General features: G+C 32.8%; 3 protein-coding genes, 1 long non-coding RNA gene and 1 other non-coding gene across 5 annotated transcripts; 1 reads left to right on the top strand and 4 right to left on the bottom strand.

Moving 5' to 3' along the window:
• Positions 1-15,046: 15,046 nt before the first annotated feature.
• On the bottom strand, positions 15,047-17,318 carry LOC102613393 (probable glucan endo-1,3-beta-glucosidase A6). The gene is made up of 3 exons (XM_006484739.4): positions 16,779-17,318; positions 15,374-16,678; positions 15,047-15,269 (listed from the first exon to the last, which is right to left on the bottom strand). The coding sequence occupies exons 1-3, from the start codon at positions 16,834-16,836 to the stop codon at positions 15,232-15,234; spliced, it is 1,401 nt and encodes a 466-aa protein (XP_006484802.1). The 5' UTR covers positions 16,837-17,318; the 3' UTR covers positions 15,047-15,231.
• Positions 17,319-20,435: 3,117 nt separating this feature from the next.
• LOC107178471 (uncharacterized) lies at positions 20,436-22,086 on the bottom strand. The gene is made up of 2 exons (XR_001509202.3): positions 21,693-22,086; positions 20,436-21,472 (listed from the first exon to the last, which is right to left on the bottom strand). It is a non-coding gene; the product is annotated as an uncharacterized LOC107178471 (long non-coding RNA).
• An 8,793-nt stretch (positions 22,087-30,879) lies between these two features.
• Positions 30,880-31,016, bottom strand: LOC127902021 (small nucleolar RNA Z247). The gene has a single exon (XR_008054426.1). It is a non-coding gene; the product is annotated as a small nucleolar RNA Z247 (small nucleolar RNA).
• A 4,049-nt stretch (positions 31,017-35,065) lies between these two features.
• On the top strand, positions 35,066-39,694 carry LOC127901874 (uncharacterized). Its single transcript, XM_052439906.1, has 7 exons — positions 35,066-35,154; positions 38,191-38,315; positions 38,437-38,654; positions 38,757-38,812; positions 38,995-39,289; positions 39,371-39,439; positions 39,542-39,694. Exons 1-7 carry the CDS (start codon positions 35,066-35,068, stop codon positions 39,692-39,694), a joined length of 1,005 nt encoding a protein of 334 aa, XP_052295866.1.
• Positions 39,695-42,974: 3,280 nt separating this feature from the next.
• On the bottom strand, positions 42,975-45,682 carry LOC102613874 (tyrosine decarboxylase). Its single transcript, XM_015532169.3, has 2 exons — positions 43,841-45,682; positions 42,975-43,211 (listed from the first exon to the last, which is right to left on the bottom strand). Exon 1 carries the CDS (start codon positions 45,398-45,400, stop codon positions 43,847-43,849), a length of 1,554 nt encoding a protein of 517 aa, XP_015387655.1. The 5' UTR covers positions 45,401-45,682; the 3' UTR covers positions 42,975-43,211; positions 43,841-43,846.
• Positions 45,683-72,089: the final 26,407 nt, after the last annotated feature.

The following is a 72,089-nucleotide window of genomic DNA, read 5'->3' as shown; positions in this document are numbered from 1 at the left end:
ATCCGACTGCTTTTCCTATTATTAATTAGCTCAACCACCTCTAAGCAATCAGATTCAATAATTACTGATGAAAGTCTAGCATTTTGAGCTACGTATAATCCCCATTTGGCTGCCTCAGCTTCTGCAAAAGAGGTGTCCTCATAAAATTTTATACACCTACTAGTTGCTGCTACAATCTTCTGAGATGAGTCTTTGATAACAACCCCAAGACTTGCAATTTGCTGATTTTTGTCAATAACCGCATCCACATTGATTTTATGCCACCCTTTAGAGGGCGGTTCCCATTGATGTGTTTCTCTCGACTCTCTTTGTTTAAATTACTACTGCTCAAGCTCTTTGACTCTTTGATAAGCTTCCATGACTGCAGTAACCTTAGCTATTGATATGGCAGAATCTGGCTTTTTCCTTCATAAATAACTTTGTTCCTTGCATTCCACACCCCCACCACACAAAAGATACCAGCTTAATCTCCTTGGTTGTTAGTTTTTTTTGTCAAGCTTTGCAGCATGCTCAACAAATCCTGTCTGGCTTCATTTTGAACTTCTGCAGCAATATGGGTGTGCCTCCACATTTTCTTGGCAAGTTTGCAGTCCAGCAGAGCATGGGGAATATTTTCCAGCTCCTTCTTACATATTTGACAGATAAGCTCATGCACCACCTTCCTTTTCCATAAGTTTTCCTAGTTGGCATCAAGTTTTTTGCAGCTCTCCATAAGAAAATTTTCACCTTTTTAGGAATCCCCAACTTCCATATTGTTTGCCAACCTTGGGGGTCAGAGTTTGAACAACAAGACTTGTCAGGAAATTTGATCTTAAGAGCTAATTGGTAACCATTTTTAACAGAATAATTCCCCTTCTTGTCATAGTGCCAAAGCATCTCATCTTCTTTGGGCTCACTAGGCAAAGGAATTCTCATAATAGCTTCAGCATCATCTGCAGCAAAGTTCTGCTGAATTAAAGCTTCATCCCACCTGTGGTTAGGACCAATCAGCTCAGAAACTCTGGTGTCAGCTGGCAGCATTGATCTCACAATTGGTTTAAAAGACATTGGCCTAGGCAGCCAATTACTGGAGTGGATTTTAATTTTTTCTCTTCTTCCAACTCTCCATCTGATGCCTATTTGAAGAACCTGTCTATCCTATAAGATGCTTTTCCAAACAAAAGAAGGGTTGGATCTTGTCTTGGCCTTGAGAAAATGAGAGTTCTTAAAATATTTTGCTTTCAACACTCTTGCTACCAAGGAATCAGGATACTAAATCAGCCTCCAACCTTGCTTTGCAACCAAGGCTTGGTTAAAACTAGATATGTCTCTGAATCTCATTCCTCCTCTATATTTAGCACATCTCATCTTCTCTCATTTTGTCGAGTGCATTCCTTTTCTATCTTCCTTCGGTGCCCGCCAAAATCTTGCCATTCCTCTCTGGATTTCATTGCACAGCTCTATCGAAATTTTAAAAACACTCATTGCATATGCAGGGACAACCTGAGCTACGACTTTTATCAGAATTTCCTTGCCTCTATTGGAAAAAATTTTGTGCTGCCAACTAGATATCTTACTCAAGACTTTGAGTTTAATATCGTTAAAGAAACTTGTTCTTTTCCCCCCTATCATTGAAGGCAAGCCCAAGTATTTCTCATGCTTAGACACCACAGTGAGATCAAAAAACTTCTTTATTGCTGTGATTTGTCCTTCCTGAATCTGACCACTAAGGAACATTAATGATTTTTCATAGTCAAAAACTTGGCCTGATGCAGAAGTATAGCAATCAAAATTTGACTTTAAATGCTTGCACTCTTCAATATTAGCCCTTGTGAATACAAAGCTATCTTCCGCAAAAAGAAGGTGGAAAATAGTGATGTCTCTAGAAAATTCCAGCCCGTGAATCCAACTTTGCCGCTCTCCCTGCAATAAAAGATTTGAAAATACTTCTGCACATATGATGAACAAATATGGTGATAACGGACATCCCTGTCGAAGGCCTCTTTGGGCCTGAATTAGACCTTTTGCAATCCCATTTATCAGAATAGAGAATGTGGGAGTGGTGACACAGTTCATAATCAAATCCACCCATTTATCCATTCCTTTAATCTTTTGAATTAATTTTATATTTTCACTATGAAATTTTTTTTATCTGTTTTACTTGACTTATTATATAAAGGTCTTACATAGTTCAAATCATGCATTTAACAGTGTGCGCGTGTGTTAAGTGACTTTCAAAACAGCACATGACTGTGTCTTCTCTAAGTTGGAGCAATTCCAACATAGAACTAACAAATAAAATTATGCGATGATAGCCACAAGTCCCTTCGAGTTTTGATTGTAAGGCTATACTTGTCGGCTCTACATTAGAGTTAGTCCAACATAGCCAGATAGAATTAATAAATGTTGAAAATTTTTAAAATTTGAATTTGTGATTCTCTCTTTTCAATATTCCTCTAATATTTTTTAATTTAAAAAAAGAGGTCAATCATTAATGTTGCTATTTCTTTGTCACTTTATTATTTCATTCTCTAATCTTTATTTCCATTTTAGTGCCATTTTTTAAACCCTCTGAAGAAGCATTTTTTTTTTAATGATGAAAATTATGTTACTTGAAATATATAAATTTTTGCATAGAACATTGAGACAGTGCTTTTTCACATTTCTCATAAAGTAATCTTAAACAATAATTCTTGTAGCATATTGGTCTATTATTTTTTTTAAACTGATTATTACATCAGATTATCACTCATATTACATGAGAATATTACTGATATTTACAATCAAACTATCACTTATATTTACATGTGACTATTACTAGGATTTAGTTTACGTACATTCTCATGAAGCACCGTCCAAATTTTTATCATTTCTAATATTCGAGAGACGTCTATTTACAATCAAACTATTACTTATATTTACATGGGACTATTACTAGGATTTAGTTTACGTACATTCTCATGAAGCACCGTCCAAATTTTTATCCTCTCTAATATTCGAGAGACGTCTACTCCACTCACATTAGTCAGGGAGAAGACTGACCTTCACTCAATTATAAGTTATAATTGAGGAAGGACTTGAGCCCCACAATACTTTTGTGAGGCTTGAACTGCTGCCCTCACACAGCCCAGCCACTCAACTAAAGGCCGAGTGACTATATTGGTCTATTAATAGCTACTGTTCTGTTCTTCTGTAATTAAAATTCTATAACTCTTGATTATCTCATCACCATATATTTGCAATTCTTTTATCAATTTATTTGACAAAATTAAGACATAATTTCATTTTACTCTTTAGTTGTTAAGATATCAGCAAAGCTACGATGTAATTGTTTCGGGCAATTAAAACATATGACAACGTTAACTCATCTCTAGAAGTTTTTTGTTTTTCTAAGAAAATGTTAATTACTCTTTATTGGATACAATAAGTTCTAACTGCCAGCAGATTTTTTATTTTTACAAAAGAATAATGTTATCAGGGATTTAATGGAAATTAAGATGTTATAGAGCTTACTATTTGATCTTGCGATTATGATAAACAAGTTTAAATATACAGTTACAAATTAGAACTAAACAGAAGAAATTCGAATTCCAAATGAACTAGTTAAAAAAAAAGATAAAATATTATTCATTAAAATTCATTAATAATCTGAATAATAATAAGCTAACAAAATAAAAATAAATCCAATACAATCTCCCCAGCTGCGAGAAGGCAGCTGCAATGTCCATTGAAAGAGTCTCTACTAGCCCGATCACAATACTTGGGATGACACAATAGCAGCATTGCAAAATCAACTTCATCATCGATCATAAAGAAATCTGCAGATACTTCACTGCCAGTGACGAAATCAACAAAAACCATCTTCATCATAAAAAAATCCTTCTTTTTTTTCACAAGCTTTTAAGAATGGCAGTCAATAGAATGAAGATAAAGACTGAGAAGAGAACAGAAGAATATGATTGAGCTAATGAAGCGAGACAGAAACAGCAACATTAATGATTTGTTTCTTTTTTTTTTAAATAAAAAATATTGGATGGATATTGAAGAAAGAGAACATAAATTTTTATTTTAAATTTTTTTTTGGCATTTATTGTCATGTGTTCACCTATCATTAGTAGATATACTCTAGATTTCTAATTGCTGAGACCGATAACTTTCGGATGTTGTTCGATGACTGATACGTCATGTTTATTGTTCATAAATGAATCGTCGGCATAAATCCAAGACCACGAATGACAATGTTGGTCTCTTAATTTTGAGATTAATTCTTGTACTTCGTTTAATGATTCAAGATTATTAAACTCAAATCGAAGCATTTACAGGAACAAATCAAAATACATTTTTGTCTATTTGTTTTTACTTTTTGCTTGGATATTTGGTATTTATTGTTTAACTTTCCTCAATGCGATATACTCAATTTGCTTATTCAACAACTTTGTCCATGGATTCTTCTTAACATTGATATATGTGCAATATGCAGGATTAATTGTTACAATTAATCTTAATTATTTTATTTGTGATATTTTTTAGTATTATTTTCATCTAGATTTACCAAGCTTTTTTTTTAACTTACCATTACAATCAGACTATAAGTCATATTACATGAGACTATTACTGATATTTATAATGAGATTATCACTCATATTTACATGAGACTATTATTGAGACTAATTTACATACATTCTCATGAAGCACTGCCCATATTTTTACCCTAGTTTACATGCATTCTCATGAAACACTGTCCAGATTTTTACCCTTTATAATATTTTTCAAGAAATGTCTACTCTACTCACATTGGTAAAGAAGAAGACTAACTTTCACTCAATTAAAAATTATAATTGAGGAAGGATTAGCCCCCACAATACTTTTGTGGAGGCTTAAACTGCTACCACTCAGCTTTTGTGGGGACTTGAACGGCTGCCACTCGGTCAAAGGGCGAGTATATGAGTTTACCTAGTTGCTGCCTAACAAATAGTCTAAAAATCACACACAAAATAACCAAAGAAATAAACCAAGTCAGAATAAATATCGGTGATACAACGGAATCTTATTATATATATTACTCTCATCCCAAATTATCCCACAAACAAAACGTGGGGAAAAGGTCAAAACTTCCAAATTTAGATCCAATTGCTAACTTGGAACCCTCCATACAAAAATCTTTATATAACCCCGAAGTTGGAATTAGAAAAAAATTGCAAAATTACAAGATCATTTACAGAAAGAAAAAATGGCGGTATCCAAGTTCACATCATGGCTAATGACCTTGGCAATTGTTTCACTGTTATTTGTGAATAACGTGAATGCATCTAATCAAGTGAAAAATCAGGCGAAGAATTACTGCCAAATATGGGGCATTACGATACCATTTTGCCAGCCGGCAGAGGCGGCGGTGACGACGACCAACAAGGCAGGCACTCTTGAGCACGGCATCGGGTACGTTGATTATAAAAAACTGAAAGACGCGTCTCAAAACCCGAATCCGAGGAACAGAAATAGAAAGCAGCCGAACCCGTAAGAGGCCAAGCTCCATGTGTCTTTGGTGGCACCATGCATGCTTAATGACTCAGAAAAAAAAATTATATCTCTGTAATTGATTGATAATTTTGCACGAAATAAGGCCTATGGGATTGATGTAGCAAAGTGTAATGTAATCGATGAACATCATTCATTAATTAATCTCATTATCAAGCCAGATCGTATTGTTGTCATTTAGTTATGAATTGCATCCACTCATGCACCATGAATTGGCTTAGTCAAGATCTCCATTTCCTTTTCGATTATCAACGAATGGCAAGTTTATAATCAATTTTATACCGTACATATATATTAAGTCATGCACTCGAACGCTCCCCTTTAAGGATAATCGGCCAAGGTACAAACCAATCTTATTGGCGAAGTAATTAAAGCATCTCTAAAAATCTCTTCAAATCATATTTTATTTCTTATTTGAAGACCTACTTCAGCGATAATTAAAAATTTTAAAAGGTTCTTAAATAAGATTGTTCTTTTCTTCCTTTAATATTAAATAGGGAATAATCAAGAGCGACTTGTCACGGGCCACTCAAATCTCCCGCAATTAGATGTTAATTTGGTGCACATGGGTTCGCTTACTAAAAGTCTGCTTAGACGTGGAGTGCGCTTAGAAGCGGGTTACGCTTAGCACTAAAGACGAGATGCGTTTAGAAGGAGTTTGTGCTTAGTAATGGGCCACCGCACACAACAAGCTTACCGTGGTGCGCTCAGCAATCATCCAACCCTAGCCCAAATTCTAGACTTCTTTACAATTGTAAATATCTTAGAAGTTTCTAGGTTTGTGCATTTAGGTCCTTACGAGATGTTTTGTCCACTTGCCCTAGCGAGATCAACTATAAATAAGGGTGAGCCCTCCTTATTTGCTCACCACCACACCACACACACACAACTAGAGCTGGCAAAACGGGTCATCGGGTTGTGTTCGTGTCGTGTCAGCTTCGTGTCGTGTCAAATTTAGGTCGACCAAAACCCGACCCATTTAATAATCGTGTCAAAATATTGAGACCCAAACCCGACACGGAAAAATAATCGAGTTACCCAATAACCCGTTTAATATCTATATATTGAACAAAAATTACATCAAATATTTACACACTATCATACATACGTATGTACATACATACATACATACATAATTTATCGATATTATAAAATATACATATCTACCAATATATTACACATTTACACTATTGAGGTTTTAATTATATATGTAATATTATATATCAATATTATAAAATATACATGTCTATCAATTTTTACACATTTACACTATTGATGCTCTAAATGTATTTAAAATTTTATAAATAAAACACTGTGTTTATATTCACCCTTTTAAAGAATTAAAAAAAAAAAGAAAATCATTTCTAATATTTGAGTTTTAATGATAAGAATATGTAAATTATTTTAAAATAGAAAATATAATCGGGTCATTGATCGGGTAAATGGGTCAAGAATTTTAACCTTAACCCGACACGAAAAAAAATCGTGTTGACCCAGACCCGACCCATTTAATAATCGTGTTAAATTTGACGACCCATACCCATTTATTTATATCGTATTCGTGTCGGGTAATTGGGTCGTGTCAAATTTTGCTAGCTCTACACACAACCACCAGCACACACATACAAGCTCTCAAGCGCTCTTACAAAAGCTCTCTTGTAAATTCTTTCTAGTGTGAAATAAAATTATTTTTGTCCATATTGCTGTCACTTCTCTCTAGCATTGTCACAAGCAACTTCTCTTGGCTGGTTTGAGAAGTATTCTAATACTCATCCCTTGACAGACTTCTTCCTTTTCAATTAGTACTATATCATTATTTAGGGTGGGGATATTTCCACCCCATTTCTAAAAAATATTTATAATAAATATACGTTTTTTTAAATAAGTACAAATCAACAAATAAATTTATGTAATTAATAAATTAAATCATTCTTATATCTTTTTCTTACATTTTTTTACTATAAAATTAGCTTTAATATATGTTCTATTTAATTATTTTGCTTTATGACATAAAATGACCCACTTGCCCAAAACAATATGTATCTTGTATTTAATACTTTAGGTACTTAATTTTGTGACTTATAATCTAACTTCTTAAATGAAGTCTAATAATTTTTAATATTTTACATGTAGATGACATAAATTTGACAACTTAATAATTTACTGAGTATTTTCTCATAAAGACATTATGTTAGTTTAATTAAAAATTAATAATCGTACTAATAAAGTAGAATTAACTATTTAGAAACAATGAATTTTGTATAAAATTAAAAAATTGTTGAAGTATTTTTTAAGTTGAATTAATTTTTTGGTATTTTTATCCTTTAAGGGTATAATAATCAATTCAGATTTAAGTTAAAGCAATCTTATTAGTCAAATATAATAATAAAATTTAAGTCACAACAAAATAAAATAAGATAGATTTAATTGATTAATTCTTCTTTATTTAAAATTTTTAAAAATAATGAGAACTTTTTGTAATTATTTTTTACAAGTGGGGTGGAAGTATCCCCACCCTATTATTTATCAGGAAAATGATATTTACACCCTTAAAGTTTGGAGAAATGGTCATTAACACCCTCAAGTTTTCAAAAAGAGATATCAAGATCCCCTTTTGACCATAATACCCTATACTTCTATTATCCCAAAATTGATTCTAATGTTTTATAATAAATAGAAATATAACTTAAAATAAATTTAATAGTATATACATTTTAAAACAATTTCAATATTTAAAAAAATATTTTATTATTTTATTATATTAAAGTAAATTTTATACTAAATAGAATAATAATATTAAATTAAATATATTAAATTTAAATTATTTTGAATATTATGTTAAATAATAATTTTAACCTTATTAGTATGTGAGAATTTTTTTTAATTATGAAATGTATTTAATGCTAATATTTATTTAAAATTCCACAATAAAAAAATATTATTAAAATAAATATAATAATTTACATATTTAAATTTATTGAAATATTTTAAAATTATTAGTCTACTACATAGATTACATTATTTATATAATATTATTATTTTAAAAAATTAAAGTCAATTTTTTGGGGATAATAGAGGTAAAGAATATAATGGTCAAAAGGGGGTCTTGATATCCTTTTTTGAAAGCCTAGGAGTGTTGGTGATTATTTTACCAAACCCTGGAGGTGTGTATGTCTTTTTTTTTCTTATTTATCTCATCATTGTTAAAGAGAGTGAAAATTTGTGGAATAAAAAATTTAATTAAAATAATATAAACTTATTTATTTTTTATTTTTCCACTCTTCTATTTACTATATAAATAAATAAATAAATAAATATTTAGAAAATAAAATTAGAAAAGTCTTTAGTAATGCTGCGCTAGTTACTAGCTTTTGCAATTATAAATTCTAAGTATTCTCAATCACTAACAGCTAAGCCTAGATTTTGGTGTCGAACACTTGCAACATATAGACTTGCAACACAATAGTTTTAGTTCCAATTATAGTAAATCCAAAATAGTTAAAAAAATTCATACATTACAAAATTTTCTAATGTAAATTTGCGTTCTAAGTTTTTCACATATTTTTCTTGGAGACTTAGGTCCTCTTTGATATTAAGCCACTATTAAGGTGTTGTAGCTTGTTGTGGAAAAAAGTTATAATTATAAAAATAAAAATTAATAATATTTAGTGAATATAAATTTTAAATAATAATTTTGACAAAATTATTAAAGATATAATAGATTTTCTATTATACAAATAAAAAATCAAATCAACATAACTTTTAAGGTACAGCCGTTAGTATTTAACAAACACTTTAATACTATAACTTCAAAGTTACAGCATCCAAATTTTAATCCAAATTTCAATGGCAAACGCATTCTTAACATGTTTAGATTAGAGGTAAGCATTAAAGGGAGAAGAGACTTAATTATGTGCCGCTTAACTCCATCTTCCTCGATCGTGCTTATTTCTTTCTTTAGTAATGTGGGCTTGTGTCTTCTTCACTTAGAAATCCAACATATTTTCAAACAGGTAACAAAAAAATATAATCATGTCTTTCCAACGAGCGAAATTCATTCTGTAAAAATTATTTAACTTCACAGCATCTGGACTAATAATTTTAAAATTTTAATAGCCATTGAATATGACAAATTTTCCTATTGTTGATGAAATTAAAGAATAAAACATAATAGATTAATGGCTTTGAGGCGTGCGTAAAAGTTTCTTCAATTTATCTGTTCATTTTCTATTAGTTTGCTAGCCAGCAATTTCCATTGCAAATTACCCGTATCAAAAGATTCAAAACTAGAATACTGCGATTATAAATATTGAAATATTTCCAAAATACTCTTATCTTTCAAAGCAGTAAAATAATTTACCAACAAAAAAATGTTATTGTAACTTGTAAGAAACTCGATCTCCTAATTATAGTTCAATAGACAGCGTTCCGAAATTAAACACTCAGAATTTGAGAGAAAAATGGTACATACAGCCAATAATAGACGGGAAAAAGAAAAGGCAAACCGATGAGCAAGGCCACTAATCACCGTTGGAAAAGATCAAAGTCAAAACTTCCGAAATTAAAGCCAAATTGGCTAATTACGTTAACATCCAAAAGAAAATCTATAAAGCCCTTAAATCAGAATTTTTTTCAAAAAATCATTGCCGAATTTTAAGGAACATTTACAGGGAATTGAACCATGGCCGTCTCCAAGTCCCACTCATCATGGCTAATCATTTTGGCAATCCTTTCTTTGTTGGTTTTAAACCACGCGGAAGCATCAGAATCTGAACCACCAATTTCACCATCTGATGACAACAACAACAACATCAACATCAAGAATGAAAACAAGTTGTCTGTTGGTGGCTTAATTAACGGCGGCAAGAATTTGATTCACAAAATGATGTGGGTCGACGATCACCAATTGATGCCCGAAAATTACCCAACGACGTCTGAATATTACCCAATGAAGCCCGATTTGGCCAGAGGGAGGCCCGATGGTGCCAGGGTGAGACCAGTGTTTAACAGGATGGAACCAGAGTTCCTGCAATGAAGAAAGTTGCCGTGAAGAGAGGTGGATGGAGCTATATATGTGATAAATGGAGGCGCCACACGCCTACGGCTTAGCAAGGTAATTTGATCAACAACAAATAAGGCTCCCTAGGAATCAATGTAACAGTAAATTTAATTTTTATTGACACTAAGTAATCTCATTACTATTAAGCCCAAAATGGATTGTGTTGATGCTTCTTAGGCCCCGTTTGGGATTGCTTTTGGGAGGGTTAAAAGTGATTTTAAAAATCTAAAAGCTAATTTTGGTGTTTGGTAAAAAAAAATCAAAATCACTTTTGCCAGAATCAGCTTCTCCTACAGCTGATTTTGAAAAGCAGGGAAGGAGTAACTTTTAGATTCTGATTTTGAGAATCAATTTTATCCTTTAATATAATTCCATAAATATCCTTACAATTATTACTTAAACCCGAAATTATCCTTATTTAAATTAGAAATAATATCGTACGTGTACATTTTTATATGTATAAGTAAATTTCATCCTACATTATGTACATTTTAGTCATTTATTTTCTTACAGTAGTTTAACAATAAGATTTACCAAACACCCATAACTGCTTTCAAAATTCACAGTACTTTTAAAAATAAAATTTACCAAACACTTAACTGATTCTCTTCACAGCTGATTATTTCTACAGCACAGCTAACAACAATTATTTTAAAAGCTGCAGCATTACCAAACTGGCCCTTAATTGCTTCTGTCACATTATAGCTTAGGTCGTAGAAAATGAATAGAAAAACATCATTATTATTAACCATTAAGACATATGCCCTTTTTTTGGGGGTTTTGGTAGCGTAAACTATAAAACAGAGAACATTTACTTTTATGTACAGAAGTCATTTGTTACACCAAAAAATGAAAATTTGTATGTAGACAAGCATTTCGTAATCTATACTTATATGATATATTAATTTTATTCCAAGGATAAAATTAAGCGATTTAAAAGAAAATAATTTTTCATAACACTAAGATATATAATAGATTAACAGTAATTTGTTGCAGAATAATTTTTTTTTGTATACATCACTATCACAAACATTATTAAGAACAATTGATTTGTCTTCTTCTCTCATTTATACGAATGCTTCACACCTTTTCCCTAAAAAAAAAAAAGAGAGAGAGAGAAAGAATGCTTCACACACCCAAACTCTATTTAGGTTCAATTTAATATTGAAATATTTTATTTTTTAAGGTATAATTGCTTTAGAGAAAGAAAAGTATAATTATGAAATAAAAATTAATACTATATATTTAATATGACTTTGAGATTATAATTTGACAAAAATGATAAAGATATTATAAATTTTTTATAATATTGATAATAAATTAACTTAGGTTTCAAATCACAACTAGTGTTGATCAAAATATTATAATACCATAAAAGCTACACTTGCTCCACCAACAACAATTATCCAACCTTTTAAGGCATAATTACTATAGAAAAAGAAAGTTACAACTATAAAATAAAAATTAATGCATATACTGAATATGAATTTTAAATTATAATTTTAACAAAAATAATAAAGATATTTTAATTTTTTTATAATATTAATATTAAATTAATATAATTTCAAAGTCACAATAATTAGTATTTATAAAAACACTTTAATTATATAACATGAAAGCTACAGTTAACTGCCTACAGTTATCCCAGCTTGATAACAAATAATTTTTAATTCCAAAAGTGAAAAGTTCCGCTACTTTCAGCATATAGCACGATGATGTTTAGAGACTAAAGAGCAAGCACGCGCATGTTGACGAGATTGAGATTGATCGACTGATCGTTAATGCTCACGCAGGCTTTTATATTTTCAGATCACGTGCCGGACTTAACTATGGTGCAACTGTAGTAACATACTACAGTTGTATATAGCTATTGAATTCAGTTACACACATATACTATAATTAGATTTAATGACTAAATACAACTATAATATAGTACCACAGTTACACCATAACTAAACCCACACCGACAAAATTAAAACAAATGCTACATTGTCATTGTCACGTATAACCAAAAAAGATGCTTTATCTTGGCTATCTTTTAATTTTCCTAAAATACATACAGCCAGATTATTTAATCCATGTATTTACAATCATATATCTTCTGGATAAACTCAAATATATCAATTTTCTTATGTCACAATTGAAATGTATCCGACCAATACTATTGGAATATTGGAAAGATATATGCAAAGCGACAAAGTTTAAAGGTGAAAGCTCATTTAATTTTTTATATTATGAGGCTAATAGTAGTTTAATCTCTTTATTTTTAATAACACCTCATAATATTTATCTTTAAATTATTGATACCATGCCGTTAGTCTTCATTCATTTTGATTTACTTTTATAATATTATATCTTATAATAATATTTTTATATTAATAAAAAATTAAATTATCATTTTTTAATATAAAAAATTATTAAAAAATATAATATTATAAAAATAAGTTTAAAAGATTTAAAATAATAATAAGATCAACGTCAATGATTCAAAATAAAAGAATTAACGGTGAACGATCACTAAACAAACTTTTACCTAAAGATTAATAGAGGAACAAGTTTTCAGATGCGCATTAATTACTCAGCAATCGGGTCAATTTCTCTTCCGAAAAGGAGGAGCATCACAGCTGGCGCTGCTGGTTCGTCATTACTAATAAATTTAAAATGCTAATGAAAAGGGAAAGTGACTTAACTGCTTGTAGGGTTCCTCGAAATTGAGGTTGCAGGCCACAATCACGAAGTCACCCTCAAACAAATGGACCGTTGGCACTTGGCACTAGGCAATTTTTTTTCTTTTTTCACTTTACTTCGTCTGAAAAACAAAAGCACTAATCATAGGGAAATAAGGGTTATTTATCGTCAGCCCCCACATGTTTCGACAATTAGCACTGTGCACCCACAAGTTTCGATCATGTGCATCACGCCCCCATTTCCGTCAAACTACCGTTAACTTAACTCGAAAAAAGGGTAAAATGATGATTTCATATAAGATTAAAATAATAAATAAAAACAAAAAAAAAACACTCTTTTTAATCCTTCATTTTTTCCCCCTTTTCTCTCTCTCTCGCGTCTTTCTTTCTTTCTTCTCTTCTTCTTCGCGTCTTCTTTCTTTCACTCTTCTTCTTCTTTCTTTTTTTCTTCTTCTTCTTCTTTGGGTCTTTTTTCTTTCACTCTTCTGCTTCTTTCTTCTTCGCCTTCTTCTTCTTCTTTCTTTTTTCTTCTTATTCTCCTTCTTCTTCTTCTTGCCTTTCACTACTGTTGCCTGCCGGTGTGATCTGCCGTCGTCTTGAATCAACAACAACAAATGGCGCACCCTGCGTGATCTGCCATCGCTCGAAACCGTCGACGCCACCGCCTGAAGCAGCCGCCATTCCCGCCGCCTCTATAACTTAATTTAGGGTTTTTGATTTTTGGTTCCTTTTTGTTAAATTTTCTTGGTTTGGGTTTCTTTTGTAATAGAATTTTACAGAGAAATTTTGGTATAAGTATCTTAGGTTTCTTTATTATTGGCTTTTTTTTGTTTTGGTGGGATTATTGGAATTATTTTGTAATCTACTAATGATTTTGTGTTTGATTTTTTTCTTTTCCTTTGGAATCATGCTCTGTCTCTCATCTTAAAAGTTTACTGGTTTTACAATTTTGTTATGATAATGAAATAAGAAAAAATCGTTTCAATATAAGATATTATTATAATTAATTTTTATTTCTTAATGTAAATTTTATAATCTGTAAGAGGTATTTTTGCCAAATATTTTGGCAATGTAGCAATGGCTGAAGCTGCAGCCATGAAATGGGGAATGCATGTGGCTCTAAGAGCAGGAGGATCCTCGGTGTTACTTGAGTCTGATTGTCTTGAGGTTGTAGAGCTTGTAAACAGTAGATGTAGCAGCATGGCTGAAATCTCTTGGATGATCTCTGAAATTCTGGAAATGAAGAATAGTTTCCAGAATTTCAGAGCTCAGCACACTGCTAGAATTTACAATGGTGCAGCTCATGCTTTAGTGAAATCGGCTCTGCAAAAGATGACATATATGATTTGGTTGGATGAATTTCTGATGTGTTGTATATGATTTCGAGTATTTAATGGAAAGGCTTACTTTTTTATCCAAAAAAAAAACTCAATTCAATTCAAATTAGGGGTAGTATGGTCTTTTAGGTTAATAACTATTTAACCAGTTAGAATTAACTGATTTTTTTACGGAAATGGGGGTTGGGTGCACATGGTCGAAACTTATGGGTGCGCGGTGCTAATTGTCGAAACATGTGGGGGCTGACGATAAATAACCCGGGAAATAATAATAAAACAATGGGACCAGCAATAGAACGATGGCCATTGCTCGACTCCATGACCTCATGTAGCCGTTGAATTCTGAATAGGCCCTCTTCATAAGGCAATTTAACAAAAATAGTACATGATGGAAATTGATTTGGGTGCCCATTCTCTTATGTTTTCCAAAGCATGGTTACATCAATAGATCATAGACAAAAGAATTGATAATCTTATTTTGATGTTAAATTAGAATAATTGAAGGGGAAAAAAGAAAAAATGGCACCCCAAATCAGCAAATCACTAGTCTAATAAATAAGTCAATGAATCAATGCTCTACTTATTCATCAACATCACTGAGGGGTAGATCCCCAAGCATCCATGGCATAATATCTCAAAGGGTCACACTTGGGAACTTGCAGGATCCATGACCTGAAAATATATTGGAAAAAAAAAAAACAGAGAGACCATTAATTTTATCTATTTAATAATTTTCAGGGTTAAAAATAGATAAAAGAATAAGAAATTGAAATTACTTGGATCTTTAATGGTCTGTGTGGCGAGCCCATTGAAGTAACAGGTCCCACCAAGTTTCCTAAACTGAGACCAATAGGAGCTGAAGGCATAACTTGCTTTCCACACCAACGAACCGGGTTTAGCACAAGGTTTACCCGGTTGGATCGGGTCACAGGTTTTATTCCCCTGCGAGCAGGCATAAGAAAGAGCCGATGACAATGCAGTAGTGTTGGCTACTTTAGCTGCCACGCACCATATCTTCCCCTTATACGGCTCGTTATTGGTCGGCTTCGGCAGCGGCTCGTACTCCTTCTCCGGTGCATTTCCGCTCAAATCAATCTCATACACGTGCGACCCGTTTGGATACAATAGCCCGAAATGCCTCTCCGTACCCGGGCCCGGTTTCTGATTCTCGTTGTACAGAGCAAAGATAAAAGAAGGCAAAACCCATCCGGGTCGGGCCGGGGTGCCAATGGCCCGTTTTGCTGTAAGCTTTTTGACAATATTCCGGTTGTAGGTGGCGGCATTGTAAATATTGGCTCCAATCTGGTCGTAGTCTCCTCCATTGGGCCAACCCGTTTCGGCGATGAAAATCCGGATGTCCGGGTACCCGAGCTTCTTCATGGCAAAAACGACGGCGTCTAGCATCTGGTCGAAAAGGTTCGTGTAGGTCAATTTCGTGACCGGGTCGGTGTAGGTGATATTAGTGGACTCCAGAAGCGCGTAATCAAGATGAATGTTCTTCGGATCCGACGACCAAGGGAAGAACGTGTAAGCATCCACGAAGAAAAACGATTTCGTCCGGTTCAAGAAATGCAACATCGGCCGCATGACCGATTCCGAGATATCGGACCGAAATGTGCCGTTGGAAGGGGGAAACGACGACTGCAGGACATCCATAGCGGAGGGGGTACCGACTTTGATCTTGCGGGCACCGAGGGTTTTCAGGGATTTTCTGATTTTACGCATGGCCGGTACGAGGTTGGGCCAGATTGACTTATCGGGGAGGCTAAGGATCTCGTTGCCGACGAGGAGATATCGGATTTTGGTACCGGGGAGATAAGGGAGGACGTTGGTTCGGACCCACTGGTCGGAGAGGGATTGGCTGCTTAAGGAAATGTTGTTGATGATTTCATTCGGAACCATGATGGACACTTGGATGTCTGTGTTCTTCAGGGCTTTCAGGATCTTCGGATTGGCATCGTAGATTTTGACCCGTGTTGCTTTCAGAGATTTGATCATGAGTTCCACCGACTCCTGTGGCGATGGAAGGTTGTTCCCCAGCTGACCGTAGCATACCCCCACTTTGCTTGACATCTCTGCACCTGAAACACACACATTTCCAGAAAAAAGAAGAAGAAGATGAATATAAACGCCATATGATGATTATTGCATTTTGTTTTGAGATTTAAAAAACAAACTTACTTCCAATAGAGAAGAACATAACGGAGGCCAACAACAGATGAGCAACAACAAGACCCATCTTCGTTATGGGCTTGTTTCTTGGGAAGCAGAGACGAAAACCGGAGGAGTAGTGTTCAAAAGACTGTGTGACGCTGTTGCCAGGGAGAGTTGAGAGCTACAGCATTTAATAATGCGTCAAAGACTCGAGGGTCGTCACTTTGTTGATACGGTGGACTGACGTTTAATTAATTTTTATCTCTCTTTCCCACATCAAGGAAGTGAAAAGAAAGGAAGAAATGATAAAATAATAAGGGTGCAGAGGCCCAAGGCAATGAAGAGGATCAGGAATCAGTGGAGAGATGAGAATCGTGGGGCCTTCTGTTAAGTCACATTTGAGCTTTTAATTGGTTTCCGGGAAGGATAGGGAGAAAAATAAAAAAAGGGCGAGATTCCAAAATGAGCAATTAGCCGTTCGAGAGCTTGCCGCTCACGCTGCCCGCCCATCGGTCCATGTGCAACAGTGGAAGCTAAAGCTTCTTTTACACTGTCGTCTGTCGTCTGTCGTCTGTCGTCTGTAGAAGGAAAATGTTTTGTTTATGCACATTGACACATGACAAATTAGAGAATCACCGAATCAATATTTTAATTTAATTCTTTAAATATTTATTTATGTAGTAAATAAAAAAAAATCATCTCTTAAAAAATTCTTTAAATAAAAATAAATTTATATTATTTTAATTAAAATAATAGTAATTACAACACTTAATAATAAGAAAAAATAATATAATATTAAATTAAAAGTTCAAAAGACTCTCTAATTAAATGAATTAGTATTTCTATCTTTTAATATTAAAAAAATAACTTTATTTTAAAAAATATTTTAAAATTTTTTTTATGTGACTTTTTAAATAAATAATAAAATCTCAATTAAAGAGTTTTTCAATAATGCTTTGACCATCGTTTAGATATTATATAAAAAAAGAAAAAAGAAATCCCTACAATGATATATTATTTAAAAATTTAAAATTTCTAAACCATGTATTATATAGATATGAACAAAATTACTTAAATTAATTTATTCGTTATTAATTAGAACATTATATAATTTAAATTTTGATGAATAACTTGAAAGCCAATCGAACAAAACTTAAAAGAAGAGTTATTTTATGTTTGAAAATTAAGGGTGCGTCTGGTACCACTTTTGATACTTTCTAAATAAATAAATAAATAATATATATATATATAATTTATTTAGTGGGCTCATTCTTTAAGAAACCGCTACAATATTGGAAAACAAATCATTTTTGTTCTTTAAATTTTACAAAGAAAATTAGAGAATGCCGGTGTTCTTTAAATTTCATTCTCTATTGAGAGTGCAAATGGGCCCACAAAATAAATTTTATATATATATATATATATATATATAAATATAAATCATTTTTGTTTTCATTTTTTATCTACTATTTTAAAATAAATTCCCAAATTCATTTTAACTTTTAAAAACATCACATCAAAAACATCATTTTCCTTCTCTAAAAATAAGGATAAAAAATACCAATTGAAAAATAATACTAACCCCACCCTAATAATTAGATAGTTTTCACTCTTTGGAATTTTAATAATTAAAACAATTATTGCTGAATGACGATCATAAGCCAATCGTACATTTTTTTTTCTTATCCCACATGACATCTTGACAAGCATAAAATAAAAAATTATTCTACATCCATCCATACACGGCAATATTTTGATTCTTGCCGATGATTAATGTTCGTTTATGTGAATAATTAAATCATATAATTTTTCAATGATTTTCTAAATCGTGGCGTGTAAATTAATCGTCTAAAATTTTGATAACAGGAATCAAATACAATCATTACAAACAGTCATTTTCCAAAGACCAATGGCACAAGAAAGAAGTGAAGAAACTATTTTACCCCAACTGGTGGCTTTTCCCATTCTTCTTTACATGATTAAACATTGGACTTTGTGATTTGGCTTTACTTTTGATTTTTTGAGTTTTACTGGTGTTTATCCATTGATCTGAAGCCAAGGATGAGGTTTATTTTCACTGCGATTTTTTAGTACTCAGATTCTAGATTCTAGATTCGAGTTTTAATTAGTGAATCGAGTTTTAATGAGTGCGTGAGTCAATAAATAAATAAATGAAAATAAAATTCAATTGATTTGAAGTTTTTTGCGTTTATGTGATTGTTTAATCATTTATAAATATTCTGTTGGTGCTTGTATTTAGCTTGAAGCTTTTGGGTAAAGATGTTAAACTCTAATTTCTTTAGTTACGCAAGTTTTTTTTTTTTTTTAAAAGTGTTTCTAGTAAACTTATTCTTCTTTTGAAGAAATCCTAAAATACATCACAGATAATAGAATCAATTAATGTATATATGACGTATGCATTTAAATTTAATATAACCACAATTTAAATGAAGGTTTGTCAAAGTAAATGCACACATGTCATAACATGATTTGCTTGTTGTATGACCGATATTATATCTTTAATGTATTCAATCTACCGTACGAAGATATAGTTGCTTGTGAGAAACTAAGACCCCAATTTTAGTAAGTTCATGGAATGTTCTCTCTAAATCCAAATTTTCAACGGTTAATGATAATTTTCGACTCTTTTTTGTTTGTTGCGTGTTGGAGCTGTTTGAAAATCTTTCGTGTTTCTTTTCAAATTGAAAACCAAAATTCAGGTTCTTTCCATCACATATCCAAGCTATGTAAGAATTTGCTCTCGTATACTGCGTGCATATTTGGCGGAGATATCTTTGATGATATTACAGTACATTATTTTGGTAGAGATATCTTCCACGATATTACAGTACAATATTTTCCTTCTCGTATATCAATACGTGTAATGAACCTCTTTGTACTCGTAATAGTCCTGGAAAATTTTCTTCCATATAGCTTGTGTTGTGTCCTTTACTAGTAATTTTGAAATTAACAGGGGTTGCATGAGATAAGATGTGGGGGCTATAGCATGCTCTAAGACCAATAATTGAAACGAGTTGATCCATGTTTTAATGTGAGTCCTGGCCCGATAAAAATGGGCTGGAGCCCACAAAACCCTTTGGTGTGTATTGAGTCGCTAACTTTGCAGTAGGGTAAGCCACCAACAGCACCGCAACATAATATAAAAGGGCAATTATCAGAAACCTCCCCTGAGATTTGGCATATTTTCAGTTTGATAGATTGTATTCGTCTATTTTCAAAAACTTCCCCCGACGTTAGTATACTGTTAATTTGACCGTTTGTTGCATGCTAAAATGACAAATAAAAAATTGTTGGTTCGTACTAAGCACGTTTGTTCTGGCGCCAGGGAAGGCGAATACAATTAAAATACCAAATCATCCCTACTACTTTCCAAAATGACTTTGATGAATGAAATAAAGAAAAGATTTGAGTCAAATATCGCAGAATTAGAAGGAAGCTTTTTTGCACTTTGCCTCATTGCTTTGCTTTCTGCATCAAATTTCTTTCAATCTTGGTGAAGATTTTGCTTTATTTAATATAAGAAGAGTAAAAAAAGTAGGTTGTTTTTTACACAAGTGATAGAAATACTTTTGAATTTAGAGAATGTTACACTATTCACGTCAAAGAAATAAGATGATGAAGCCATTTCCCCAAATATAACAAATTAGTATTTGGTACAGGAGATGCAATAGAATTTTAAATTTTATTCCTATAGGGCTACAAGTGATACAAATGAATACACAAATCGACCATCACTAGCTTAACAAAAAGATGATCGAATGCGTAAACATGAAAAAAGTCTGCAAATTGTATACATGGTAACTATGCCTAAGTAAAATAACAACTTTGATTGATAATACCACCAGCAACAGGAGCTTCATACCTTCTTTATTAATCGTTAGCTGGTATGCTATAGCTCAGCCAAGTGTAAAATGAATGGCAATTGAGATTTCGAGCATCTATATACCCTTAATAAGTTTTCCCCAACTTCATCACGGACTACAATTGCAATAAGCAATAGAAAAATAATCATGATACAATGAGTCACATATACAGCATGAACCTGCTTTATATATATCCAAGAGTCTGAAGATAGCTACTTGGAGCTTGATTTGCAAAATGATCTGTCAGGAAAGTCTCGATGCAAAATCTTCGTCCATATTCCAAACAAAACCAAGCATATCAATCCTTTGCCCAACGACAATCCTATATATGTAAAGCGTCTCAACAGGGAGCATTGGCCTTGAATTTGGGGTCCACTCTTGTCAAAAACTTCAACATTTAGTATGGATATCCAAATACACTGAAATTTTCATTTATAACTCGAACAAATAAGACAGAAATTATCCAAAGACACTGCAATTTTGGACATTGGCTAACAAGCTTGATTATGTCAGGACTTTGTATGGCGACATAGCTCAGATTCTAGGTTGTTAGGCCAAAGAAAACAGATTTGACATATCACATTATTTGACAACACAACCAGGCTGCATCTACAACCAATCTTCCAAAGTTCTACCAATCTCTAACCCAGTACATTGCCTAATCTTCTTGAATAATATAGGCAGCAGCGATTATATAAACAATTATCTCCAACCAACCAGGTATGCCAGAAGCCAAATCTAGAGCAGAGAAGGTTTTGCGAATCTCCTAAAAAATAATCCAATCTTTAAATTAACAAAGACTGGCATGAATCCATGTTCAACAATCAGCAACAGTACCTTAAACGAATAAAAAGTTTTCAGAGCCATTTTCAATCAATCACAAGTGAACATGCATTTGCAGCAATCATTAACCTACAACTAACACTAATCGACGGAAAAAAAATGGAAGAAAAAAAAAATTCTCAAAAAATTTTCGAGACCCATTATTCTTTTTTTAACCAAATCTCCTAATTTCAGCTAACAAATTTGACATGCACGGAAATAATCTGATTCGTACCTTATTTGCGGCTCGAAAACACTAGGATTATTTGTGGGTCGAATGCAAAAGTCATTGGTCGATATCCTTCCACATAGCCATCGTGAATCAGTCGTCTCTAGTATTGGCGTCTCTAAATTCAGTGTCATGATCTCCCATTTGTGAGCAAGCATTTTAATCAAAGCACTAAAGAGAAGATGAAAGGGATGTCGTGTTTCATGGCTTCGATTTGAATAGAGGAAAGAGAGGACCATATTTCCTTTTCTTTTTAAGTGGGTGTTAATGTCTGCTGGGTAAAGGCTTTGCTTTTGTTCTTTACCCAATGGACATTCACAAAATTGAGACCAATTTCAAAACCCAACGTGAAATTTTTCAAGCTTTCTTAAATTTTTTTTTTTTATCATTAATGGGTCTTTTTACAATTTTATCCTCACCAACCAATTTATATGAAACGGTATACTAACGTTAGGGGAGGCATTTAAAAATATGTGAATACAATCTATCAAACTGAGAATATGCTAAACCTCAGGGGAGGTTTGTGATAATTACCCTAATATAAAAGTTATAAACCCACAGGGCCGACATTGTCTCCATAAACTCAAGTGGCTACTCAATAGGCCCTCTTATAATTTAATTTAATAAGCAAAAGAATTGACATGGCAGCCTATTCTCTATGTTTCCAAGCATAGTTACATAAAAAATATCATATCAATTTTTTTTTTTGATAATCTTATTTTGATGTTTAATTATTATAAATGGAGGAGGACAAAATGGCACCCCAAATCTCAAAGACAGACGGACAGGAACTTGCAAAGATTTAAAAAATAAATGAATGAAGTCGTAAATATATAGTAATATTAGTACAGTGAAAGGATATCGTCAATTCAAAGTATCCAAAGTCTTGTTACCGATTTGCTATCATATTTTGTTTTCAAATTCTAGTGTGCATCTTGTATTTACAGTGCAGATTTTTGGAGTTTCTTCTCTATACAACTCAAATCCTATAAATTGCTTAAAGAATATTACACCAACAAAAAATTACAGGGCCAGTGGAGTGCTGCAGCGAGCAAACAATACATACCGAGTAATTATCAACCTCACAGCCATAAGCCATTGGAATAATCACATTTGGATTATTAACACACTGAATACTTGACACTTTTTATTTGTCAGTTTCTAAGAAATATCAAATATATTTGACATTTTTTTTAAAAAAAAAGAGTAATTGTAAAATATAAATGACGTTTTATGAAGTAAGTGACAAATATATACACATTTGTATTACCAACTACCTTTTATTGACTTAAGGGGAAAAAAGGAAAAAAAAATTCTGACTTCAACCTCTCTCCTCTCGTTCTCTTCTAACTCTCTCGAACTGATTAATTTCTTTAAGAAAATTCAAGCTGCTTTCCGTTACTTTCTTCTTGTCAATCATCATCTCTCATTTTTTTTTTCAATCACTCATTTTTTAATTCATCTCCATTCTCTCGAGTGACGAAGAATCACGAAGAATTTCAGCTTGCTTCAGTTTCATTTACTTCTCAATTTTCATGTGTTTTTTCATTTAATTTTTTTACTTCTCTCTTTCTAATTTGATAACTTTTAGCGTTATGGCTTGATTTAATTGTTTTCTAATCAATTTAGGGTTTGATTTAATTGATTCTATGTCTAAGCTATGTTCCCATTCAAAAAACGACGAATGCACAAATAATTAATTTCATATTTCATTCTCAATTCGGAAATAACTAATTTATTTTATCTTCGGTTACTACACTTCTCTTCAATAGATTAATAAAAAATTGAATATCATATAAAAAAACATGCTTTGTGTTTTGGAATTAAGAATGAAAGACGAAAACATGAATATCATCGTCAAGCTAGAAACAATGAAATTAACACTTTTCATGTTTCTATAAGAAAAGTGAAATACATGAATATCATCGTCAAGCTAGAAACAATGAAATTAACACTTTTCATGTTTCTATAAGAAAAGTGAAATAAACTCTTTTCATTACTACTATAGTTTTCATGAATACCATGCATCGTCAAGCCAGAAAAAGTGAAGTAAACACTGCTCATGTTTTTACACGAAAAGTGAAGTAAACACTTTTTACTACTACAGTTTCATGAATGTCATTGTCGAGCTGGAAACAGTGAAATAAAAGCACAAAACATCTAAAAATCATGCGACAACATGAATATCATTGTCAAGCTAGAAACAGTGAAATAAACACTTTTCATTTTTTCATTTGTTTCTAATTCTGCAGTCTCTCCTGTCGTATAGTTTATCTTTTTGTACATATAGGGTTGCATGATAACTTTGGGGGTCAATATTGAAGGCTAACTAAGGGCTGAATTGTACTGATTGTTGCAGCTGATTTGGATATTGCTTTTGGTGTTGAAAATGTTTCAATGGTACTGAATTTGCATTCAAAGTTACATTGAATTTAGATAAATGTATAGTTTTAAAAACTAGATCATACTTTTTTTATTATTATATATGTTTCAAAGTTTGTCCTTATATAGTTTAGATAAATCTATAGTTTCAAACTAGATCTTATTTTTTATATATACAGGTCATGCTAATATAATTTTGAGTTTGCTATTTTATTGTTTAATTTAGAGTTCTATCTGATTTTTAATATTATAATTTATATTGTGTGAAGCCTACGAAAGAGATCCCATTGTTGTAATTTTCTTTAAAAAAAGGTGTAAATTTTGATTTTTTTTAAAAAGGTCATATGTAACTGACATTTCCTTGAGAGTCATAAATATAGGACTTTTACAAACTATCATACTCCATTACTCCTATGATAATTTTATGTTGTCAGTTTGTCACTAATATTTGAAAATTAAAAGATTTGATAATTTTTAAATGACAAAAGTAATTGATAGTTTTGTTAAATGTCAAATAAGGATATTTGATACAGGCATAGTTGACACTTTTTGACTATCAAATATACTCCTATTTGATAGTTTTTAATTGTTAATTATTCCATTTTTTCTTATACCGACAATTCCATATTCTTCAATCGTTTTGAGCCTTTTCATCTCAACTAAAGCTGTAATGACCATAACTATAAGAGATTAAAAACATCCTAGTCCCAGTTCTCTGAACATTTTGCTATAGGCACGAAAAGACGTTCATAGATGGGACGATAAGAACAAGGGCAAGGCCAATGAATGATGGAAGAGAATCTCCTTGCTTGGTAAAGAAAGTTGAAGGCTGTGCGAACACAATGCCATACACCAGGGTTGTTGTCCATATTGAACAACCCTAACAATTGCCTTTAAGATTTGTCTTGAATGTTAGCTTGTAATGAAATTTGCGAGGCCTTGTGATGTTTGGTGATATAGTTGAACAACTGTAGCTTAAAAGTTATAGTACTAAAGTGTTTAATAACCTACCTCTATGATTTGTAAGCTATGTTAATATAATTGGTAATAATAATTATAATCCTCTATAAAGTTTTGTATGTGTCAAGAGTTATTGTAGGGAATTGAGAAAAAATGCTTTGCGGAAATTCTCTCGACAAGCCCAGCCCTCCTCCTCTTGAAGATGACCGATCTACGAAGAAAACAAAGTTCCGACAGCAAGGGGAGGATGGTGATAGTCCGCCGGCTTTTACCTTTCGAGATAAACTGATGGAATCGCAATATGGTGCAGGGGATGAAACTTCTGGAAGGAGTGACTTTGTGGGCATGGATGACTTTATTGAGATCGAAAAGGATGATGTACTCATTGAGAGGGATGGTGCAATTCCTTCAATAGCTTTCTCACCAAAAGTGCATGAACAATTGATAAAACCGTGGCAGACGACAGTAGTAGTGAAATTACTTGGCCGCATGATTGGTTATAAGGCACTCGTTTCGAGATTGGAGACGTTGTGGCCAAATATAGGGGGATTTTCAGTAATTGATTTAGATAATGGCTATTATCTTGTTCGCTTCCGTTCAGACAATGCTGCTGAATTTGTACTTACTCAAGGCCCCTGGGTGATTCTGGGGCATTATTTGACAGTCCAGCAGTGGACTCCACATTTTGATTGTGCTAATGAAAAAGACTGCAAAAATCACAGGTTGGATCCGGCTTCCGGGAATGCCATTACACTATTATCATAAGAAAATTATTCGGCTCTTGGGACATATTTCTGGGAAAGTTATCAAAATAGATTATAATACGGAATTAGCCACTCGGGGCAAGTTTGCTCGGATTGCTGTCGAAGTTCATCTTGATAGACTATTAATATCGCAGTTTTTACTAGATAGGAAAGTTGAAAGAGTTGAGTATGAATCCCTCCCATCCATTTGTTTTGGTTGTGGCAGGTATGGGCACACGAACTCTTCTTGTCCTGAAAAGCGGAATATCGAACCCCAAAATACTAATGCTGAAAAACCAAATTCAAACGAACCCACCAACGGAAATCTCTCATCAGCTCCGACCGCCGAGAAGGCTGGCTCAGACAATCCTCGTTATGGCCCTTGGATGGTGGTGACCCGGAAGGAAAGAATCTAAACGGAAAAGGAAAGAAGAAAAGTCAGAAGTATGCTCAACCTCAAAATGGTAATTCGAATAGAGGATCCAGATTTTGGGCTCTTTTAATGGAAGATGAGGGAAGGAATACTCAAACTGAGGGAGGTGAATCCTCAATTGCCATTTTGAGTAACCAGCTGCCCATACCTACAGATCTTTATGTTTCAAATGGCAGCAAAAATTCCAATGAAAGAAAGGCTTATTTAGATTCTAAGATAGCTGATAACCAGCCCCCGCGAGCCCAAACAGAAAAAAAAACATGGTACTAAACAAGCCCAAAACACAGCTACCTCAACCGAAACAACACAGTCCAACCCCATGCAAAATCCTCACCCCCCACGTACACAAACTCATAATCAAGCTTCACCAACTCCCCTGCTCCCAACCTTTATTCCCACAAGCTTGGACCCAAAACACCACACTGCAGTATCCTTCCAAACCAATGAAGTCTCTTCTAGGGACCCAAATCTTTCCACCTCTGCACCTTATTTGCAAGTGCTTAGGTTACAGAAAGAAATCAGAATAAGGATGTTTGGAAGCTGAGAAAATTTAGAATTGAAAGCTTTTAGCTCTTATGATTTTATTTATCAAAACTTAACTAAGAAACTGTACACAGATTGCTTATATACACAGCTGATGCTCAGCTCAATTAGTTAACTAATTACAAAACTAATTCTAGCTAGCTATAACAACTTCAACTAATTATCACGTGAACAAGTAACTACATAACCACCAGGTGCCAGCTGGCATGCCATGTCATCAACCTTTAATTGTAAGCTGGAGCTGCTGCTATCCTCTGCTTTACAGTCTATGCTACTGATGTGTGCTTCCTTAACATCCCCTCTCAAGCTCAAAGGTCTACTGACGACATTGAGCTTGGATCTAAAGAAACTAAATTTAGAAAAAGATAAGGGCTTAGTAAGAACATCAGCTACTTGTTCTTCAGTAGGAATGTATCTAACCTCCAATTCTTTTCCAAGCACTTTGTCTCTAACATAATGAACATCCAATTCTATGTGCTTAGATTTTGAGTGAAACACAGGGTTGCGAGCTAGCTCCCCTGCACTTTGGTTATCACACCAAAGAACTGGAGTAGGTAGTTTAGCAATATTGAGTTCTGAAAACAAAGACTGCAACCACGAAATTTCTGAGCATGCTGCTGACAGGGCTCGGTATTCACTCTCTGTGCTTGACTTTGCTACAATTGCTTGCTTTTTGGAGGACCATGAAATCAAGTTGTTACCCAAGTAAATACAATAGGCTCCAATTGATTTTCTATCGTCAAGATCACAAGCCCAGTCAGCATCTGAATAGCCTGTTAATCCAATTTCCAGAGTTGCTTCCTTTCTAAGATAGAGACCATAGGTGATAGTTGACTGGAGATATCGAAGAACTCTTTTACAGGCTAACCAGTGCTGAACAGTAGGAGAACTGAGGTATTGACTGAGTTTATGAACTGAATAAGCTATATCAGGCCTGGTGAGAATTAGATACTGTAATCCTCCAACTATGCTTCTGTAAAGTGTTGGATTTTCGAACTCCTGGCCCAAAGGACCCCTGACATTTCTTTCTAGCTTCAAACCAGTACTAAGAGGAGTATCAGACCCTTTGCAATTCTCCATAGATGCTTTACTCAGCAAGTCTTTAATATACTTTGTTTGAGATAGATGCATTCCCTCATCAAAGTAACTAACTTCAACACCTAGGAAGTAAGCAACTAATCCCAGATCTTTCAAGGCAAAGGCCTGACTGAGTTTAACAATAAAATCTTCTAGTAGAGCAGAATCTGGTCCAGTGACTAGGATATCATCCACATAGATCAATACTATGATTAAGCCCCTTGTATCATGTCTAATGAATAGAGATGTATCAGCTTTTGAATTAAGAAATTGCCAAGTAGTAAGACAACCTTTCAGCTTTTCATACCAGGCTCGTGGAGCTTGTTTTAGACCATAGAGAGCTTTCTTGAGTTTGCAGATGTACCCTTCCTTAGTGACAAAGCCTTCTGGTTGTGTCATATATACATCCTCAGAAAGATCCCCATTAAGGAATGCATTATTGACATCAATTTGTCTGACTTTCCACCCTTTCATAACTGCCAAGCTGAGTATGACTCTTACTGTTGAAGACTTCACCACTGGACTGAATGTTTCTGAATAATCTATCCCTGCTGTTTGGTGAAACCCCTTTGCAACTAATCTAGCTTTATACTTGCTAACAGTTCCATCTGTGTTATACTTTGTTCGGAATACCCACTTACAACCTACTAACTTGTAGGTTGAAGACATTGGCACAAGAGTCCAAGTGTTGTTGTGAATAAGGGCATCATACTCAGTTTGCATTGCATCTTTCCATTGAGGATCTGATAATGCCTCAGGGACAGTGGATGGTTCTAAGCTGTTGTGAGTTGTTAGGAAGGCCTTTGGTTTGAAAATTCCAGCTCTAGCTCTGGTTATCATGTGATGGGTGGAAGTAGAAGGTTTAGGCTGAGATGTATGTGTTGGACAGAGTATTTGTGGTGCTGGTGACTGGGATGGAGGTAAAGACAAAGATGTAGAGGTCTGAGTTGTAGGTGACTGACATTGAGGTGTGTTTGATGACAGGAAATGATTGACAGGGAAGTGATCTGCTGCAGTAGCTTCAAGACTGTTCGGATTGCTATTAGGAACTGACAGAGTAAACCTTTGAAAAAGGTTATATTGGAAATCAGAGGAAGTGTGTTTAGAAGTGGAAGAAAAATTTGGATCTAAAGTGTAAGGGAAAGTAGTTTCATCAAACAATACATGACTGGCAATATAAATCTTGCCTGATGAATGTAGACACTTATAGCCCTTATGTGAAGAACTGTATCCTAAGAAGACACACTTTGAAGTATGGAAATGAAATTTATGGTTATTGTATTCTCTGAGAAAAGGAAAACAAGAACATCCAAATGTTCTTAGAAAGTTATAGTCTGGTTTGTGATGAAAAATTGATTCATATGGAGTTTTCATTGATAGAATAGGTGTTGGTAATCTGTTAATGAGATAGGCTGCTGTATGAAAGGAATCCCACCAGAATTTGATAGGTAATTTAGCTTGTGCAAGAAGAGTAAGGCCTGATTCAGTGATGTGTCTGTGTTTTCTCTCTACCAAACCATTTTGGTTGTGTGTATAAGGGCAAGAGTGTCTGAATTCTATCCCCTCTTCTTGAAGATATTTGGTGAAAGATCTGAATTCCCCTCCCCAGTCAGATTGGAGACATTTAATGGGCTGTTCTAATTGTTTTTCAACTTGAGCTTTAAAAATTTTGAACACATGAAGAGTTTCATCTTTGGTTTTCAAGGGAAATATCCAAGTGTATCTAGTAAAGTCATCTACAAAGCTCACATAATATTTATAACCTTGTATGGAAACCACTGGAGCTGGTCCCCATAGATCAGTATGTAAAATGGCTAAAGGTTGTTTTGTTTTTGTTTCAGTTACTGGAAAGTGTAGTCTATGCATTTTTCCCAATTTGCAAGCATCACATGAATCAAAATCTTTATTTCCATTGACAGGTTTGAAAGAGGAACAAGATTGTATTACATGATTTAAGATCTTAGAGTTAGGATGACCTAACCTCTGATGTAATACAGAAGTGCTTAAAAAACACTTAGAGTTCATACAAGACTCTGCTGCCACATTATGCAAGCAGTGATCTAGTTTATTTGACTGACTAAGATTGACAACTGAGAGCATTGAAAGAGGAACAACTGACTGAAAAGAAGACTTGATATTTGCAACATGACTCTGAAAGGAAGACTGAGCAGAGATTTTATTTGAGGACACTAATAGCAATCTGTACAAGCCTTTTTCAGCCTTGCCCTGCAGTATGATCAAATTCTTCACCTTGTCCTTCACAAAACAAGATTTATCAGTAAACTCAACTGAAATATTGTTGTCTTTGGTTAGCTGAGAAATGCTTATGAGGTTCTTGGTTATTTGTGGAACTAAAAGTATATTGTTTAGTTTAATCACAGTGGAATCAGTGCAGTTGTGCAATCTCAGAACAGCTTTTCCAATATGTGTAATATTCAAGCCAGTACCATTACCAATAATGAGTTTAGATGTACCTGTAAATGACTCAGAAATCTGCATATTGTTCATGTCATTTGTGAGATGATGAGTGGCACCGCTGTCAAGGTACCAATTTGCATCAGATGATCCTTCCATATTTGCCAGATATGCTGATTTCGGATTCCTATTTGGAGGTGGTCTATAAGCTCCAGAGGCAATAAATTCTTCCAGCTTCCAGCATACATTGGCTGTATGACCTATTTTGAGACAAACTTGACAGGTAGGCTTAGAAGGATTCCACTGGGATTTTGGATTTCCAGGTGTTTTACCATTATTGACAGCATTATTGTTATTCCAGTTTCCTCCTCCTCCTCCTCCATAATTTCCCCTGTAACCATTATTTCCAGCACTTCCAACAGGAAAACCAGATGATCCATAATTTCCTCTGTAACCACTATTTCCAGAATTTCCAGCAGCATTACTATAGCCTGAATTATATCCAAGATTACCAAAACCTTTTCCTCCTGAGAAGTTTCCTCTTCTAGGTCCTCTATTTTGTGCAAAATTAGCTTCTAAATTGTGTTTAACATCCATGTTAGCAAGCATATGAGTTTGTTGATCAATTCTAGCCTCTTGAGTTAACAGCATAGCATAAGCCTCATTAACATTCATTTTTCCAGTTCCTACTTGTCCAGTAATATAAGTAGCAACAGAATTATAATCAGGACCTAGACCAGAGAGTACATGTAAAATCAAATCATCATTGCTTAATGCACTTCCTGCTGCAGCCATGTTATCAGCAATAGATTTCATTTTAATGAAATATTCAGTCATTTTAAGATCATCCTTTCTAGTAGAATTCATCAAATATCTCAAATGCAGTAATCTAGACTTTGACTGAGATCCAAATTGAGTTTCAACAGCTTTCCATACCTCCAATGAAGTCTCAAGGTTGAACACTAGACTAATGATACCTTCACTCATGGATGAAAGAAGCCAACCGAGAAGTATCTGATCTTGTGCTCTCCAGGTTGCAAATTCTGGATTCTCCACAGATCTAAGATCATCATCATATCTCTGAGCAATATGAGAAGGAGGTGGAGTAATTGATTCATCGATAAATTTCTCAAGTCTATTTCCTCGAATTGAAGCAAGAACTTGAGATCTCCAGATCAAATAGTTTGATTGATCAAGCTTAACAGGAGTGTTGAAAGTGAAATTGACGGTTGTTGAATGAGCAGCAGAGTTATGAACTTGATTTAAGGAAGAGGCAAGATTCACAGATGCCATTGTGGCTCTGATACCAAGAAAGAAATCAGAATAAGGATGTTTGGAAGCTGAGAAAATTTAGAATTGAAAGCTTTTAGCTCTTATGATTTTATTTATCAAAACTTAACTAAGAAACTGTACACAGATTGCTTATATACACAGCTGATGCTCAGCTCAATTAGTTAACTAATTACAAAACTAATTCTAGCTAGCTATAACAACTTCAACTAATTATCACGTGAACAAGTAACTACATAACCACCAGGTGCCAGCTGGCATGCCATGTCATCAACCTTTAATTGTAAGCTGGAGCTGCTGCTATCCTCTGCTTTACAGTCTATGCTACTGATGTGTGCTTCCTTAACAGTTACCAAAACTTCACGGTCAGCCACATGCTCCTGTAGGACAACCTCCTGATACTGGAAAGCTAGCTTTGAATGAAGACATGGAGGAGGATAGTGATGACAGTGATTACCTGGGCAATAGTGAGGAAGAGGGCTAGGGAACTTCTGGCGATGACATTTCTCTCGACGATGAACAGGGCATGGGAGCGGAACCGGAGGGGTCAGGCTTGTTGCCATGAGGTGTTATTTTTCTTTGCTATATCAGAACTTATTTATCTTTTATTCCCGTTTAATTACTATGTCTTTCTCAATTATGTTTTGGAATGTTCAAGGAGCGGCTTCTAAGTACTTTCGTCAAGCTTTTCGAACTTTAGTCAGGTCTTTCAACCCTACAATGAATGTTTTGTTGGAGCCCTGTATCAGTGGCAGTAAGGCTGATGCTTTCATTAAATTTTCTGGCTTTGAACGCTCACACCGGGTAGAAGCAGCGGGTTTTGCTGGTGGGATTTGGCTACTTTGGAATTGTCCATATGATGTGCATATAGTATGGAATCACAAATACTACATCCATTTCCAAGTCTCCAAAAACAATTCCTTCATCTCTTGGATCACTGCGGTTTACGCAAGCCCCATTTCTTCAGTCCGAAAACAACTTTGGAGCAACTTGGAGGAAATTACACAAAAGACTCGGGGGCCATGGCTGGTGAGGGGTGACTTTAACACAATTCTCTATGCCTCTGAGAAGATTGGATTCTTTTTGGGGACCCGAATACAAGTTTCTTTCATCAACAAACCATGTTGAGGAGACGTATGAGCCGTGTTACAGCTATCTTGGATGACTCGGGTTCTTGGCTTTATGATACTGAGGCAATCAAACAACATGCTATTTCTTTCTTTTCTTCCCTCTACACTAATGATGATTCATGTTCTGGGTCCTATCCTCACAGAGGCTTTTTTCCGACGATTGACGAGTCCACAAGGGAAAGTCTTATGGTACCAGTCCAGTATGATGAAATAAGGCAGAGTATTTTTAGTATGAAGCCCCTTAAAGCTTCGGGTGTTGATGGATATCCGGTTATTTTCTATCAAAGCTAATGGCCTTTGGTTGGTGCATCTATTTGCAGGTTGGTGAAAGGAGTTTTCAATAGTGATCGAGTTCCAGATGATATTAACCGAACGCTACTAGTGCTTATCCCGAAAGTTAACAACCCCAAGAGTTTGAAGCTTTGTTGACCCATTAGTCTCTGTACAGTCTCCTATAAAGCTATCACCAAATTGATTGCAAATAGATAAAAGGATATTCTTCCTGATCTTATCGGCCCGCAGCAAACAAGTTTTGTTCCGGGAAGACACATTACTGAAAACATTGTGGTGGCTCAAGAGGTTATTCATACAATGAGGAAAAAGGCTGAAAGTGTCGGACAAATGGCAATTAAAGTTGACCCGGAGAAGGCTTGTGATCGGCTGAACTGGAGTTTTATTTTTGAAACTTTAATCGAGGCCGGAATACCAATGAACTTGACCCGGATTATCATGGCATGCATTACTACCGCTAACATGAATGTCCTCTAGAATGGTGAATTAACAGAGGGATTTAGACCCTCCAGTGGGATTCAACAGGGTGATCCCAATTCTCCTTACATTTTCGTGCTCTGTATTGAACGTCTCAGCCATGGTATTTCTAATGCGGTTAGTGCTGGGGAGTGGAAACTGATCCGTTTATCACGCAAGGGAACCCCTCTTAACCCATTTATTTTTTGCAGATGACTTGCTTTTATTTGCTGAAGCTTCCACTGCTAAGGCTAACGTTATTAATGCGGTCTCAGATGAGTTTTGTCGAAGCTCTGGGGAAAAGATGAATAGAGTAAAAACCAATCTTTTTTTCTCATCTAATGTCCCGGCGAACGTGGCTAGGAGTATTGGGAAGATTTTTGGCTTTACTATTACTAATAATCTTGGTAGGTATCTTGGTATGCCCTTACTTCATACACGGGTGACCACAAATACTTAACAAGATATTGTAGGTAAGGTGGAGAAAAGGATGTCAACTTAGAATGCATCTCACCTCTCACTAGCTGGCCGTATAACTCTTCCACAATCTACCCTCCAAGCAATCCCTATTTATGCCATGCAGACAACTTATCTTCCATCTTGAGTTAGGAACAAGGTTGATCAAGCGTGTTGACGGTTTATATGGAACAGTACTACAACCGGGAGAAAGCTCAGTCAAGTTAGCTGGAACACAATTTGTAAGCCAAAAATCAGTGGGGCCTTGGGTTTCAAGAATCTTGAAATTATGAATCAAGCTTTGCTTATGAAGATATGCTGGGGTCTTATTTCTTCGACTGAGAGCCTTTGGATTAAAGTTTTGCAAACCAAGTATGGGATTCGTAAGTTGAATTTTCAGGCTAGATTGCCGAACACAAACTGCTCCTCTCTATGGCGTTCCGTTAGCAAAATGTGGAACAAAACCATCATGGGTGCTGGCTGGTCTATCGGTAATGGTGAAAAGGCAAGGTTTTGGTGGGATTGTTGGGCCACAAAAATGCGTCCTCTTATTGAGTATGCTACTGCCCCAGTTCATGAGGACAGCCTGCATGGTAAGGTTGCTGACTTCGTGAACGTGGATAGCCAATGGAAATGGGAGAGTTTCAGTTCTCTATTGCTGACTCACGTTCTATTTAAAGTTGCTTCCATTCAACCACCAAGACCTGAGAGAGGACAAGATCAGATCTTTTGGTCGGCTTCCAATACAGGTAATTTCATTGTTCGATCTGCCTATCACTATCTTGCGGGATCTAGGCATGATGATAAGGATTTGAACTGGTTTCTTACTTGGCGTTGGAAGGGGCCACAAGCCATTTGTGTTTTCATTTGGACTGTGTTGCATGATAGACTCAAGACAAAACGGGAGCTTATGAGAAGGCATCTTGTTTCTAATGGTTATTGTGATAGATGCGGACTGGATTTGGAAAGCACGTTACATGTGCTTAGAGACTGCCCCATGACACAACGAATTTGGAATCATTTCGTTCCAAGAAGTTTCCAAGCCGATTTTTATTCCAAGCCTCTTAAGGAGTGGATAATTTCTAATATTCAGAGCAATGAGCAATACGGAAGGAAGCTGGCCATGGGAATTCCAAAACCCAGGACCACAATTTAAGGTTTCGTTAAATGTTTTTAATTAAGAAAAAGGGTTTAGAATGCGAAATGCATTTGTTAAAGGACCACTTATTTTTGAAGTGTGAAAGAGAGAAGCTATCTCCCCCGATTGGGAACTCTGGCCTCCGGGTAACAGGGTAAGTAAATAAAACTAGAGTGAAGCCATTGACACACTTTCTTATAAAATCTCACTTTAAATAAATTTTTTTAAAGTAAATTATTTTCATTTATAATTAATCTAATTTTCTTTTCTACCTATCACTTCCATCTAATCAAAATAAATTAGAAAAATTTAGAATAAAATATATTGTTCTTTTTCTTCTAACCAAGATAAATTAAAAAAAATTAGAATAATTTATTGTACTTTTCTTATTTCTTATTAATTAAGAATTCAGAATTATTATGCCCTAAGATTGCTTTCAAAATATAATTTAAAATATGTGTAATTTAACGTAAGATTGACAGTTAAAAAACCACCACCAAATTTTTTTTTTAAACATATGTGTAGGATAATAGCTAGATTACAAAGAAAAAAAAAAGTAGAATATACTTTGAGTTTTAATAATAAAAAAAATAGAAAAGTGTATTAAAAAAAAAACAGATGCTTTTGTAATTAAAATAAAAAATAACTTAAAAAAACAGCATGAGGAGATTTTATGGGTGGCAGCAGTCTAACTCATAAAACTATGATAAGTTTGCAAAGGCCCACTTATTTTTAAAGTAAGAACATTCGCTGCCAACGACCGTGAGGGTTACGGTTAAGGCTATGATGGCTGCGATCCATGTTCATAAGTATTTGTTAATAATATATTAATAAATAATTGTGAAAGCTACCAATCAAACTTTATCGTAGAGCCTTTTAATTTATTTTTCCGCATAACAAAAATTTTGAAAGGATATAAGGGGTTAAAATAAAGATTTTACATCTAAGCTTATGATATGATATAATTTACTTAGAACTTTAATTAAGTGATTCGACCAAGATCTACCGGGCCATAGCACCCTTTAGTGTTAGAGGAGTTCGCACTTGACCATAACTAACATGATGGGATAATCTACCATATATGAGCTCTAATGTAGACTACCACATTTTATACAATGGTCTTTTTAAGTTACATTTTATATAACTAATACTCAAATAAAATTTACAATCGACTCACTTGGCCACACTATTCTTTTACTTAATTTTATCTTATTTTACTTAAATATAACTTAGGCAAACCATGTATATAATTACAATTTTTTTTCTTTTTTGTTATATACACAACTTTTTCATTATATTTTTTTCAGTTATAAGACATATAGGTTGAAAAAGTTGAAAATAGCGAAAAACTCGTAGCAATTTAAGTTGATGTCGATGCAATCGCAAGATTAGATATGTCCCCAATAAGAAATTGTTTGACCAACTAATATTTTCTTTATAAGTTTCTAAAATAATAACTTGTCAATCCTTTGCTAAACTTCTGTTAATTTTGCAAGTTGTTTATCTTGAAAATCGGAAGCATTCTTGTTGTGATATAAATCGTGATGTCTGCTTTGAACAGTAGATTATCTAGGCCTCATTCGATTTTGATGGAGTCTTGATGGCTTGATATATATAGAGAGATGCAAAAGAGTCGAAGTTTTTGCTCGGTTGTCTTTGGCCCTTCTTGCCTCAAGTGTCCTGCTTTTCCCTATTTTTGTTGGATTTTTGGGTCAATATTTGCACTCAAACATTTGTTTTGAATGATAATCTATCTATATCTATATCTATATATATATATATATATATAAAGCTAAGACTTGAGGAGGTGATGTGGCATCACCATTTTGCTTCTTTGTATATTCTCTATTATCTAATAAATAGAAATTTTTTTTTTAGATTTGGCTTTTCATCTTCTCATAATTAATTTGATTGTATTTAACTCATTTAATAAATAGTAACTTTATTAATATATATCATTCCTCATCTTTTTATATTTGTTATTATCTAAAATATTGGTGGATATTCTTTGTACTTTTTTTCTCTTTCTATTTAAATTCAACAATATGTAATCATTAATAATAATTAATTATAAGTCTTTTGAAACATTCATTTATTTTATTATGCTAGCAATTAAACTTTAGTGGCTTAAAATACATGAATTAATTAACATAGGAAGAGAGGTTCTTTCATCTTCCCTCAACAATGCCACTAAGGCCTAATTTTAATGCCATAATCCCATATTTAATTATGCAACCTTTTGTTGAGTGTCTTTTGGCTTCTTCAAAATTTATTATGCTATCAATTAAACTTTAGTGCCTTACAATACATCACCTAATTAACATAGGAAGAGAGGTTCTTTCATCTTCCCTCAACCTCATCTTTTTATATTCTCTATTATCTAAAATATCTAAAATATTGGTGGATATTCTTTGTACATATTTCTTCCTCTTTCTATTTAAATCCAACAATATGTAACCATTAATAATAATTAATTATAAATATTTTGAAACATTCATTTATTTTATTATGCTAGCAATTAAACTTTAGTGGCTTAAAATACATGAATTAATTAACATAGGAAGAGAGGTTCTTTCATCTTCCCTCAACAATGCCACTAGGGTCTAATTTTAATGCCATAGTCTCATATTTAATTATGCAACCTTTTGTTGAGTGCCTTTTGGCTTCTTCAAATTTTATTATGCTAGCAATTAAACTTTAGTGCCTTAAAATACATCAACTAATTAACATAGGAAGAGAGGTTCTTTCATCTTCCCTCAACCTCATCTTTTTATATTTTCTATTATCTAAAATATCTAAAATACTAGTGGATATTCTTTGTACATGTTTCTTCCTCTTTCTATTTAAACCCAACAATATGTAACCATTAATAATAATTAATTATAAGTATTTTGAAGCATTCATTTATTTTATTATGCTAGCAATTAAACTTTAGTGGCTTAAAATACATAAATTAATTAATATAGGAAGAGAGGTTCTTTCATCTTCCATCAACTTTTTCATTATATGTGGTGTGGGTGATATTGAGATCGTTGGAGCTGGTTGGAAAAAAAAATATAAAAATTCTAACGGATTAGTAAGTTGAATATAATCAAGAAAATTATGACTTTATATTTTTTTAGTTATTTATGTTATTTTTTAGTTATTGGTTCTCTTTACATTATTAACTTTTGTTAATTTTTATGGATAGCTCGGTAACAACAAAGATTACTTTATGGGGAAAGTTAGGGGAGATGTTTGATCCAAACTTGTACAAGAAATACGAGGGTCCTTGCAATGTGATAGTAACTTCTACAACCATTAAAAAATTCCAAGGTGATTATTTTATTTAGATCCCACTAATTAACATTTTCAAATGCAATGTGGCTATTTTAATATTATACACAAATTTAGATTTTGTTCAAGTTTCATTTTACGTTACATTTGCTCTAAACAGGTGAGGTTAATTTCTCTACCACAAGTGCAAGCAAAATCTACATAAATCTTCAAATAGATTATGTAGCATCATTAATTAAAAGATTTTCCACCGTCTCCAACGTTGTGCAAGTTATTGAAAGTTCGAATGTGAATAAGATTACTTTTGAGGAAGAGATGTTCCTTAACAGGATGAGCATTAAAGAATTGTTGGAGGCTGATTGGAGTTCTCAAGTGAAGGTGATTTTTCTATTTTTTTTTCTTCTCATCCATTTGTGTTATTTGTTCCTAAATATTGGAATGTCCTTATTATTTTTGTAAATGTTTATTGTTTAATTGTAGGAATATATTGTTATTGTGCGGGGCAAGATTAGTGAAATAGACAACTCCTTTGGATGGTACTATGTTTCGTGCAAAACATGCATAAAAAAGGTCATACCTACAAACGGTATTTATATGTGTGGCACTTGCAAAAAGGAATGTGACTATCCTCTTGTGATGTAAGAAAAATAATATTATTTTTTTAAAAATTGCTTATTATGTTGTTAGTTTTTCATTCTAATTAATTATTCTAATGTAGGTACAAAATACATATAAAAGTCATGGATAAAACGGCAGAAACAACTTTTGTCTTATTCAACCATGTAGCTGAGAAGTTACTTGATACATCAGCCCACAAGTTGTTTAATAGACTACCTTTATATAGTAAGGATGTCCTTGTAGAAATTCAAAGCCTTTGTGGAAAATATTTTGTTTACAAACTGAAATTGAATGATTACAATTTGAAAGAGGGACTTGAGAATTTTACTGTGTCAAAGCTTTTCACCCCTAATGAGAAATTGGAGCTAGAACAAGAATTGAAGAAGGACAAAAAGGTATTATCTACCTATGCTAGGTTCAATTTGTAGGCAATATATGTAATGTTAAAAAAAATATTTAATTGTTGTTTTTTGTAGGAAAAAAACAATACAGATCATGAAAATGTGGAAATATATGAAAGAAAGGAAGGACATTCCCAAGAAATGGTAGTTTTATTTACTCTTATTTCCCAGTTGTTTTCCTTTATGATTAAAATTAACATGTTCAGTTTACTCATAATTATAATTTCCTTGATTAAAAAATTACAGGATCCTCATGATATCTTATCAAATAATTTGGAAGATTCTGTGGGAGATTTTCATGTTACTAATGCTGGTAAGAATAGAAAGAGAAAAAACCAAATTATTGATGATGATGAAGTTAGTGATGGTGGAAGTAATCAATACACAAAACATGTTTAGTGTTGTTGTTGGTCGTCTTTTTACATGTGTGTTAGTCTTTTGACCTTTTTTCTTTTTAGAGTGGTAATATTTAAGTGTGATATGATATGTTTTATTTTTCTGTCTATGTATGTATTTTTTTTGAACGATTGAGAGAACTTATTTTTCTTGTGTTATATTTCTTTCTTGGCATCTTGCTCCGTTCTATAGATGAATATAGATAATAAATTGGTAGTGACAATGCAAAAAAAGGCTTATCATCATCAACAAGAGTGATAGCAACAAAAAGAAACGCTAGACGCAAATAATTGGATTCATCTCTACACTTCTCTTGCGATAAAATATAAATTTAATTTTTGTTACTTTGAGTTTCAGACTTTCAATCACCGAAATTTGAAAAATGAAACCCCAAAGATCTAATCCAAACGCTCAAGATTGAGATCAATAAGTTAAAAATAATAGTTATATGTATGCTTATACCACTTAACACATAATGTTTCTAATTCATTGATTGATATTGTGAATAATCTCTTGGGTAAATTTTGAATTATTCCAAATTGATTATTTTTAAATTACTTCATTATTACATTACTTCAATAAAACTTCAAGTTATTTTTATTTTTGCTTAAAAAATGAGGGGAGAGAGGTAATTTACATTTTTTAAATTATTTTAATTACAAATATTTTTTAAATTATTTTAATTACAAATATTTTTTAAATTATTTTCCTTACTAACATTATTTTAATATGATTAGTTTACTGAACAAATGAAACTATTCATATTATATTTGTATTTATTGAAAATTTTTAAATTTCAATTTTTTTTAACTCTTCAGAGAAGAAACCCTCCCTAAATTCTCTATCTTCCATCACAAATCAATCTCCCGAAGTCTGTTGTTGATCGGCTTTATAAACTTAAAGTTTGTAATGCGAAAATCTTTTTTTCGTTCATTTGTTGCCCTCTCTTGCTCTTTCTAACCATTTTAACCAGCCATCAATTTGGTCAAATAATTCATATTTTTTATCAGTTTCATCAATTGCAAAGTAATAAAAAAAGATAATATTAATTTTTTTTAAAGCCGCACGAAGTGCGGTTCTATTTCCTAGTTTACTATTAATGAGAGGGGCAGTGCTTTTTCCCCCCGTGTTTTATATAAAACCACCCATTGATTACCCACCCCATAAAAAAAATAATAGGAATATATTTTATAAATCCATCCAATAAATACAAAAATGCCCCTGCTTATTTAATATTTATAATATCTTTTTTATTTCAATTTTTTCAGATTTTTTGTTTTAATTTAAAAATAATTGTTTATTGAAAAATATCATAATCATCGAAACCTCCAATTTCGTGTTTTTCTTTTCTATCTATTAGAGAGATGAATTTATTGAGAAATTACAATCATATTCCCAATATTTCATGATTTCAAAATAACATGGAATTTGCAGAATTTGAGACAACAACTTTAGGGCTAGTTTGGGATTGCGGAGGCTGATGAAATAAGTTGTTTGTGCTGTGCACATGAAATAAGCTGTTGATTAAAAAAGTAGCTTAGTGTTTGGTAAATTGTGTTGTTGCGGTTGCTGTGAGTTTGAATAGTATAGTACATGCATTTTGTAAATCTTATTACAAAAGTGTTGTTATATTATATAATGACCAAAATGGACATACATTTTTTTTTTACTTTATGTTTAATAAATTGTTTAGACATACTTTTTTCTTAAATGTGTAAAATTGATTAAAAAAACTCAATTAAGAAAAATCTGAAGAACTTCATAATCTATTACATAAAATATGATAAAAATTTATACTTTTATATAATCTAAATAAAATAAAAAGTAATATGCACTACATTCACAATAATTTTTTACAATAAAATTGTGGCAGTAATATAATATCTAATGATTTATATATTAAGGTTTATGGGTAAGTATGATATAATTATCTTTTTATCAAAATACTAAGGTTATAATAGATATTTAAAAAGGCGTAGTAGCTTATTGAATAAGTTGCTTATAAAAAGCAACCCTCTACCTGCTTTTAAAAGCTGTTGACGAAATAGAAAAAATTATGAAATAAGCTGTTTTTACAAAATTTACCAAACATTACTTTTATCAAAAATTATAAAATAAGTAGTTTATTGAGTTTCAAGCTCAATTTCAAACGGGACCTTAATGTAGCAACTTCTCTCAAAGCAGAGCAACTTATATGGGCACATAATCTGTGACTAGAATTAAACCATGGAGCTTCTAAAACAATGTTCTGAATTGCATTGTCTTCATAGGATCTTAACGAGGGGTCCACGGAGTTGAGGGTTTTTCAGACTTGGGATTGAAGATCCGTTTTTGCTGGAAAATGGATTGCGGATCATTTTCTTTTTCTTCGCCTGGCATATCTTCTTCCTCAATCAATGCAGTATTTAGTACTTTTTTTTCCCCATATTCTTCCCTTTGCATTTCTTCTTCCTCCATAATATTGGCTTTTTTTATGTGAACAGTTAGGAAAGAGTTTAAGAACATAAAAGCTCCCCGGTTTATTCGGTATAATGAATTTAACTTCTAAATTATAATAAATAATAATTTAAATAATAATTATTTAGTTACCTATTTTAGTCATTTCACGTATAGATAATATTTTAATTACAAAAAATCTAATAAGTGGAGTGGTTTTATATAAAAGATGGGGGAAATATCACCATCCTAATGAGAGCAGAATAAAACATACAGATTCGGTGCTGTGTATATCAATTTAAATTTAAATTAATTTCATTAAGAGTTCAATGGAGAGTAAAAATAATTTGTTTTATTAATTGACTTTCGGTTGCTCTACAGCTAACTTATATTTTGTCACTATTATTCCATTATTGGTTTTCCCATCATTTGCCAACAAATGATAAATTAGGAATAAAGACAAAAGTATACAGATGCATTTAACATCGCAAATATTAAATAAATAATATATATTTAAGTAAAGTACGAAATCATTATTTTGAGGGATAAAACTCATTTTCGTTCCAGTCATTATTTATTTATTTTACTTCAATATCAGGGCTCTTATAGAATGCAGTAAACGGTGCATCTGCACACTATATGTCATTACAATTACTTTGGAATTTTAAGATTTAAAAAAAAAAAAAACTGGTGCTATTTTATCATTCACATTCTTTAGAATCACTTTTTCATTGAATGTTTTTTTTATTCTAACTAAGAAGATGTTGGGAGTTGGCGCCCTTTTTTTCCCCCAAAAAGTTTTAGTTCTTTTGCTGTTTTAACTGAGAGAAGTCAGAAGGAAAAGACAGATGATTTAATTAGCCAATAAAATATGGGCCCACAAGTTTAAAAAAAGCACGTGAATTTGGGCCCACAAGTTCGGCCTTTTTTGTTTTTTTTCCTTGGACAAGGGTTTTAACTTTTAACGTGAGGATCTAAAGTGACAGGCCGAACTCTATCTGCATCTGTCGGACTTTTTAGCTGCATTTCCAGCCAATGCATTTCCTTCTGTCTTCTCTCAGTTCAAATAGCTGCATTTCCAGCCCTGCATTTGGAAGAAGGGGGAAGTTAGATCTGTTCGATAGTTGAAAAAAAAGAGTGAAGCAAAACCAGTGGTAATAGATCTGCAAACAGAGGTAATTTGATAAAATTGTTATTGATTGATTAATAAGTTGGTCTCTCTTATTACATTCAAATAATGAAAACCGCATAGCACTCTCTTCAAATATCAGATGAGGTTGCTTTGATATCTTCTCTTCCTGATTTAGAGATAAGGTGGGGATTTCGTTTTCTTTTTTTATTAATATTTTAATATAATTGTGGGGCCAGCAAATGCGGAGAAAATGATAAGTGAACGAAACAACAGCGAGTGGCTGCAGTTTCTGTCTTCATTTTATCGTTCTGGTGTCCAACTATCATTTTTCAAAAATTATGATACTTTAAGATAAAAAAAATTAAAATTAAAATTAAAAAAAAAAATACAAAAAAAAGGAGACCTTAGTACATCATTGACTACACCAATGAAAAGGATCCTGTGACCAAAATTTTAGCCTATGCATCCACGTCATTATTTTCCTGTTATTATTATTTTCCTTTAAAATAAGTGATGCAGTTTTGTGATATAATAAAACAATAATTTCAAAATTAAAAAGGGACATAAATATTACATAATACCATAACTTAGGGTTTAAATGCACTTTGAAAAGCTTCCAAGTGCTGTTGCACCACCGTCCACGCCACCACTACGTGTCGTTTCTCTGTCAACGTAGCACCAGTGGCAAATCGTATGGCGTAGATTCCTCCCAAAACGGCATGTGTCATGTATGCTTTTCCAGATGCATTAATCGACTCCAGTAATTCTCGATTGAATTCGTTTATTTGTTCCTCCTCTGAGAGCAGACAATTTACGTATTTGGTTTTAAGTTTATCCATGAGTACTGGTGATGGCGAAACCCTAAAGCAGACCACGGCAAAATGACAGGGAAACACAATTTCAAACCTCTTATCACCGCTTACAAGCCTTTCAAAAAGCTTGGCCATGTTTACATGGCTGCGAAGGAAGTGCCTTAGATTTGCCACGCCATAGTTTCTTATCACAAACCATAGTTTCAGCGAACGAAATCTTCGACTCAGAGTTATTTGCCAATCTTTGTAATCCACCACTTGCATCGACTCGGTGGCTTTGTTCTTCAAGTACTCAGGATTTGTTGAGAGTGAGCTCACAAGAGCTCTTGGATCCTTCACCCAGAGGCAACAACAATCTAATGTTGCAAAGAACCATTTATGTGCATTGAGACTAAACGAATCCGCACCTTCAACTCCGTCAATAAAATGTCGAAACTCCGGGCAAATGCAGGCACTTCCAGCATATGCAGCATCAACGTGGACCCATATTCCGAATTGTTTTGCTACGTCGCAAAGTGGCTTTAAGGGATCAACAGCAGTTATTGCAGTCGTCCCGATTGTGGCACATAGAAATAATGGGATCAGTCCAACTTCTACATCCGAGTTGATTTGTGCCATCAGTGAGTCTGGCGACAGCCCATAGGATGAAGACTTTGTTGTCTTAATAGCTCGGAAATTCTTGACATCGATTCCGACAATCTGAGCAGCTTTCTGGAGGGCACAATGAGTTTGATCAGATCCATATACAATAAGCTTGGATATGTTTTCTCTTCCAATCTTGTTCAGAACTCGATCTCTCGCTGCCGTTAGTGTGCACAGAATGGCCTCACATGTAGTTCCTTGTATGACTCCACCACCATTGCCCGAGAAAAGGAAAGACTTGGGAAGCTTCAGCATTTGGCCAAGCCAATCCATAACTATATTCTCAAGCTCAGTTGCAGCCGGTGATGAGATCCAGTTGAATCCCACAATATTAAATCCAGAACTCAGCATTTCACCGAGAAATCCGGCGATGCTACCACTTGAGGGAAAGTAAGCGAAGTAGTTGGGACTTTGCCAGTGCGTTATACCTGGGACAATGTGTTGTTGTACGTCCTGGAGGATAGTCTCCATAGACTCAGGATTGTTAGGGGCGGATTCTGGCAACACTTTTTGGAGATAACCCGGTTCCACTTGGCTTCGAACCGGGTATTTCTCGACATTTTTGTAGTAATCAGCAATGAAGTCAATGATCATGTGGCCTTGCCTCCTGAATTCCTCTGAGTCCAGAGGGTTAGTAAATGAACCTGAATTGTATTTGAGTTCAGGATCGGATGTGAGGCTCCCCATTTGGACTGAAAAAAAAAATTAAAACTCAATTGAAAGAAAATGCGGGTATAGCTAAGAATCTTGGAACAGGACAGGGTTTGCTGAAGCTGGAGGCTCAAAACTGAGGGAGCTGATTGAATATTTGCGAGAGAGGTTTGTAAATGCTTTTCTTGGCTTGAGTTGAAATCAGAGACGAGCATCTCTATTTATACATTTAGGGCTACAGGGGAAAGTCTGTCGGTGAAAAGAGGTGAATTTAAAGTAGGTGTGAACGTCTAGAGAATTTACCCATGAGAGAGCTTATTTTACGGCTTTTTTTTTTTTAAACTAAGCTTTGGGCTTCATTATTTAATTTGTGAGAGCTTGCACCTATTTAGACACTACTCCATGCACTTGGCAGACGCACGTAGACCACACAATGTACCTAACTCTCAGTTGGACCATACATTTTAACAACCTACTTATTCTCTACACATTTTAACACCCTAGTTATTCTCTTACTGCATATTAGAGCATCACCAAAATGCTCTTCAAATAAGATTTTCTATCTTCAACTTATTTGAAAAGTCAATTTCAGTTTATCTAAATCATCCTTGCATAAAAGCATGTAAGGGATTTTTCTCCTTCTAAAATGCTCTCTTTCTCTCTGAAAGAGAACAACAGAATGGAGTGGGTTGGGGCTTTAATGGCTCAGTTTGTTCACTCACGTATTTGAGTGGTTATAGTTCTGTTATTAGCTAATTAAAGTCGAGAGTCTTAAATACAGGGTACTTAGGAGGGAAGCATTTATTGTGCCCACCATCAATGGACATAGAGGAGTTAATACGCAAGTGTAAAGCCATCTCTATCCAAGATGGCAGCAAACGTAAACTCTCTCTTAGAAGCAGAATGAAAGAAAAGGGAGGCCATATAGTGGGAAATTCGTTAGTGGGCAAGATTCTATTAGCTAGAAGTGCAAACACCGAAGGAATCCGGACAACATTGGCGCAAGCATGGAGGACAAACAAGGAAGTGAAGATCGAAAACTTGGGAAACAATGTCTTTTTGTTCAAGTTCGATTCGGAAATTGACAAGAGAAAAGTGATGGCTGGAGGGCCATGGCATTTTGATAGGGCCTTGATTGTATTGATGGAACCTAGTGGAATCGGGAATATAAGAAGATAGAAGTTCACACACACAGCAATTTAGGTCTAATTTCATAATGTACCAATGGGGTGTATAGAACGAGAAAGCATTCAAAAGCTGGGAGAATTAATTGGAGAGGTCTTGGAAGTGGAAACTGACGATGAATGTGAATGTATAGGCTCATATGCGAGAGTTAGGATATCCATTGACATAACAAAATCGTTATAGAAAATGGTTTTCCTGGAGCTTGAGGATGAAGATGAGGTGGAGTTACCAGTGTTGTATGAACGACTCCCAGAATTTTGTTTTTGTTGTGGGCTTATCGAACATCAATTCAAGGAGTGTGAAGCATACAAGGGGCAATCGAAGGAAAAATTTCTCTATGGAACGTATATAAAGGCGTTGTCCAAAGCTGAAAAAACAAAGTTGAATCGGGGGAGGGAAATATGGAATGGGAGGTTTGAGCAGACCACCAATGGACACACAGATTCTGAAAATCATAGAAGAAATCGGGCAAGCCAAACGGGTAGGGACCAAGATGAAAATGGGTCAAGGCCAAATCAATCAAACCCGGGTGAGAATGAAGGGCAAACAACTAAGACTAGAGAACAATTAATGCTGATGACACTGGAACCAAGGGAGCAGCAAGTCTACAGTCAGAAGCAACCCAGTAGAAAAACAGTTGAAAACATAGATGTCAGAGCTAAGGTTCATGGAAATAATCAAGAAAAAGCGGGAACAGAAGATTGGGAGGGAACAAATGGAAATTTGGCGCTCGATTTGGAGCCAAATCAAGTTTCAAACACAAGTCAAAGCCAAGACTAAGGCAACTCAAGCCCTGATGAAGTGATTGATGACGGGCCAAGAGAAAAAATGGTAAGGCCCAAGAGAAATAAATAGAAGACACAAGCTAGAAAGGCAAGCAATAAAGGGCCAATGAAAGATGGCCCAATTACAAGGAAAAGGCCAGGTGATAAAGTGTTAGGAGTAAGCCTAAATTATAAGAAGTCACGGGTTCAAAGTGCCTACAAAGTTGTTGCAGCAAAAACAACCTCTCACCAGCTATCTTCATGTAGCGAAGAACTAAACTGGGATGGCTCAAAGATAGAGGAACCAGCTAAAACTACTCAATTTACCACTCTATCGGCAGTGGTTGACAATCAGTCCCGCCGATAGCCATGATAATTTTAAGCTGGAACATCCGGGGGATGGAGAATGACCGAACGTTCAAAGCCCTGCAAAAGTTCTTTTATTTGTACAAGCCTCAACTGGTTTTTCTATGCGAAACCAAACTATCGACTGTGCAAATGAATAATGTTGGAAGGAAGCTAAATTTTGGAAATTGTTTTGCTGTTAACAGTAGGGGCAAGAGCGGAGGTATAACTATGTTATGGGCTCATGACATAAAGGTAGACATTACTTCCTATAGCAGCCACCACATTGATGCCGAGGTGGAAGTGGAGAATGGGAAACACATGAGATGTACGGGGGTGTATGGACACTAGGAAGTAAGTCAGAAAAGCACACATGGACTCTACTTCGCAAGCTTGCAGGTTTATCTCCATCTCCATAGCTTTACTTTGGTGATTTTAATAAAATACTGCATTTGGGAGAAAAAAATGGAGTGAATGATAGAGATGCCAACTGGATAAATGACTTTAGAGAGGCAATCAGGGACTGTAAGTTGAGGGATTTGGGTCGTATAGGTTACATTTTCACATGGTCGAACAGGAAATTTGGCCCGCAATTTATTAAAGAAAAGTTAGATAGGTTTTTGTATAGTGAAGATTGGACCCAAACCTTTCAAGACCGAGCTGCAAAGAACCTAATTCTGTGGTGTTCTGATCACAACCCAATGATGATGGAAGTGGTAAGCAAAAATAAAGGAGCAGGCTACAGTAAAAGAACGCTGTCAAGATGTCACTGCGAGGATATGTGGAGTTCGTATGATGATTGTAAAGAGATTGTTAAGCATGAGTGGGTTGAAAAAAAGGAATGGTTAGGGAACAATCCAGTTCAAACTTTAAAGAAAACCCACAAAGCTACGTTAGCAGAGCTGAAATGTTGGAGCCAGGAAACTTTTAAGGGTAGAAAAGAAAAGTTGAATAAGCTGATGCAAAGAATTAAGGAGCTTCAAAAGCATAGTAGACAGTACAAATGTGGAGAGGAATTGAAAGATATCGAGAAACAGATTCATCATCTTTTGCTTGACGAAGAAATCTACTGGAAACAGAAGTCCATAGCAGATTGGCTCAAAGAGGGTGATAAAAATACGAAATTCTTCCACATCAAAACCTCATCTAGGAAGAGAAAGAATAGAATTTGGGGAATAGAGAATGCACAAGGAGAATGGACTGAGGAGCAGAAGACATAGAGAAAGAGTTTTGCGGGTATTTTGCGAAGCTGTTCACAACTTCCAGTCCCACCCAAGCTCAAATGGAGGAAGCTCTACAAGGAATGATGCCTAAAGTTTCACAAAAAATGAATGAGTTCCTGTGCCAACCATTCACAGAGGAGGATATCACAGAAGCGCTTGCTCAAATGTGCCCAACCAAAGCTCCAGGACCCGACGGATTGCCTGTTGCCTTCTATAAAAAACATTGGACAGCAGTCAAAGAATGAGTAATCACCATATGCCTCCACATACTCAACGAAGTAGGTACCATTACTCCCTTGAACCACACTTACATTGCTCTTATCCCTAAGTCAGCTAAGCCTAGGAAAGTCACGGAGTTTAGACCAATAAGTCTATGTAATGTCATATATAGAATTGTTGCAAAAGCCTTGGCTAATAGACTGAAAACTATCCTTCAAACCATGATAGCCCCATCCCAAAGTGCTTTTATCCCCAATAGATTAATAACAGACAATATTATTGTTGGGTATGAATGTCTTCACAGAATTAGACATAGTAAGGGAAAACAAAATGGGTTGGTGGCGCTGAAGCTTGACATTAGCAAAGCTTACGATAGAGTGGAATGTGAATTCTTAAGGCTGACTATGAGCAAGCTAGGCTTTACGAAGAAATGGTTAAGGTTAATAATGGACTGCATTACTACCCCATCATTCTCAATTATCATCAACGGGACTCCCAAGGGCATGATCAGCCCTCAAAGGGGGCTGAGACAAGGATGCCCCTTGTCTCTATACCTGTTTATAATATGTGCAGAAGCATTCTTTAATTTTTTGGTATAGGCTGAAAGGCAAAATCAAATACAGGGGCTGAGATTTAGACCACATATATCTATTTCATATCTCTTGTTTGCATATGACAGTCTAATCTTTTCCAGAGCTTCACTCAAAGACTGTCAACACCTCAAGGACATATTTGATCGATATGCAGCGGCATTTGGACAAATCTTCAACTTTGACAAGTCTTGCATGTTTTTTAGTGGTAATGTCCAAGAGAATTGGATTTCAGTCATTAAGAGAATTTTCCAGCTTAATGTGGTCTCGAAGCATGAGAAGTATTTGGGGATGCCTTCTATGATCGGTAGGAAGAAGAAATATTTTTTCAATGAGGTGAAGCTCAAGGTTCAGAGTAAGATTTCTGGCTGGCAGCAGAAGTGTTTCTCTAGTGGAGGAAAAGAGATCTTAAATAAGGCAGTCGCGCAAGCCGTTCTAGCATATGCGATGAGTGTCTTTAAATAAAGTTTGTTGATTTTTTATGTTACATTTTATTAGATTTTTATGTTAAATTTTTATGTTAAATTATCTGTTATAATTTTATAGGATTTAGAAGAAGATGCACCATCATCTTATGAAGTGCCTAATGAATTCTCCACGTAGCAGAGCAACGTGGGCGTGGTAAGTTTGTGAATTTTTATGTTAAACTTTTCTTTTATTTTGAATATACATAACTAAAAATATAATTGAACATATATAGACATCATAGGAACAAAGTGTTGTTAATGTAAATCTCAACCAATACGGGGTTTTAGGCTACTATAATGTAAGAATGTAATTCGTGAAAAAATTTGAATTTTTAATTTTTAATGTCGATTTTACATATATAATTTTTTCATTTATGTAAGTACCTATATACCCAACCCAAGGTAGTGTGCACAATATTTATCAATCATTTCCTTATAATTGGCACCAAGTAAGTTTTGATCTAAAAATCACAATTTGTTAGTGTATATTTATATTTTTTAATTTCTAAAATCTCATATCATGTTTTAAATTTTTATGTATTACAACAACCACTCCCACCGTATGCTTTGCAACCACATTATCATTCTCATTCGATGATGTACAAAGGATCTGGAAGTGGAAGTTTCCAACATTTGCTACATCAACAGCGTAATAAAGACAACAATGCATGTGATTGATATTTGAATTTGACTAAATCGAACTAATTACAGTGATGAACATGTAATTGCACAATTGTTGTTTTTTTCTATAATTGTTATTGGTTTGGTAGCTTTTTTTATGGTATTTTTTTGACCATTTTCCAAGACATAAATCAATACAATAACAACAATAAAAACACTTATAACAACAACTTGAATCTTATATTTAGAGGGACAGTACAATTATATATGCCTACAAATTTTTAATGAAATAATTGTACAAATTAAAACAACTTAAAAATAAAACTTTAATTATATTAAAAATATAACTAAATAATGTATTATTTAATTATACAATAATTAATTTATAAAATTGATCAATATTGAATAAATTAATATAAATAATAATAAGTATTTAAATAATATATAAAAATAAAAATATTACATAATATTACATTATTTAATTATATTACAGTAACTAATATATAAAAAATTGATTATTATTTAACAATTTAATATAACTAATAATAAATATTTATATATGAATAAATTTAAATAATATTAATTTAAAATTAATACCAATATTACAATTCATTTTATTAGTGTATATGTTACAAATATTATATCACTTTATTATTTAAATTAATAAAAAAATTAATACAGTAGAGTGTAGCATACCCTGAGGGAAATACGTGGTAATGTCTAAGAGAGAGAGAGAGAGAGAGAGAGAGAGAGAGAGAACACAGATGAGAGAGAACAAATGAAATTGAAAAAAAAAAGGTTTTTATCTTTTTTTCATAAGGGCAAATTTAAAATTAAGTGAAGTTAATTGAAAGTGAGGGCTGATGAAATAAATATCATTAGTTCAAAATCTTACAGGGCTCATTTTAATTATTTGTTTTAAATATATGGATTAAGGAAAAAAATTTCATAATTACTTATAGAAAAAGAATCGCATTACGTATTCCAGATTTTTTATCCCAAATAACTATTCGAAATAATGTGGCATTCATTAATTAGTAGTGAGATAATATAATTAATTTACTTAAATTTTATAAAAAATTATCAACCATTTAGCGAATGTTGCATTGAGCTACAAACTATAAGGTAGCAAATCAAGCCTGCAAAGGCCCAAAACACTCATTAATTATTTTGGGTGAAAGTTTGACTTCAGGAATTTTTTTTTTGAACTTGCTAAAATTTCGCATTTGTATCACAATCTCTAAAATCTATTGAGATTCTATATAAATACGTTTGTTTAGTTCAAAAGTATGTTGAATATTAATTTAGAAATCTTTTTTTTTATGAGTAATGAGAGACATCTCGATTTTTTTTCCCAAATAACTATCCTAAATGATGTGGCATTATTAATTGGTTGATAATTTTTTACAAAATTCAAAGTAAATTAATTGTATCATCTAATCAACCAATTGATAAATGTCGGATCATTTAAAATAGTTATTTGGGATAAAAAAATTTAGAATTTATAGCACTACTCTTTCATATATTAGTGCCGTTATCTTTCATTTCTTCAAATCTGGACCTAGAACAAAATTTTTGAAGGAATGAACCTATAACTCATGAATTTACTCTCTCAACATTAAATTAATTAATTAAAAACTTTATGATTAAGTTCTTCTCAAACCGAATTTGTTTTTAAAGTCTGAGAATTTTGTAACCTCTACTAACAAAAATCCATCTAATAAACAACGCAACAATTATCCTTGAATCAGTAATTTTTGAAATCTTAAAGAATTTGATTTGGGTCAGGTTGGCTCAGAGTTATTGCTATTTGTGTGGAACCATGCAAAATTATAACAGTAAAAATAGGAGAAAGTTGGGTAAGACCAAAAATTAGAGGTACTATTGGTCATTGCTTCCTCTTTGTTTTGGGTTGTGAGGAAAGAAATATTTGAGATACCAAAACCATGTGGTGTTACTTAATACTGATCGATTTAATTAGTAGCTTAAATCAAAATTAGGTATAGTCAAAGTCAAAAAAATAATATTCTACCTTGCAATTACTTGGAAATTTTGGAGTTGCAAGTTGTAGTATTGGAAATTGAGATAAAACGTATCAGCAATTCAGCATTCACTAATCCTTTAAATTTGTTTACCAGAGGTCAAGAGTCACATGGCCTTAAATATTCACAAAGTTCAAAACTAAAAAAATATTCCCTCTAAATTAAAAATTAAAAACTTGCTAGCAATAGAGTATAACTTTGGGATCCACAAAGAAAAATGATAAAAGTACTTTTTTTTTTTTTTGGAAGAGTCAAATACAATAGATCCAAGACCATTTGGCCTTTATTAGGTGAGAAAGACCGAAAGAGTCAAATAAATCTCCCATATTGTATGAATTAATATATTAGCTTAGGGGAACCTTAGGTGCAACTGTGGTACCGTGCCACAGTTGCATCTAACCGTTGGATGTCAGTGGACTCCACCAATCCAACTGCATCCAACGGCTAGATGCAACTGTGGTACGGTGCCACAGTTGCACCGTAGCCTGATCCTATTAGCTTAAGACAAAACTAGATGCAGTAGAGAAACTCAACAAACATTTGTACTTGTTTAGAAAAGAAAAATATTTTTTGTAATCTCTCGTCAACTAGTCCGTATACATATTTCAAATATGACAAAAAATTTCCTATTGTATATCTGTTTCTGCTAAAATCTATTTAGTTTTATTATTTTCTAATTGTTACATGCCATATTTGTTTGAAAATTAAGTTGATAAAAATACTATTTACATGATTATTTTTAAGGTATTTTTTAAAATACAAGAACTAATAATAAGTAACTCAAATTAATGCAACTAAATAAGTATTTATTTAAGGCTAAGGTATAATTTCAATGATAAAGAACAATCTCCCTAATATTTAATTTTTGAACTCAAAACTCAGGTTTAAATTCGAATCTTACTAATGTGTGTGGGTTAATTACATAAAGGGTAAATACATGTTTGGTATCTATATTTTAACTTAGTATCCATTTAATCATTATATTTAAAAAAAATACTTCAAGATATTGCTACTATTAAATATGTTAAGCTCTTACCTTTACTTTTCTTTACTTTTACAATAATACCCTTACAATAATATTTTTAAAATTAATTGTTTAATCTATAAAAAAATTAATTAGCAAATTAACCAATAATCACCTTTTGACAAATTAAGATTAACCCAAAATTTTAAAATAAACATTTATATCAAAATATAAAAACTAAATAAGTATTAACCCAAGTTTTATCCACTTAAAAACTTACTAGTTGTCTTAAATTTAAGAGGTTGGAATCTTTTGGGTCAAAAAGCTCAGATAAAAAGCATTGTGTAATGCTAGTTTATATATTTATCAGTACACAAGAGTAGCTCCTCGCGCGGCCTTAATTAATTATTGATAGAGCCAGAGTGGACAATCTTTTTCTTGAATATTGATATTGATAGAAGATTTCACAACTAAATTGATAGAAAGGACACACTTTTATTTATTTATTTTTTTAGTTGACAGGGTTAATTATCTTGTTATTTTCAATCTCAAACTTCTTAGTCCACTTCAGGCGACTTATCACATGCATCAACTATCCTTTTGGCACCTCCAAAAGTTGAATAATTCTTTAAGAGTAATGATACAGCCACAAACTTTTGTACAAATTTATTTTGTACAAACTGACGTGGCATGATAAGATTGGTTGAATTAAATATCACTTGGCCCACATGATTTGTTTTTATTAATTTATATTTTCATTCAACCAATCTTATCATGCCACATCAGTTTGTACAAGAATTTGTGGCTGTATCATTACTCATTCTTTAATAATGTTATACTTAATTTAAGCACTTAATTAAGATATTCATTAATATGTTGTTAACCATTTCATATTTTGTATATAGTATTAATTGGTTTTAATATTAATTATTAACCTATTATTTTTACATCACTTTCAATGGAGTATTCAAAATGAGTAATTATATCATTACTCATAATTCTTTAGTGAGGATATCCTCACTTTAATAAATTGAAGATGTAACTAAAATAAAAAAAATAATTTAACATATTAAAAATTGACTTTTTGTCTGCTAGTGTATTGATATATGTTTTTTTAAAAGGGAAATTATCACTGCACCACCTCGTTTTTACTTTATGTTCATCTAACCACCAAACAATTATAACATGTTCTCTGCACCACTTTTTTTTTAAAAAATTTTGTATCAACTAGACACTTTTTAACTAACACTGTTAAATAATTTAAATAAAATGATAATTTTACCCCTAAATAAATTAAAAGACCATTTTATTTTACAAAATTTTTGAAAAATGAGAAAATTATAATTATAAAAATACCCCTAAGTTTAATAAAAACTAAATCCTAAAATTAGAATTTTTATTTTTAATAAAAATTATAATTATAAAAATAATTACAAAATTTTGGGATTTAATAAAAATCCCCTAAATTATTAAAATAATTGAATTTATTTATTAAGGGTATCGGTTAATTTGGCTTCGATCCTATTTCCTTCTGGTATCAGAGCCAAGGGGAGGATAGTGTAATATAGTTCAGAGTTTTGTGTTTAAAGACTTGTGTTTTATTTTAATTTTGTTTGTGTGGTGAATTTCTTACTGGTAGTAAGTCCCGTTTTAGGATAAAAATTTCCGTTTAGGGCTGTAAAACCATACCTGTAGCCATTCCGACAAGACCATAGATAGACCATAAGTTCTTAATCCATGGATCCTCTGTTCTGTAGAGCATCGTCCTTTTCTAGCTCTTCTTCCGGGAAGACTAGTGATTCAAAGCATGTTGTGAGTTCAGAAGAATTCGTTATTGAGAACTTCGATAAAGCAATTGATTGTTGGGAACTTCCAAAAGTTTTTAAAGAAAAGATTTATAAAACAAAAAAACTTGATTTTTTCAAAAATGATTATGTTATAAAGACTGAAGAACGTGATATAACTCTTTCAAAGCCATTTGAAACAATTCAATTATTTTCAGAACATTTATTAAAGAAATTAAAAGAAAAGAATTTTAATTATGTTCATATAGGACTAATCCAGGTAGGAATAAAACCCTTAACCAAAGAGGGCTTAGATACTTCCATCCTCGTTGTCCTTAAAGATGGACGATTCATCTCTTTTGATGATTCTTTGCTAAGTAGCATTGAATCCAGTCTATGTAAATGTCCAATTTCTTTTGATTGTTATCCAAACATAACAATTTCCCTTAAAGACAAAAATATTTTAAAAAGCATGATTTTACAAATCAAGACCTACAATTACAATATGATTGAGGGATCTGTCCCAGTTGCACTAATCTTTAAGATTTCTCATAAAGCCATGATTTCTGCATTTAGCACGCAACATAAATTCCAGTCAAAAAGAGATGAGACTCTTCTCTTGCAGACTGATTTGTCTAAAGCCAATACTGTTATTCCAAAACCAATCCAATGGAAAGATGTCAATCTTCCAGAAGAATGGGTTCTTGAAAAAGCCGCTCCACCAGCGATTCCAAAACAACTTGAGCCAAGTACAGAGTTGCAAAATGTGACTCAGTATTCTGATGGTAGAGTCAAACTATCTTTCAAGAGGTCTAACTCAACCAGATTTTCTGATAAAGAGCCGTGCTCAAGCATCCCTTCATTAGAAAGGAAATTTACAAAAATCCCTTCTGTTATAAATCTCCTTTATCAGTCAATAAAAAGTCAACCAAGGTTTTCCACCTCAGATATACCAAGTTCATCTATTAGCTCTGTTGACTATGGAACTAGAGTTCCTCACCCTATTTACATTAGCAGTCAACATGAGCAAAAGCAGGAAGAGAAGGATCCTTCTCCTCCAACTTCTCCTACATTTTCAGCAGTCACAGAAAACGTAATTAATGTCATTGAAAAAGAATTTGAATTGGATAAAAATCTTCTTCACAATGATTTTACTCTGACATTAATAAAGACAAAAGACTTTGGTTTTTTAAGAATTTTTTAAACCAAAGAAAAGAAATCCAACAAATCTATTATGAATTTGTAAACCTACATCAAGTTCATATATTGTTTTTTGATTGGTTCGAGATATATTCTTCTGAGAACAACATTTCTTATCCCTTTAAAGAATCAAACCCTATTACTGTTAGGAAGAAAATTCCTGAATGGAAACTTTCTGATAGTGATAGAACCATAGAATCTGAGCATCCACCTCTTCGAAGTTTAACCGTCGATCATTGTGAACCTCCTATCCAGATTAGAGCCTCACCTTACAAAATCCCAAAACCAAATGATTCCGATGCAAATTTAAGTAGTATTATTCAACAGAATAATTTCTGTAATACTAACTTAAATACAATAGGAAACAGTTGACTAGGATAGAAAACCAATTCCAAAAGTCAACCATTGCTATTTCTTCTATTTCTCATGTTCCATCAAAATCGGATTCTGACAAAAAGCTTAAGGAGCCTATTTTCAAACCCTTTCAGGTTTCGAAAACTAGTCAAAAGCTTGTTCAGGAGTCAAAATCAGATTTTGCTAAAGCCATTAGAGAACAACTAGATAGGATAGAAGTTGCTTCTTCCTCATCTAGTAAAATTCAAATAGCCCCTGATACTCCTTAATCTAGTAAGATTGGAGTATTAGAACAAGACCAAATGTCTACAACCTCTTCTGATCTAGAAGCCTTTAAAGAAGAACCTACCCCGAAAGCCAATAAAATCCATTGGGAACTAGCCATTCCCACTACCAAGTCTCCACCTGATTTGACCATAGACAACAGGCCTAGTGCATTAAATCAGTCTCGATACAATGCATCCTCTGTCTATGAGTGGAATATAGATAGAATGTCTGAGTATAACATCCTAGGATTGTTGCAACAGATGACCATGGCAGCCAATGCCTATAAAACCCAATCAGGAACATCCGACAAAGCCATTGCAGAGATTCTTATTGCGGGTTTTACAGGTCAACTTAAAGGTTGGTGGGATCACCTTCTCACCAAGCAGCAATAATTAGAAATCCTAAATGCTATCCAAATTGATGAGAATGGAGTCCCCATTCTTGACGAGTTTAATAACCTAATTCAGGATGCCGTAGCCACCCTGATCCTAACCATATCCCTCCATTTCATAGGTGACCCTTCTCACCTTAGAGATAAAAATGCTGAGTTACTACATAATTTGAGATGTAGGAAACTTAGTGAATTCCAAGATTACAAAACCACCTTCTTCACCAGACTCTTTCTCAGAGATGATGCAAATCATATAACCTGGAAAGAGAAGTTCTTAGCAGGTTTACCTACTCTTCTAGGTGAAAAGGTTAGAAATTCCATTAAAACCCTTTATGACAATCGTATTCCTTATGATGAGCTCACCTATGGTGAACTAGTCAGTTTCGTCAACAAAGAAGGTTTAAAGATCTGTCAAGATTTAAAATTACAGAAACGACTTAAATGGGAGCTTAGGAAATCTAAGCAAGAATTAGGCAGTGTTTGTAAACAATTCAATTATGACCCCTTTAAAACTTCTACTTCCAAAGATTGTAATGGTGAGTGTTCTTCCAGACCTTACAAGAGACATTACAAATCCAAAAGCTATAGAAAACTATTCCAGAAATTTAGAGAATCTTCTTATAAGAAACCCCAGAGGCCTTACAAGAAGCCTAACTTCTCTAAGAAAAAAGAATTTAAACCCAAACACAAAGCCCCTTTCAACTACAAAGAAGCCATATGCCATAAGTGTGGTATAAAAGGCCATACTACAAAGTATTGCAGAATGAATCGAAAGCTTCATGAACTTGGCCTTGATGAAGAAATCCTCTCTAAAGTTGCACCCCTTCTTATAGAGTCTTCTGACTCTGAGTCTTCCATGTCGGGAGATAGTGACCCCCTCCAGGTCGATGAGCTTTTTGACTCAGATACCTCTGCATATAGCAGTAGTGATTCTGAAACAGATTCCTATTTAAAGAAAATCAATGTTTTGATTAAAGACCAAGAAACCTTTCTTGAGCTCGTAAAACATATTTCTGATCCAAATCTTCAAAAAGAATATCTTGATAAGCTTTTGAAAACCCTAGATTTTAATAAAGCAGAGACTTCCAAAGTTCCAATTGTTAAAAAGAGTTCTTATGATCTTACTGAGATTTTAGATAAGAAGAAAACAAAGAAAACTACCCGCAACATTCAAGACCTCCAAAAAAAGATCAAAGAAATCAAAACTGAGATTAGAGAATTAAAAGAAAAACAAAAAAGTGATTCTGAAACTATCCAACTTCTTTTACAAAAACAATTACAGGATAAATCGGATAATGAATCCAATTCTGATGATGGTGATAACAATGATCAAAGCTTAGAAAACATTGAATCTGTACCCAATGATTTTCTATTTGTTTTAAAACAAATCACCATGAGAAAATATTTGATTAAAATCACTTTAATTTTTTCTGATGATTTTGCAATTGACGCCATTGCCCTTTTTGACACTAGTGCCGATTTGAATTGCATAAGATAGGACATTGTCCCCAAGAGATTTCATGAAAAAACAAAAGAAAGACTTTCTGCCGCCAACAATTCAAAACTAAATGTTAATTCTAAAGTTGAAGCTTCAATTCATAATGATGGTTTTGAATTTAAAACTTCTTTTGTTCTTACAAATGACATAAACCATGCTGTCATTTTAGGAACTCCTTTTATAAATCTTATCACTCCTTATACTGTCAATTATGGTAGTATATCTTTCAAAGTAAAAGACAAAAAGTTTGTTTTCCCGTTTATTGAAAAGCCAAAAATAAGAAATTTAAATATTGTTAAAGCATGTTCTGTCTATCAGAATCAAATCAACAATCTTCTCAGATCAAGACAAAGTGATTTAATGTTTTTACAAAAGGATTTAAGTTTAAAAAGAATTGAAAGCCAATTACACAATGATTTCATCCAAAAGAAAATCTCTGATTTTAAAGATCTAATTGAGAAAGAAATTTGTGCCGATCTACCTTCAGCTTTTTGGAATATGAAACAACATTTGGTAGATTTGTCTTATAAGAATTCTTTTGATGAAAAACAAATACCTACTAAAGCGCGTCCAATCCAAATGAATATGGATTTGGAACAACATTGTAGAGCTGAAATAAAAGACTTGGAGTCTAAAGGACTCATTGTAAAATCTAGATCCCCATGGTCTTGTGCTGTTTTCTATGTAAACAAAAATTCTGAAATTGAAAGAGGAACACCAAGACTAGTCATAAATTATAAACCCCTTAATAAAGCATTGAAATGGATTAGGTACCCAATACCTAACAAAAAGGATTTGCTTCAAAAACTGCATTCTGCTTTCATATTTTCCAAATTTGACATGAAATCAGGTTTTTGGCAAATTCAAATTCATCCAAAAGACCGTTATAAAACTGCTTTTACTGTTCCTTTTGGACAGTATGAGTGGACTGTTATACTATTTGGGTTGAAAAATGCACCTTCAGAATTTTAAAGAATTATGAATGATATTTATAACCCTTATTCTGAATTTTGCATTGTTTATATCGATGATGTTTTGATTTTTTCTCAAACCATCGACCAACATTTTAAACATCTAAAGACCTTTTACCTTGCTACCAGAAAAGCTGGTTTAGCAATCTCTAAGTCTAAAGTCTCTTTGTTTCAAACAAAGATCAGGTTCCTAGGTCACCATATTTCCAAAGGAACCATTACCCCTATTGAGCGTTCTCTTGTCTTTGCAGACAAGTTTCCTGATAAAATCCTTGATAAAACTCAATTGCAAAGATTTCTAGGAAGTCTAAATTATGTTCTTGATTTCTGTCCAAATATCAATAGGATGTCCAAACCTTTGCATGATAGGTTAAAGAAGAATCATGTTGCCTGGACCGATGAGCATACTAAAGTAGTTAAACTTATAAAGAATTCTGTAAAAAGCATCCCATGTTTATTTCTTGCAAATCATGCATTACCTAAAATTGTTGAAACTGATGCATCTGATTTAGGTTATGGAGGCATATTAAAGCAAAAGATAATGATAAGGAACAGATAGTTCAATATGTTTCTACACATTGGAATGAATGCCAAAAGAATTATTCAACCATAAAAAAAGAAATTCTTTCCATTGTTTTATACATTTCAAAATTCCAACATGATTTATTAAATCAAAAATTTTTACTTAGAATCGATTGCAAAGCTGCAAAACATGTTTTAGAAAAAGATGTTCAAAACATTGCATCAAAACAAATTTTTACACGATGGCAAGCCATTTTAAGTGTTTTTGATTTTGATATTGAGTTTATTAAAGGTGATAAAAACTCTGTCCCTGATTTTCTAACTAGGGAATTTCTTCAAAACAGATAAATGCCGCCCAAAAGACAAAAAGACAAAGGGAAATGGATCCTCAAAGACCCTGTGTCCCAGACACCTTCAAAAGCCTCATAATCTTCCCCTCCTAAAGAAAAATTACTTTCATCAGCCATGCCGATAAAATCATGGATCGACATGATTGAAGATGATGAAGCCAAGTCTAAAGCCCTTTCTACTCATGAGCAGGTAAATGAATTGATGAAATCCATTTCTAAATCCCCTGAGCTTATGCTCGCTTTACAAAGTTTTTTTCAAAGCAAAATTTCTCCAAAAGAAGAAATTGAAAAAGAAAAATCAGTCTCTAAAGAAATTACAAAACCTTCTTCTCAAACTGTTATTTTATCTGGTGAAAGTTCAACTTCTCAAATTGTTCTTTCTCAACCTACACTTTCAAAGAAAACTTTCGATTGGTATGATAAAACCTATTTCCAAAATATTTTAACTATGGAAGATGGTTTTTACCACACTGATCATTTTCAAGCACTTTCAAAGTTTTTCCCCAAAGGCTGGTTTTTCAAACCATGGGATTTGACAAAACCCCAGTCTTATTATCAAAGCATTTTAGAAGCCACTGATTCTGTAAAATTCAAACATTTTTTCCTCAGTGAAGCCCATACAGTGCCGGCCTATTCCACAACCACTATCCTAAAAGTCATGAACCCAAACCAATGGGGTGACCAACTCCACAAATTTAAATCTTTCCCTCCAAATTTCCAAATGCGTTTACCACACTGCTTGACCTTTTCCTATTGGGATTATCAGCAAGCTTGGTTTAACACATCCTTCATCCAAAATCCAAAGAAATCTCATTCATGGTTATTTTTCTTCAATTCAAAAATAACCGTCCAAAGCCTCCCAAATTGGTTTCAACATTGGTGGAACTATTTTGGTCAAATTCCACAAATCCTAACCCCAAATGCCTCCCATTGCTTGAGCTTCTCAAAGCCCATTACATCCCATCTGAATCAGAAAAAAGATTCTCCCCTTTTCTCTGTTTCTATACAAATTTCTTCCTTCCATGGGTATGCATGTGGAATCTCCGACTTCATGCCCAAGACACCCAACTCATTCTACAAAGGACATTTAAAGTAAAATGGTGGTCAAAATTTGATGAACAAGCCAAATTAACCGATACCCTTATCAGAAATTGGCTTAGTTCTAAAGGATTCTTACCCCAAACTATTAAAAGCTCTAAAGCCCAACAAACATTTCTTACCTAAAAATCAAAAGCCCAAATCTCTTTTGGCTAGCACCAAAGCTGAAGATGAGTATTTTAAAGTCATGGAACAGCTCCTCACTTCAAGATCAAAGTCTTCTGTTGCAGACTCCTCCGAAGACACGGATGATGATGAAGAGCCATTCATTTCTCTTGGAGACGAAAATGAAGACGACTGTTTCAGAATTTTCTCTCCGGTAAAGCATTGTAAATAATTATTTGATTATTTACTTAATAATAATAATAATAAATATATATATATATAAATAAATAAATTTGTATTTCGGGTGGTCCTCTGGACACAAGTGAGAGCGCACATGTCTCTTCACCATTATAGTATTTTCAACATTTGTACAAAGAACTTACTATTCAAAGATACGATCCAAAGGTTAGTGTTTCCTCAAGCTCCGCTACAGTGAACAGTGTCGACTTCCAAAGATTACTGTATGCTACAGCTCCGCTACAGTCTACAGTTTAAAATTTTCAATTTGTATAAAAACCGAGAGGAAGACTAAGACTCCTCAGGTTTTTCATTTCTAAGTTTAGAGCTTCTCTCTCTCTTCTTTCTGCTCTTCTCTCTCTCTCTCTCTGGGAATCAGGAATCCGAAGGGTTCAAGGAAATTTTTCGGTTTACAGAATAGTTCCTTACCTTCACGATTAATTTCCCTTTCTTCTTTACAAAGAAAAATCAATCAATGTAAGCATTTTATTTTCAGTTTATTTTAAAGCATTAAAGCATTTGTAATTTTATTTAAAGCCTTGCATGCATGTTTAAATTTCTGCACTTTAATTTCAGCAATTTACTTTAAAGCAATTTAACTTTATGCATCCTCTGCAGACTGATCTGTATCAGATCTGCTTTAAAACTGCTACGTTCCTCTGAGGCAACGAGACCAGATCTCAATCCTCAGTTGTAAATCTTCTTTTCTCCCTCTTTTCCCTCAGAGCACCATTTCTGGGAACCAAATCTGGTACTGTGTATGCACCCAAGCCTTTTAGATGCATGATTGTTGCTAGGCTTGCTAAAGAATTTAATAAATAATTGGTAAAGAATCTTTAAAAATTGACCAACCTCGTTAAAAGAATCTAATAATTACTCGGTAAAGCAAAATTAAAGTGGTATATCGGCTGAAAAATCTGGACATGCGGATTATTGATCTGTTCTAAGTCAGATCTGGGTCCTATAGGCTCGGCTTTGATTCGAGCATTGACCGGGGAACCGAACGCCACATACCGTTTTAATTATTAAAATATTGACCAACCGCGATCCAAAGCAAATTTATTTAACTTAGATCTGGTAATATATTCTAAAATTTGATAAAGCCGACCCAATTCAAGCAATTGTTTATTTTGAGTTTTTAATAATCGAAATCCAACGACAGCACATCCATCCTTCGATCCTATTTCCTTCTGTGGTGATGTGGCATTAACGTGAAGGCGTTACTTGGTGATGGGCGGATTGCCTACTTAAGTATAAAGTAGTGTCATTCCTGACAGCTTAAGCTTTTGGGGCAATTGGTAAGCGCCTTAAGATGGTATCAGAGCCAGCCAAGGTTCGAGCCGCGGGGGAGGAATGGGCTTAATATATATCCCAGTCACTGTAACTGGGGCCTGCACCACCACGGTGGTGACTCTACCAACACCCATGTGGGTGATGTGGCATTAACGTGAAGGCGTTACCTGGTGATGGGCGGATTGCCTACTTAAGTATAAAGTAGCGTCATTCCTGACAGCTTAAGCTTTTGGGGCAATTGGTAAGCGCCTTAAGATGGTATCAGAGCCAGCCAGGGTTCGAGCCGCGGGGGAGGAATGGGCTTAATATATATCCCAGTCACTGTAACTGGGGCCTGCACCACCACGGTGGTGACTCTACCAACACCCATGTGGGTGATGTGGCATTAACGTGAAGGCGTTACCTGGTGATGGGCGGATTGCCTACTTAAGTATAAAGTAGCGCCATTCCTGACAGCTTAAGCTTTTGGGGCAATTGGTAAGCGCCTTAAGATGTATAAATAAATTCCAAAATTTTAATAAAATTTTGCAAAATTATAATTTTTAATAAATAAATTCAGTCATTTTTATTAAAATTTTGCAAAATTATAAATTTTTAATAAAAATAATTATTAAAATTTTACAAAATCTCAATTAAATAAAAATCAACTGAGCACCTTTGTTTGAGATTTATTTTTTATTAGATTTAGGGTACTTTTATAATTTTAATTTTCTTATTTTTCAAAGTTTTTGTAAAATAAAATAATCTTTTTAATTTATTTAGGGATAAAATTATCATTTCATTTAAATTATTTAACGGTGTTAGTTAAAAAGTGGCTAGTTGATACAAATTTAAAAAAAAAAGGTGGTGCAGAGAACATGTTAGAATTTTTTTGTGGTTGAATAAACATAAGGAAAAAAAGAGGTGGTGCAGTGATAATTTTCCTTTTTTTTAATGATAATCCTGCTTTGTTAAAATGATTTTGTCCTCATCAGAGAATTATTCTATATGTGAGACTTTAGTTTTTAACTGAAAATTTCGACATAAAATTTGAATCTTAACTTAATGCAATTCAAAGGTGAATGAATAAAAATTTCTAATATCCACCATTAAATTACTTGAAATCAGTTACTCAATTTATGTCAAATTTTAAACGAAAATATTTCTAATGTGAATTTGTCACTCTTTTAGAAGATTTTATTCAAACATTTGTGTTTAAGCAATCCCTAAATTACATTTAGAGTAATTTAAAACTAGCAAAAAACCGACAAAAATGAGTAACAAACGAGCAGGTCAAATGGGGCTAAAATCCTATTTTTATCTTATTTTTACTGGTTATAAATTACATTAAATGCATGGTGCTTTTATAAATATATATTAATTGTATACCATTGTAGAAAATAAACTACATTCAAACTCACTTTATTACTGTTAAATTTGTTGAACCCTATCATTAATTGAGAAAAATCTTAAATGTTCAAAAAAAACACAGTTCTTTTTTTCATTTATTACTTACCAGTATATGCTTCTAATTAATCATAATAGAGTGGGACTATTAGCACCCTATAACTTTCTTTTCAAACCCTTTTTCTATCAAAACCTACTTTAATTCCAAAAATATTTTTTCCCATTTTTCAGCTTTTTTAATTAAAAAAATAATTCAGTTTCTTCCAAACAACACTAATTACAAATATTGTTTTTATAAAATTTTGAATTATTAAATCATACATATTTTACTAAAAAAAATCAAATACATGTATGAATTAAGTAGAATTAAAGTGGACTCAAATAGCTATTATTTATTTTTTTAATTAAAAATAAGTTTAGAAGGTTTTGTAAATTAAAGTAGACTCAAATAACTATTATTATTTTTAAATTAAAAATAAGTTTTGTAAATTTCTCAAGAAAAAGTTGTTCGTGAGGTAATAAAAATTGTAAAAAAAATTGGTGTAGTTGTATAGGTATAAAGAGTTAAAAAGAGAAATATAATGATAGACTATATTTATTTTATCCTTTAATATAATTACAATAAAAAAAGAGTTTTACAAAAATTATAAAGGAGTGCCAATAGTTCAACTTATTGTAATAATGTTCATACGTACATAACAAGCAATGAATTAAGGAACAAAATGTTTTAAGGATACCCAGGAGCTTTCACCTTTGTCTCCATTAGGGTAATTTTTAAAAATCTCCCCTGAGGTTTGAGGCTGTTGCAAGTAGATGGTGAAAATCATTTTATTTGTAAAAGACCCCCTACCGTTAGTTAAAATTTTTATTGACTAACTGTTGACTTTAAAAAGACAATATTACCCCCAATAATAATTTACGTTAGTTAAAATTTCCTTAAAATCTTAAAAAAAATAAAATTACAAACTTAAAAAAAATTATATTTTATATCAAATAATTAAGATTTGTAATTTTATTACAAACTTTAAAAAATTACATTTTTATATCAAATAATTAAGATTTGTAATTTTATTACAAACTTAAAAAAAAAGTTTACGTCAGTTAAAATTTCCTTAAAATCTTAAAAAAATTAAAATTACAAACTTAAAAAAATTATATTTTTATATCAAATAATTAAGATTTGTAATTTTATTACAAACTTTAAAAAATTACATTTTTATATCAAATAATTAAGATTTGTAATTTTATTACAAACTTAAAAAAAATTATTTTAAGATTTGTAATTTTATTTTTTTAAGATTTTAAGGAAATATCAATAACTTGATCATGGTGAAAATAATTGTTTTAATTACTTATGAAATTGTAAATATTTAGTATTGTAAATATTGAGGGTAATACTGTCTTTTTAAAGTCAACAGTTAGTCAATAAAAATTTTAACTAACAATAAAGAGCCTTTTACAAATAAAATAATTTTCACCATCTATTTACAACAGCCTCAAACTTCAGGGGAGGTTTTTAAAAATTACCCGTCTCCATTAATCGAAGTAGCTCCCTCTAATTTATAATCAATTTCTGTGTCCTGACATTGATTAGTTATCACGTGGTAAGCAATTAAAACACATGAACATTGGAACAGGTCAGCTTTTCATGCATCCTCCACCACCAACCACGACAGCTGACTTTGAAAGAGAGAGAAAGAGACGTACTGCCAGCCTGCCATGTGCGACCATTCAACGTAATCTCAAAGGTAGTGAGCACATCTTGACAAATCACAAAACCCCAAATATATTACTAATTAGTATCTTAGACAACACATTTAATTTTCCACATGTAGCTAGCGAGCAATGCGTCTGACATTTTTTTCCCCACATTTTTTCAGTTGTGTATATATATATATATATATAATATGCACAAGTCTCAATTAAGGGATACATTAATTTTCCATGCGTAGCTAGCGAGCAATGCGCGTGACAATTTTTTTCCCCATATTTTTTCAGTTGTATGAATATATATTATCATTTTACCATTAAACTGTTAAAATTAACATAATTTTTAACAGAAATTATAATAAAAATCTATTTTATTTTTAACTTGTGTAAGTTAATACTCTATATTAAAAAATATAAATTAATTATATACCTAAAATAATTAATTAATAAAATTAGAAATATTATGGGTTGTTAAATTTCTAAAATACTGATGCGATGAAATTCCTAAAATATCACTATGACATTAGCAATTTATTAATGGAGTTAAAATTTAGTTTTAAAATGATCAAAACTGAAATATTAAGTGGAAAAGAGCAATTGTCATAAAATTTGGTCGTAAAGTGTTATATCAAAAAATTATTAGATGGTAAAATGATAATATCGCTTTCAGTAATTAATTAATTCTACAAGATAAATGCAACTCAATTGAAATTTCAGATGAATCTTTTGAAATATCATTTGAGATATAATGCGTGTGTGTTGTGTGTGTCTCTCTCTATATGTCTGTGTGTGTGTGTAACCATTCTCAGGTTCGGGCATCCTCATTTTTTTAATGTGGATACTCTCTTAAGCCATGAGGCTTAATAGTATTGAAAGCTAACTCTCTTAAACTGTACGACTAAAAAGCATGACTGCAAGAAAAAAAATGAGGGCGCTCGCTCTATAGAAGGATTATATATATTTATGTAGATGAAGTTAAAAGATAAATAAATACGAACTCTAGAACATTAAAGTCTGTATTTTTCTTATCTTTTAGCTCTGTTCACATTTTAATTTCATGCGGATGTTCGCATGTGAGCAGTACTACTGTGTACACACACACACACACCTCGTTCTAAAATTAATATCTAGCAATTTATAATATAATGATGTAAAAAATATTTGAAAACCATTTTAAAATCTCAAATCCACATTATTCAGCCATATGATTTAATAGAGTTAGGTGTGTATGTGTGTGTATATATACACACACCAAAATTTTCTAACATATCAATTCATTATCAAGATATTCTAACAACTACAATTTACCACCCAAATCTTAACACTATTTCAAAATTGCTAAGGTCACAAGGTTATCTAAGGAATTTTAAAATGAAGTTATTTTCTTATTTTGGTAGTTATTTTTTAGATTTTTACCTTTTCTCTAGATATCTGATTTATAAGCTGTTTTTTTTTTATCTCAAAAATCTTAATGGTGAATTGATATGTTAGAAAAAAATCTGGTGGGTATTTGATAATATCCCATAATTATAGTTCAGGTCCATATTTCACTAAATACACATATTTGAAACTTATACTCTTTATTTTATATGTGTTTACAATTTTACTCCTGTGCCTTTTATTCTTCTTCTTCTTTATTCAGTTTATTTTTTTGTAATCTGAATGAGTAAAAACTTCATTGCATTCCTTTATTTTCTTATTAAATGTAATGTCTGTGAAAACTATTCAAAATCGATCTACGATTATCTACTAATTCTAGTTAGCATGTAATGTTCTAGTATAATATGTATTAATATGAATATACAATTGTGATTTATCTTCTTTTATGTTAACTCTTATTTAATAACCACCTATAATAATCTTAAAATTTACAGTGGGAAAACTTATGTCATGAAAGAATCATGATATAATAAAGGGATTTCAAGATAACAGAGGATATTTCCTTAGATAATAAGAACCATTCTGATTTCTGACTCTTAATTTCATGGAGCCTAGTTCCTAGACCAACAACATGGCTTATCTTAGCCCAGCTGTATGTCCTACTGCTTCACTTAAACCAGCTATAGGGATTATGACATGATAGAGGGGCTCCTTAAAATTAATAGTATAGAAGTTCTTTTTAAAAGATTAAAGTGGTCGACAATATAATTTAAAACCTAAAAGTGTCTATCACAATTGAAAAATACTGGATATCATTTTATATGTAGCTCCTATGTAATCCTTTTTCAATAAAAAAACAAATAGCATACGGACATTAATTCCTAACATCCGAGGATTCTTAGTTTTATTCTTTAATAAAATCCTAGAAATCAAATTAAAAAAATGAAACAAAATGCGAGTTTCCTAAAAAAGATAAAAAATAAAAATAAAACAAGTGGAAAACGATCTAACGTACTCGAGGAATGAGAGGAGATTATAGAGCACCTCTATTATACTACATTTACTTAATACATGTATGACATATATGCATGAATTAAATATAACTACCAATTGCATGTCGATTATACATAATAAATGCACACATGTAGTCATCCATTATAAATGCGTGTTTAGATTGTATTTCAAATAGTGTTTTTGAGTTTGGTTTAGAAAACAAGGATTGTTAGCTTTTCTTAGTGAAAATAAAACATATTTTTTTACTTTGTCATGAAACTAATATTTGAAATGAAAAGAGTAAAATATAATTAATAGTTTGTTTGAAAAAATGAAAACAGTGAAAATGCATTTTACATAATTTTTATGAAAATTATTTTTCAATAGTTACATTATATGTACAACCTTTTAAAATTTGCATTTTAGATATTTTCAAAAAATTAAGTAAAGAAATAAATAATCTAAGAATAAATACTATTACAAATCATTAATAGTTTTTTATATTTTTATATTTTATGTTATTAAAAATTTTATTAAATAAATAAAATATTGTAATTTATTATATATCTATAACTACTTGCAAATAAAATTGAATAATTATTTTATTTTAGTCATGCATTTTTTAAAAAAAATTAATGCATAAACGTAACGAAATTTATAGTCTATAATTTATATACAAAAAATATATATGTATGGAGATTCCGTTAAATTGAATCTAACATTTTTTTTTCCTCTTTTGGGCTGGGTGATAGATTGCCACCTAGATTTGATTGCTTGATTTTAATGAAAAATGTTAATTGTGATAGTTTTAATAGACAGAGTTTCACACACATACATACACACACATATATGGATATATGTATACTATATATCATTGCCTGTCGGGCACACCAATTTTTTGATCGCAAATAATCACATTTGCTGTCAAAGGAAAATTTGTAGAATGACATGCAGCCTTTAAGGTAGAATCCCACTATAGTTATTAGGTAGGGAAAAACCCCATGCCAAAACCGTTTTCCATTTTTTTTTTTTCACAAAACGAAAAACGTAAAGTTAAAAGTCAAAATGACGCCATTGGGATCCCAAAGTTCACGAATGGAAGAACCACGCAATACAATCTCATAAGGACACGGCTATGATACAAAGTCCCTGTATCGTAGAGGGGGTCAACTTGCTTGATGGCAGCCAAACAACTTTTATGATTGGCAGCAACTGGTTTTCCAGTCGGTTGCTGCCATTAATATGTATTTTTTATTTAAATAAATTAAAATATAAAATATAAAAAATAAATAAATTTAAAAAAATAATAATAATAAATAAAAAATGATAAGTAAAGTAAAAATAGAAAAAAATATTTTTTTATTAAAAATAATTTAAAAAACAAAGTAAAATGTGTGTTAACATAAGGACAAAAGTTTAATTTATTTTTTATGAAATATGTCTCATATTTAACGTTTCAAGTTTCATATTTTATATTTTATGTTTCATGTAATAATTTTTCAAATACCCCAAAATTTTTCTTTCTTGCTCCCGTTTCATGTTTACGTTCTACGTTTCATGTTTGTTGTTCTACGTTTCATGTTTGATGTTGTAAGTTTACTGTTACAGACGTAGTCATATTTTATGTTCGCGGTTGCAAAATTTAAGTAAGATGTTTCATGTTTGTTGTTCAATGTTTCATGTAATAATTTTTCAAATACCCCAAAATTTTTCTTTCTTGCCCCCGTTTCATGTTTACGTTCTACGTTTCATGTTTGTTATTCTACGTTTCATGTTTGATGTTGTAAGTTTACTGTTACAGACGTAGTCATATTTTATGTTCGCGGTTGCAAAATTTAAGTAAGATGTTTCATATTTGTTGTTTAATGTTTCATGTAATAATTTTTCAAGTATCCCAAATTTTTTCTTTTTTGCCCCCGTTTCATGTTTATGTTCCACGTTTCATGTTTGTTGTTCTACGTTTCATGTTTGACGTTTTATGTTCATTGTTACTGAGGTACTCATATTTTATGTTCGCTGTTGCATATTTTAAGTAAGATATTTCATGTTTATTGTTTAATGTTTCATGTAATAATTTTTCAAATACCCCAATTTTTTTTCTTTTTTGCCCCCGTTTCATGTTTACGTTCCACGTTTCATGTTTGCTGTTCTAAGTTTCATGTTTGACGTTGTATGTTCACTGTTACTGAGGTACTCATATTTTGTGTTTGTTGTTGCATATTTTAAGTAAGATGTTTCATGTAATAATTTTTTAAATACCCCAAAATTTTTCTTTTTTTCCCCCGTTTCATGTTTACGTTCCACGTTTCATGTTTGCTGTTCTATGTTTCATGTTTGACATTGTATGTTCACTGTTACTGAGGTACTCATATTTTATGTTCGCTGTTGCATATATTTAAGTAAGATGTTTCATGTTTGTTGTTTAATGTTACATGTATGTATTTTCGAAATGTACTAATTTTTTTCACCTACTCTATAGTATATTTATTGTTGCATTTATAACTCACTAACTATTGAACCAATTAATGGCATTGTTCCTTCCTTCATAAATATACCTATGTATATATATATATATATTTCCATTTTAAATGCCACCTACCTACCATAACTCACTCACCTTGGATCAACATTTTCTTTCGCCTGCATAGCTACTACAGGTGCAAATTTCAGCCATTGCAAAATCTTAGTATTGTTTCTCAAGTAAGTGTTTATGACTTAAATATTTGTTTTATCTCAATTTTATTTTTAGTTTTTAATATATGAATG

This window comes from Citrus sinensis, chromosome 4, assembly GCF_022201045.2.
Source record: "Citrus sinensis cultivar Valencia sweet orange chromosome 4, DVS_A1.0, whole genome shotgun sequence".
Classification (NCBI taxonomy): domain Eukaryota; kingdom Viridiplantae; phylum Streptophyta; class Magnoliopsida; order Sapindales; family Rutaceae; genus Citrus; species Citrus sinensis.
This window is presented reverse-complemented; position numbering and strand designations above follow the sequence as displayed.

Coding starts and splice junctions, on each gene's coding strand:
- LOC102613874 (XM_015532169.3), bottom strand. CDS start 45,400: ATGGGGAGCCTCACATCCGATCCTGAACTCAAATACAATTCAGGTTCA.
- LOC127901874 (XM_052439906.1), top strand. CDS start 35,066: ATGCATTTGTTAAAGGACCACTTATTTTTGAAGTGTGAAAGAGAGAAG. Junction 38,316..38,436: donor AACCATTAAAAAATTCCAAG/GTGATTATTTTA, acceptor TGCTCTAAACAG/GTGAGGTTAATTTCTCTACC. Junction 39,290..39,370: donor AATTGAAGAAGGACAAAAAG/GTATTATCTACC, acceptor TGTTTTTTGTAG/GAAAAAAACAATACAGATCA.
- LOC102613393 (XM_006484739.4), bottom strand. CDS start 16,836: ATGGGTCTTGTTGTTGCTCATCTGTTGTTGGCCTCCGTTATGTTCTTC. Junction 16,679..16,778: donor TATGTTCTTCTCTATTGGAA/GTAAGTTTGTTT, acceptor TGTGTGTTTCAG/GTGCAGAGATGTCAAGCAAA. Junction 15,270..15,373: donor ACAGACCATTAAAGATCCAA/GTAATTTCAATT, acceptor ATATATTTTCAG/GTCATGGATCCTGCAAGTTC.